This window comes from Phalacrocorax carbo, chromosome 23 (assembly GCF_963921805.1).
Source record: "Phalacrocorax carbo chromosome 23, bPhaCar2.1, whole genome shotgun sequence".
In the NCBI taxonomy this organism is placed as follows: domain Eukaryota; kingdom Metazoa; phylum Chordata; class Aves; order Suliformes; family Phalacrocoracidae; genus Phalacrocorax; species Phalacrocorax carbo.
Window position 1 is genome coordinate 2,282,734 of NC_087535.1, and position 68,317 is coordinate 2,351,050.

A 68,317-nucleotide genomic window follows, 5' to 3' on the forward strand; every position below is an offset into this window, starting at 1 on the left:
ACAGCTTTGACCTTTCAACTGCAAATCTCCCTGTGAGGAGCCGCAAGCTGTTCCGTATCTGAAAGGTCCTTTGATAGGAAACAAAACCCGTGCCATTGAACTTTTAAGCAATTTCACTGAAGAAAAAAGAAAAAAAGGCACCAGAAAAAAAAAAAGCTCAACTGAAGAGCACTGGGTGGTTTTAACCCTGCCGAGGAGCTGGGCCAGCACGTGCAGCTCGTGTAAGAGGTGTCTTGGGTTGACTGGTTGTCTGCAGCGTTGGTCGTCTGCTCTCTCCTTCCCTTTTGGCTGCTGCGCTCACCGGTGGAGACCCACCAACGGGGTGTAAAGGCTTGGGGGAAACTTGGCACCTCCTTTCCTCTTCTCTGAGAGTGAGAGATACAGGTTACGCTGAGACCTTTACCTCTGTCAGCCCCAGGAGGACTGGGAACAGACAGACGGGCCATCGCGGATGAGAAGTGATGGTGCAAGTTTGCATGACAGGCTTGTTGGTGAAGGACAATTTGGCCCCTGGGATTTCAGCAGATGCACAATAGAAGCAAATCTCCATCCTTGCTTTCTTTCCCATCCCGAAGTGGTGCAGTCCGGCTCGGTGACGTGCCCTGCTCTTTGCTTATACCTTCTGGGCCACCGCTATTATAGGAAGGTGATGGCTGGAGGTGTTGGAGCTCATTAATTGCTTTGAGCAAGTTAATTGGTATAAACACAACAGCAGGAGATGCGGCGGCTCTGCAAAGGGCAGCGTGCTCAGCTCCAAGGCGGGATCGGGCAGAGCTCCTGTGTCCTGGCGGGTGCTCACACCCCGGTAACTGGGTTAAGGCACTTGGGACCACGTTTTCCTCGCTGCAGCGTGGACGTGGGCTGTGTCTCTCTGTGTGTGAGCCCACGGGGTGGAGGAGAGCGGTGTGCCGTGGTGCTTTCCCCAAATACATCCCCACTTGGTTTCCATGACTTGAGCTTTTCTGCGCCGGTGTTCTTCCCTGCATTGGGTGTTTATCAAGAACAGCTCCATGGCATGAAACACGGGGCTGTCTCAGGTGATGGAGAGCCTGAGCATCCCACAGAATCGGGCCCTAAACACCAGCAGGCTCCCTATATTTCCTCTGATACTAACCCTATGTTTTCCCTGCTGTTCCTTAACCCCATTAATGGGATCTGAGCCAGTTCAAAGCCTTCGGAGCAGCAGGGGGGAAGCTCAGAGCAATAAGTGGAGGCGACCCCTGCCAAATTGGAGTAAAAGATGTCTTCCTTCCACTCCCCAAACAGCCCACAGCATTTTCACATTAAAACTCTGTGCCCAGAGTAGTTGGGGAGGATGAAACAGCCAGGATCAGCCCTTTCTGCACGGAGCCAACAGTAAAAGGGGCTGCTGCCCCCCGGAGCAGCGGGTAAGGGCTCAGCAGCAAACCCCATGGTCCAGTGCCCGGGAGAGGATGCTCCTGGAGGGATTGCCCAGAGAACTGAGATCCCAGGATGTGCAGCCTATGAGAAAGTCATCAAATCCAGGTAACTTAGGGGAAAGTGAGTATTTTAGGAAGTTGGGTCAGGGGAAAAATTATGATGGGGTCTGGGCACCATGTTCCTCATTTGAAACTGGTAGAATGGGCCATTCTGGGGGAAAAGTGTTAATCTGTGATTATCTTTTTTTGTTGCTGCTTCTTCTGAGCATCTTTGAGGGGGTTCCCCAGCCCAGCTCAGCTGTGCAGAGCCCCAAAAGCTGGAGCGAGGAGCTGGAGAGGGGACCCATGTGGCAGAGGGAGCCGAGGATGGAGCCCCTTGCGCTGAGCACTTGGCAGGGACGTGGGTCTCTGGGTGCTGGGGTCTCGGGGGACCCTGCGGTGTGTGTGGGGCTGCTGTATGAGGTGGTTTCATTGGGGCAGAAGGTTCTCAGAGCGCAGAGATGGTCACACAGGCTAAATTTTAGCAGCTTGAGTGACCATCGTATTTGTGTCCAAAGCTGCTAATTTGGGTCATAGATCGCAGCTTTTCCCCTCTCAGGGTGATGGCGTTACCCCATGAGCAGGACCTGACCTGCACCAGCAACTCCCCTTTGCTCCCCGCCTTCCTTCCCAGCAGCGTCTGTTTGCCCCTCCGTCCTTCCCTGCTCTTGGGGTTTTCTCCCAGCCCCGTTTTCGGGAGGACAATCCTGGGGTGAGAGGGAACAGGGCCCCCACCCTTCTCCCCGGGGACATGTGTGATGGGTGGGACGGTGCTGCCTCGTCCCCAGGATGGGGTCTAATGGGTCCCACCTGGCTCGCAGGCGCAGCGTGCCCTGCGGCAGCCCCCGCTGCTCTTCCCTTCAGCTTGTCGGGGGGGAGTAAATTCAATAACTTCACTGAGGGCATGAGCTCAGCAGAGCCGGCCGAGGCTTTCCTCGGCATTAACCCCGCTTCCTCTGCCACACGGAGGAGTCACGGTTGTTAGCCGAGGCCAGCGGCAGCGGAGGGGAGGCAGAATACCCCTCTCTGTGCCTCTGCTCCCCGGGGAGCTGAGCAAGGGCTGCCCCATCCTCACAACCCAACCCAAACCACGCCTGGGGACCTGCTCATCCGGGCAGAGGATAAAATTGCACGGGAAGGTTAATCGGCAGCAGGGAGTGATAAAGTTGCTGTGACACCTTTCTGCGCTGCCTGTTTTGCTGTAGCGCTGCTTGGTTTGCTCTCGATCCCTCCGGCACAGCAGGATCCTCTGTGCCTGTCGGACCAGCCCATCCGGCAGCACCCACCAGCCTGGGCAAGAGCAGGGCACCAAAGGCGGATGCTCGGGGAGGGATTTTGCAGCATCCCCTCGCTCCTGCCCTGCATAGCTTCCCCCACGGGTGCCGCAGTCCCTGGCACAGAGGCAATATTGCTGAGCTGAATGTGAGAAATACTTTTCCGTGGAGGAAGGCACAGAGCCTCCTCTGTGTCCCTCCGACTTGCAGTAATTTCATTAGCTTGTTACATTCAAGGGAAGCCAGACCCCGGCAGCGTGGGACATGCTGACCCTATCGAGGCTGCGACGTCTTCCAGGCTGAAATCCATCCTTTCACTGATTCCAGCAGGGCCATCTCCCAGCCCAGCCGATTCCCCTTGGCTGCGTGTGGAAGATTAATTCACCCCCACTTTTGCCCACTAATGCAGATGCTTCTGGGTGGGAGCGTGGCAGCCTTTTACCAGCCGCTCAAGATAGTGCTTTAGCCACCTTGGGCTTTCACTGTTCACTATTCCTTCACCGGGAAGGAGCGAGGAAGTTGCGTTCAGCCCCAGAAAGTGAGCAAGGGGCAGCAGAAATACCCTCCCTGGGGGTGGGGGGTGGGAAATGGGGCAGAAAGAGCATTTGCTATAGGAAGAAAAAATGCATCCGCTCTACAGGAGTCAGGTGCAGCAGCTCTGCACCACCGTAAGATCCACCATCCCACGACCTCTCTGCTTCTTGCTGGGACACCACCGCCTCGATGGGACCCCACGTGCTGCGCCAGCCCCCCTTCCCACGGGGAGGCTCGGTAGGACACGGAGCAGCCGGGTTTGGGATGATGCTGTTTCCTAAGACACCCGCCGCCAGCCCCGGCTCCTGCCGGCCCCGCAGGAATGCACGAGGGCACCTGGAGGCAGAGACCCTGTTTGTTGTTTTAATAAATTCAGAGCAGCCAGATCTGGTGTGGGTTAGCTCTCCTCCGAGGGGCTGGATGGGCTGGGAGAGAGGGAGAGCGGGGAAGACCCTGGCAGAGGGGCTCAGCCCCATTCTGAGCTGCTGTCAATCACTGTCATCAGCTGTCCCAAGTCAGGGTGATTGACAGCAGGTGGAGATGCTCTTGTTCAATAGCCCCTGTCTCCTGTTTTCTTCTTGGTTTAGGGTAAAGGTTGAAGGTTAACAGACCGTGGGGTTGAGCCCTTGGAGTTTCTTTTCTTGGAGGCTCCCTGCAAACATCTTTCCTTCTTTCTCCTGCGGCCTGTAGAAAAGGAGCAGGATGAGGAAGAGGAGGGTTCCCTGCCACATTGGCTGCAGAGCCCAGCGCAGGCTCATGTTCTCCCCACCACCCTGTTTCACGTGCCCATCCCAGGACCTGTGTGATGATGCAAGAAGGCAGGAGGTGAGTGCTGTGCCCTCCCCAAACCAGCAATCCCCAGGGTAAATCCCAAAAGCCCCCCTGGGGTGCACCCCGATGTGCTTAACCCAGCCCGAATGCCCCAAAGGGACCTGGGCTCTGTGCCTGGCCCAGCAGCAGCCTCCAAACCCCATCCTGGCTCCCAGGGCCTCCCATCAGCCCCAATTTCCTGCAGACCTCAGTGATAAGAGGCTGATCCTCAGCCATGGAAATCTGATGCCCCAGTGTCAGGGAATGCAGGTCTTGGGGGACTGTGGAAACGCAGCTGAGAATGAGCAGAGCTTGCTGTTTTCCCTCCCCGCTGCCAAAGAAATAAATCCCTTTGGAGGATGGATGTGGTCTTAGTGCCGCTCTCTGGCACCGCAGCTGGACTGCATCACCCCGATTTCTGCCAGCAGTGTTGGTTTCTCTGTGGTTACAAGCTGCCAGGCACACCTGCACCCACTGAAGCACCCAATAAATAACAGGGTGTTTCTCGTGATTTAATGTCACCCTTTTTTTCAGGCTTTGCTGTGGTTACTGAAGTCCCAGGGACCCGCGGATTCCACCTGCTCCCTGGTAAGATTTGAGTCAGGGATTGAAAAGCAAGGGTCTGTCTGGTTTTCCCATCCCTCTTTACCTCCCTCACTTGGGGTCTGGCCTGGCCTGGCCATGCCCAAAAGGAGGGAGAAACCCTAAAATCTCTCTCCTGAGCTGGTCTGGGAGCCCATATTGGCCAGGTGGTGAGTGCTATGGCTTTTGCCAGATGAAGGTGCTGGTGGGATGCTGGTTTTGCTGGGCCAGCCCCGTGTCTCATGCACAGCACGGACCAGAGGAGCTGGGCAAGTCTGGATTAGTTATTCCCATCCTTTATCAACCTGGTTTAGGGTATGTCCATTCCTTGACCTCACTCCCATCCCTGCATCCCAGTGCTGCGCAGTCCCCTGCCTGCACTGTGACATCCCTCTGCTCTGCTGGGTCTGGGGGCTTCGTCCTCCCAGCTAGCCTTGAATTTGGGGTGAATTTCTCCCTTTTCAGGTGTTCCTGTCCATTTTGACCAGGTGTTTCAGCCTGGAGCTGCATGTCCTAGACCTGACCACGCTGGAGAGAGAGACCTCCTCCAGGTTTTGCTATGTCTTTCCCAAGCAGGAATTGATTCAGCTCCAGCACTGCCCCATCCCAGCTGCTGGTCCTGGAGGGCGGAGGGAAGGTGCGACGCTGAGGCAGGAAAACCAGCCACCTCTGGAAGGCCCCTCTGCTGTAGACGGAGCGTCCTGCATGAAGGACTGTAAAACCAGAGCTGATGCATGCCCAGAAATTACACTGATTTAATGGAGCTGGTTTGTAGATTCGTTTGTAGCCGTGTGCCAACTGCTGCAGCGATTGAACTAAACTGATTTCCTTGAGGGATTTCTCGTTTGGGCCGCTCTGCTGCCAGTCCGGCCGGGCAGTTTAGTTCCTTGTTCCCACAGGATTGTGCCTGGGTTAAAGAGTCTGTTTTCACCCCAGAGAGATGCTAGCCCAGGATGGGGATGGCAGCTCCAAGGTTTGTCTTGCCTCCCCTGTTTATAGCTTGTACAACACAGGGCTGTGTGCAGGGACACTGTCCCCATGGCGAGGGGACAGCCAGGGTCTGGGCGAGGGCTGGGGGTTATATTGCAGCACCGAGGCTGAGCAGGGAATTTGGGCTCTGCATCACGCTCACGCCTGGGCTCTGACAGGCAGAAACGTGGGCAGTGCACGTGAGTCCAGAACTGAGACCGTTGCAGAAGAAATCCCTGCTAAGCAGCCAAGATCTTAATTTTTTCCACCCAAATAAAACCTCAGCCAGAAAACAGGCTGTATCCAGGGCAACGCCGGTGCCTCGCAGCTTGGGTTTGCTGAGATCCGATCTGGGATCCCTTTGGACCAGCACTGGGGTAGGATGGCTCTGGTTATCACTCGGGTCTGCCTGGAGGGGATGGGAGAGGCTCGGGGGGTTTAGGGGGGTCTCCCGAGGCTCCCCCAGAGCCTCACGGAGATGCTCCACTGCCATCTAGTGACAACGGCACCTCGGAGAGGGAAGGACGGTGGCACCGGCCCTGATGAGCCCAGCCGGAGGCAGCGGGTCCAGCCCACTCCCCCCAGGGAATGCAGCCTCCGGGGGTCTGGGTGTGGAGCTGAACCACCTCCCCGGGGAAAGGAGGTTTCTCCATCACCACTGATTTCCTCCCCGCAAGGACAGAGCGTTTCCCTGCTGTCCTCCCCTGTGCAACCTGCTGCAGGCACCTGCCTGGGTGAGCCTGGCATCACTGGAGGGGAAACGGCTTCTCCAGCCCTGGCTGTCCAAACATAACGTGCTCAGGCTCCAAACATCTCCAGATCAGGCTATTGCATTTTAAAAACTTGCCTTTTCCAACGGAGCTAATGGGAACAAGGTGCCTGTGCATCTCTGGCCATAGGTACCCAATCCCCTCCAGCGCCTTGGACACGCCACAGCCTCCTGGAGCATCTCTCCACCACCTCCCCCCTCCCTTCCCTCATCAACACTGAAATTATTTAGTGCCTTTAACATAATTAACACGTTGGAATCCTAAACTGCTCGCAGCTGCCCGGCCTTGCAATTTATCCTTCCACCCAGCCATTAATGCCTTCCTCCAGGCAATTATAAAGCAGAAAAATGCTGCAGACCTGAGCCCGATGCTGGAGGAAAAGGAAGAAATGGGGCAGGGGACCTGCGTGCGTTAATATAATTAACCACCGCGATCCCAAATTGCTTGGCGGCTGCCTGGCTCCGTAATTCATCCGTCCACAGAGCTGTTAATGTGACCATAGGGGCTGTTAGCGCACACGTGTGTGCAAATGTGTGCGCGAGGCTGCCATGTTGTCTCTGTCCCCTGCTTTTTGGGGGAGATTTCCCTCCCAGCATCATCTCCCCAGACACATCTCGCCCCTCCATTTGCCACCTGAAATCACAGCAGCTGCTGTACGATTATACGCCTCTGTTCCGTAATTACTTTTCCTTATGCTAATTGTGTAATTGGGAGAGGCGATTACCTGGTGAAGTGCGATAGGAAGAAGGGCTGGTGCGCTCTCCCAGCATGGCTGCTCGTGGGATCCCTCCCCAGCTGGTCCTGGGGTAAATCAGGAGGAGGGTCCCTGTCCCTCTTGTGGAGGGGACCCCTGTGTTTGCAGCGCGGTGCCTCAGCCACGTCCTGCTCACACGGCAGCTGAGGGCACACCTTTCCAATCACCCTTTTTTCTTCCTCTTTTACTGCCCAAACTCCTGACCCTCGGGGTTTTCCCCAGCAGTGGTGGCTCCCCCCGAGTATCAGCCTCTGCCCCCAACCTCACGCGTGCCAGCTGCCAGATTCCCTGTGTCGGGCTCTTTTGTCTTCCTCCACCTGTTTGCAGGCAGATGTCCCCAGTGCTTGGCCTGTCCTCAGCCTGACCCTGGGATCTCCTGGGATGCTGGAAAAAGGAGGGTGAAGTCCCAAGGGGATGGACGGGGCAGGGAGGGGAGCTGGCCTTGGAGCAGGATTTGCTCCAAGATTAAGGATCCGACTTCTTTCAGCCATGGCTTCTTGTTGGTGCTCTAAGCTGATTGTGTTAAGCTGCTTGGTGAGTGATCACTTTGGATTTATCTTCCCAATTTTGCCTGGGCCGTCCCTTTGGGCAGGTGTTTGGAAAGGAGCTGCCGGGGCTCAGGGTCTGACAGGGACCTGCTGGCTCCCTGCGGAACACGGGACACCGATTTGGCTCCCAAATCCCCGCCACTGCCCTCAGCCTCTCACCTCCACTGATGCTCCAGGTCCATCCCCAGCTTTCAGCCTTACCAGGATGATTTCACCCACTGGGGTTGGCGTGCAGCTCAGAGACCCGAGCACCAGCAGAGGCCTGACAAACTCATCACAGCCAGCACCCAGCGCTTGGATGCTGCAGCTCGCTGTAGCCTTGGATTTCAATGTCAAACTTTCCCAAGGAAATTAAACCCCAGGCACGGCATGTTTAATCTGTGGGCAGCACTAATCCTGTTTGTCAACACTCGGGTGAGGGATGCACGGCTCCGGTGCTTGACTGAGCCTCTCAGCTTCCCAACCAGACCACGCCAATCCCTCCCGCCCGGCGCATGCCTCCGATGTGGGGAGGCTGGGCTGGCTTTGCCCCTCTGAATCCTCACACCCAGCAGTTTTGCAGGATACAGGTGATCCCTGTCACAAGCCAACACAGAAAGCTCGGCATTCCCAGCGCTCCCAGTATGGAGACACTGGGATCCCATGGAATCCCACGGTGCCAGGAGCTGGGATCTGCAGACGGGTGGCTCATGGTGCAGCATCGTCCCCGTTCTTCCCGGGGCTATCCCTGCTGTATTGCAAACAATTAACAGGCCCCAGTTAATGGTATCTGTGGTGGTGGTGGTGGGGCCTGATCCAGACCAGCTCATCAGGGGATTTGGAGCCTTTTGGGAGCCCAGGGACCCCCCAAAAGGGCAGGTGATGCCCAGCCTATAAATCAGTGCTAGCTCTGAAGCCAATGGGAGGGCGGATGTTGCATCGTGTGAGTAGATTCATGCGGTTCAGCCAATGGGCAGCTGGCTTTTTGCATATGTGAGGAAGGGATAATTAACAGCTGGGTTTTCCCTCCCAAGCTGACCCCCTAAATGGGGGGTAAAAGGGCTGTGGGAGCAAAATGGCTTGTTATTCTTTGTGTTATGGTAGGGCTGAGATAAAGACCTCATGGGCTACAGCCCTTGTGATGGTGGGTACCCCCAAAGCCACCCAGAGCCAGTGTGGGAGGGGCTGGTGGCCTTGGCCACCAGCATGATGCTGGTCCCCTGATGGGCGTTCCTGGTCCAGCGAGAGAGATCCCACGCTGAGGAGGGCAGGGGGTGCCCACATTTACAGCCAGTGACTTTTGTGCCTGCTCCTGGCAGTTGGCATCAGGTTGGCTTAGGTGATTTGGGGTGCAGGGAAAGCAACACTGCAGGGATGGGGACCCCCAGGTGAGGGTTTTTTTTGGGGGGACATGCAGGAAAGCAGTGAAGGCAAGAGTGAGGGAGGTGTTGGGAGGTGCAGATGGTACAGAAGGAGCTGCTGGGGGAGAAGGGGGATAATTATAGTCTGGAGCAGAGCTCAGCAGCCCCAGGTGCATGTCCCCTTCTCAAGCTCGAGTGCTTGAATTAAGGAATCTTTAAAAAGCTGTGAGGGATTGGGGCATCTGCCTGGTTGCGTAAAGCAGCTGCGGCTGCTCTGAGCAGCTTTTCCTTCCCTTGCTCCAGCCTGGCTCTGCTGGAGGACCCTGGCCCCAGCGGGTGGTTTGGTGATGGAGCCCCGGCTGGTCCCATCCTTGGCACAGATGCTGCTTTCCCCAGTTCAGCCCAGCAAAACGTGGCTCCTTTCTTTCCCCGCCATCGCACCTGGGCTGCTCCGGGGCTGGGTCTCATCCTGACCCATCCCTGAGTGTCCCCTGTGGTCCAGGTTGGTGCTGGGGACCAACTCCCAACACTGGCAGCTCTTGCAGCAAAGCTGAGGCAGCGGAGCTGAAATGAACCCAAGCAATTAAAAGCACCCGCAGCAGATGGTTGATGCAGTCTGTCTCCCCGCCACCGCCGCCTCCTCGCTCTTCCCTTTCCTCATCCTCTCTCCCGACTCCTCTTATTCTTGTTTTTGCTGACTTACTCCCCCAGGACTTCCCAACCCTTCCCCAAGGCAGGACCCCCACCTTCCCCTGCACCCCCAGCCCCTATTTCCACCTGGCGTGGAGGCTCAGAGTGCAAACTCAAAGCCTAATCTGCTAAATTCGGGTGTTTAGATGAGGAATGGATTGGGTTTATGTGGCAAGGTTTTGGTAGTGGGGGGGTTACAGGGGTGGCTTCCATGAGAAGCTGCTAGAAGCTTCCCCCATGTCCAATAAAGCCAACGTCAGCCAGCTCCAAGACAGACCTGCTGTTGGCCAAGGGTGAGCTCATCTGCGATGGTGGTAGCGCCTCTGGGATAACAGAGTTAAGAAGGGGAAAAATTTGCTGCACAACAGCAGCAACTTCAGCCAAAGAGGGGAATGAGAATGTGTGAGAGGAACAAGCCCTGCAGACAGCAAGGTCAGAGGGGGAGGAGGTGCTCCAGGTGCTGGAGAAGAGATTCCCCTGTAGCCAGTGGAGGTGAAGACCATGGTGAGGAAGGCTGTGCCCCTGAAGCCCACAGAGGTCCATAGTGGAGCAGATAGCCACCTACAGCCCATGGAGGTCTGTGGTGGAGCAGATAACCACCTGCAGCCCACGGAGGTCCGTGGTGGACCTGATAGCCACCTGCAGCCCACGGAGAACCCCACGCCAGAGCAGGTGGATGCCCAAAGGAGGCTGTGACCCCGTGGGAAGCCCATGCTGGAGCAGGCTCCTGGCAGGAGCTGTGGCCCCGTGGAGAGGGAAGCCCCCGCTGGGGCAGGTTTGCTGGCAGGACTTGTGACCCTGTGGGGGACCCACGCTGGAGCAGTCTGTCCCTGAAGGGCTGCGCCCCGAGGAAGGGACCCACGCTGGAGCAGGTCATGAAGAACAGTAGCCCATGGGAAGGACCCACGTTGGAGTTCATAGAGGACTGTCTCCTGTGGGAGGGACCCCTTGCTGGAGCGGGGAAGAGTGTGAGGAGCCCTCCCCTGCACAGGAAGGAGCAAGAGAGATGACATGTGATGGACTGACCCCAACCCCCATTCCCCGTCCTCTGGCACCGCTGGCGGGGAGGAGGTGGAGAAAATCAGGAGTGAAGATGAGCCCAGGAAGAAGAGAGGGGTGGGGGGAAGGTGTTTTAAGATTTGGTTTTATTTCTCATTACCCTGCTCTGAGTTGATCGGTAATAAATTAAGCTGTTTTCCCCAAATCAAGTCTGTTTTGCCCATGACAGTAATTGGTGAGTGATCTCTCCCTGTCCTTATCTTGACCCATGAGCCCTTTGTTATATTTCCTCTCCCCTGTCCAGCTGAGAAGGGGAGTGATGGAGCAGCTTTGGTGGGCAGTGGGTGTCCAGCCAGGGTCAAACCACTGCAAGGCGATACCTTCATATGTGGAGGAATTAAGGCATGATGCAGGCTGGGACCTTCTGTTTCCATCTGATCTTCACAGAGTCACAGGTTGGAAGGGACCTCAGGGGCCATCTAGTCCAACCTTTCTAGGAAGAGCCCAGCCTAGACAAGACGGCCCTTCCCCAGCTGCAGAGAGATGGTGCTGCGTGTTTTGTGCCCTTGGGCCCAGCTTTGAGCACTTTCTTGAAGGGGCTGTAAATTCCAGGTAACAAAGAGAAGGGAAGGTTAAAATGTCCATAAAATCAGCCTGGTTAGATAGTTCCTATTTTGTCCAGGCTCCTTTTGTGTCCCCCCCCCCCACCTTCCCCTTGATTCATAGCCCCCTCCCCAGCTCCTGGGTTGTGCTCAGCCCCCTTGCCCCCCCCCAGCTCTGCCCAGGGGTTAAATATCCAGATGGTGCAGCCGAAACAGAGCTACGAACATTCGTCTCGGACGGGGCCACGGCTCAAAAGGCCACGAGCTTCGCAATCCCCTCTCCCAAACACGAACATCCCCCGTGTTCCCCCCCCACCGGGAACCCCCGCGCGGCTGCATTCCTCTGCGGTCCCTTTCTCAGCGGCGGTGGCTGTCATTCAGCCGAGGTCGAGCCCCGCAGCGGGGACGATGGGCTTTATCCCGGCCTCAAAAAGACGTATTGTTTTTTTGGGGTTGATTTCTACAGTTGTTTGTCTCTTCACCTCCTCCGGGGTCTCTTCGGCGTTGCCAGTTTTGTTGGGTGTCCAAACCTCCTCTCGGGTGGCAGCGGTTGAAGCCTGACCCGGACAATGGAGCGCGCTGCTGTCTTGGCAGCGGTTCCACATGCCGACAGCCGTGGGGATGCTGGGATGTGGGGGGACAGGATGGGGACCGACAGGCAGTTGGTGCCTGGATGGTTTCCCACGTGAAGGCTGAGCTGGGTGAGTGTTTCCACTGGAAGATGCCCCGGGAGGTCCCTGAATGGCTGGTTTTGAGGTGCTTTCATGGGGGGGGGATGCCCGGGGGGTCCTGGCTGGGATCCTGCTGTGCCATCGTGGAAGCTCTGAGCACTGTAACAGGGAGGAAGATCCTGTTCGCTGAGGCCTGAGTAAATCCTTCCCTGAGCCCATCAAACATTGCTTGATCTCAGCACTGTCTGGCTTCCCTTGGTTCATGGCACTGCTGGAGCCTCAGGGGAAGGGATGGGGCACGGCAGGGGAACCCCCACTTTGCAGCTGGCACAGAAAGCTCTGGGCACTGGGGGAAAGAAGGAGAAGCCAGAAACACGGGAGGCTTGAACAGGTACAAAGTCAAACCACAGCCAGCCCTGCTCCAGCTGGGGCTACCACCCATCATGCTGCATGGCTGACGCTTCTCCCCTTGGCAAATCCATCTCCTGCTGTCACCCCTGTCCCGGTAAGGAGACCTGGGGAGGAAAAATCCCCCTCTCCCAGCTGTCTGCAATGCTTTAGCGAACCCTGCCTCGGCTGAAAAAATCCCTCTCTCCCAACATCTTGCAAAGCTGTAGCAAACCCTACCTCGGTGCAGGATCTCAAGGCATGAGCCTGCATCTCTGGTGTGAGTGGGCTGGAGCAGTGTGGCCACCCTGGACCCGCACAGCTCAGCCCAGGAGATGCTGCCCAGGCAGAAACGCTCCTCAAAGCTCTCCCGAGCCCGATTCCTCCTCCTGGCCCCACTGCAGCTGGGCTGGGTCTGTGCCGTAGGATGGGAGAGGAGAAGAATCAGCCCCAGGGGCTGAGGGAGGGGGAGAAGCCTTCATTTGTGCCAGCTATAATGGGGCAGCCCGGCTCTTCCCAACGGGAGAGGGCTCCAGAGGGGCCGAGCGTCAGCAGCTTCTCCGCACCGAGGCAGGGGAGAGGCAGCCCCGCGGGCGGCTGTCTTGCTGGGTGGATGGGAGCTCAGCGGGGAGGGCGAGGGATGGCATCCAGGCTCTTCTCTCCAGCAGCGTTTCACATACCTTGGGGCTTGCTCTGTCCTTAAAGCTCAGCGAAACCCCCTTGTGCGGGGAGCTTGAAGGGTTGAGGGGCACAAGGGAGGGGAGGGCGGCTTGTCCCAACCTGTTTGTCTTCACTTGGATGATCGTTTCCAGCTGAACCACTGGGATGGGATTTTTTTTTTATCAGCTGCTTTAGTCCTCCGAGTGACCTCTGCCAGCCCTGAGACCTCCTGCGTCTTCCCCCTCCACTGGCACGGCTCCGATGGGGGCTGAACTGCAGCCGGAGACATCCCACCGGCAGATGGGATGCAGGAGAGCCTGTGGCAATGCCCAGCTGGGTGATGGCCAAGGGATTCAAAGAGAAAAATCTGGCTGTGCCCAGGGTCCGGGGTAAGGAAACACGCTCCCTTGGCCAGATGTTTTGGGGTTTTTTTGGGCCATGGGTGCTCACATGATGTTGAAGGGTGGGTTTGTGCCGTGTACAGGGCAGTGGGTGTCCCCACAGCATCTCCATAGGCAGCTTGACTTCAGGGACCTCCAAGGAAGGACACGGAGGCACTTGTGTGCCTGGCGTTGGCACCGAGATCCAGTGGGATGTGCTGAGATGGAGCTGCAGGTGAAAATTCCCAGGAGGAGGGAAAAAACAGGTTGGATTTTGCCTTCTGCTGCTCTCCACTGGTCATGGGTCAGGCCAAACAGCTCCATGGGAGGTGAAGCGAGGCTCAGGTAAAGGTTTCCGGGGACAGACAGCGGCTGTTTCTGGGACAAGACATGCAAGTGAAGAGCTCAGCGTGTGTTTGTGCTGCAGTGCTGCAAAACACTCCCCAGCTGCTGGAAGAAGAGCCGCGGCCGTGCGGCTCCGTCCCTGCCCGCGTCCTTCTCCCCAGATGGCTGCGTCCTGCGTCGGCTCCTGGAGGTGCTCAGGCCTGGGAGGTGAGGGGTTTGGAGGCTTGCTCCTGATCTGGGGCAGGATGCAGCAGCTCATTTGGGGCTGGGACTGATCCAGGAGAGTCACTGGGATGGAGGGGATGGGACAGGGTCTGCTCTCTGATGCAGACCCTGTCAGTCCCAATGGGGCTTGTCAGGGCGGTCAGTTGGAGCGCAGGAAGGACTTTTCGCTTGCACCCAGCTCCGAAAGGAAGGAAAGAGCAGAGTGAACCCACCACCCCGGGTGGCTCCATCTCCTGATGCCTTGCTTCCCACATCCACCCTGCAAGGCCGATGGACCGGTCCTGCCCCGAGCCCGATTGCCAGGTGAGCTGGGCATCTCGCAGCCTGTGGGTTTTTTCCCACCTTTTTCTTGTTCTGCCAAAGGGCATTATTAAATATCACCTCCCTCATCCTCAGCTCTGTTCAGCTGTTAAGGGGTGACCTGGCTGTGGGGAGGCGATACGGCAGGGGATGGGGGAAACTCAGGCCAAGGGAGCTCAGTGTGTGATGGGAGGAAACTGAAGGGGAGATTTGGGGACCATTTTGCCTGGAGAGGTTTAGAAAGCAGCATCCTGGGGAAGAAGGTGTGACGTCAAAGGCAGCGCTTAAAATATACCCAGGGCAAAATCACATGGTAGCTTGTGAAACAGGAGCCGACGGGCTCCACGCGCCAAGTCCCGTGGGAGCCCTGGGGATCCGGTGGGAAGCATCCCCCAGCTGAAGCCGGCAGCTTTGCTTTCTCCGTTCCCTGATTCCAGCGGCTCCCATGACCCGGGAGCTGCATTGCTGGGCTGGGGACAGCGGGGAGGGCTGGCCGGTGGCAGGCGGCCGTGGGGACCGCAGGTGGCCGGCTGGCTCCCATCTGCTGCCTGGCAGCCGGGGCTGCGGTTGCACGGCCCCGGGGCGGTTCCTGGGTGACTTCTGTTGAAAGCAGCTACTGGTGGGGACTGGCTGGATGGCGTTTGGCTGCTTCTCATTAGCTGGGTAGGGAACGATGCCGGGTGCCAAGTTGCTGGGGGTTATCTCCCCGGGGAGGGCAGGAGCTGCGGCAGGGGATGATGAGCAGCTTGGTGGGGTTGGCTCAAGAGCCTGGGACATGCTTTTTGTTCCCAAGGGATGCCGGTTGGGGTGAAAATCTCTCGTTTTGTCACTTTGAGCCCTGTTGAGTCTGCTGGGCAGGTTGCACAGTCAGGACGAGCATCGGCGGAACAAGCCATGTGCTGGTTTGGGCAGCACCAGACGAGGCCGTAGCAAACTCCCTCCCTGCTGGGCTGTGTCCTCCCTCTGGGACTCAGAAAGGGAACGCATGTCCCCTTTCTGAGAAGCTGGCCCAAAGGCAGGCTGAGATTTATTCCTCCTAGAATAAATGGTGCAGCCAGCAGTGCCTGTGCAAGGAGATCTGAGGCTGAGCAGCCCTTTGAAGGGTTTTTGTTTTCATTTCCAAGGACAAAATGTCCAAGGACCCTGTGGCTTCCCAGAGCAGGTCCGGACACTGAGACCGTCCCAGATCCCTGACTCAGGCCTCTGTGCTGGGCAGGGAGGGCTGGATCCAGACACGAGGGAAGGCTTTTGGGGTCTGTCCCACTGCAAACCCTCCAGGGAGATGTAGGTGGCTCAGCTGGGGAGCGCAGGCAGCGAGGGGCAGGACTGGGGATCCGTGGGGGAAAGCAGTATCAGCCAAGCCATGGGTGAAGCCTTCAAAGAACCCTCTCTGAGATCACTCAAAGCCCCTCCAAAAAGATCCATCCAGGTCACCAAAACCACCTGGAAATGGAGCCAGCTCTTCCACGGCAGCCCGAGCCAGCGTGGTGCCACCCAGCCCTGGCGCTCATGAATTTGCCCCGTTGCACAAAGCCGACTCGGCCGTGTCTGATCTGATGGCAGCTCGGCATGTGAAGAAAATTAAGACCAGAACTCGGGAGCAGCAGCTCTTTAAAGTGTGTTGTCCCGCTGCTAGGAGCCCTTGCCCAGGGGCGATGGGACATGGTTCTCATTCCTATGCCTGTGCTGGGGTTTATTATTTTTCCTTCTATTGTGCAGAGTCCCCTTTATTCCCTGCATGCTTGTCCCCTGGGGCTGAATGAAGCAGTGTGGTTTTCTTCTTGTGCTCAGACACGGCTTATTGCCTCCTCCCAACCACGATTTTGTTTTTCAGACATGATCTCCAGGCCAAAAATAGATGGTCCCTGCTCCTTGCAGCTTGGAGAAAAAGAGCCAACAGGTGAGTGCACGGAGGGGCACCGGGGCTGGTTTCACTGAGCTCACTAATAAATGGTAGATGTTTCTTTTAAACATAATTTTCTCCATGTTTCTTGATGTTTCCAGCTGGGGCTGTCTGGCATTTGTCCTTCTCCTGGGGACACGGTACCCTGTGGGGTTGTCATCCTGCTCTTGGGTGACCCAGGAGGTTTGGGAGCCCTTGGAAGCGCCACCACATCTGCACGGGCTTGATGGTCGCCGGCCCAGGGTGTCCCTGCTCCCCCTCGTGACGATGAAGATGCGGCATCACTGGGATGGGCAGGGCAAATCCAAGGGGAACGTCCTGGTTGGGATCCTGGCTGTGCCACCACCTCACCTACAGCCTTGGGCACATCCCTTCACCCCACGGGGTCGGGGAAGCAGCCTGGCAGAGCGAGTTGGGAGCCTTGGGTGGAAAATACTCTGTAAGAGCCAGAAATTCCTCTGCTCTGAGTCAGGCTGGGCTCTACTTTCCCAGGCTCTGCTCCTTTCCCTCCACGTTAGTAGCGCCCAGCCTCGAATGAGCCATGACAGGCCCTGGCTTTGCAGGCAAATACATATTTAGAAACCGGAGGGCATTATCCCCTTTGATTATTATCACTTGAATGTAGGTCGGCTTGACAGCTTAGGTGGAAAATCATCTGAGCGTACTGACAGCTCCATGCTCACTGTCCTGTTAATCCCTCCCTGTTCACACCCTGCTTTGGGGGGAAAAGCCAGGCTTAGGAGCAGGAAGCAATAAGGTACGTTATTAAGGCAGCCATCTCCTCCTAAAGGCACAAGGGTGGCCCCGGCAGCCAGGAGGGGTTTGGGGTGAGATGGGGATGGTGAATGCATCTCCCCATGCTGGCAGCACCCTTGTGATGCTCCAACCTGCCAAGGGCATTCACCCCTGCGCTCCCTGGAGACGTCTGTCCATCCCTGCCCTCCGTCCATCTGGGCTTGTCTGTCCGTCCCTCCCTTCCCATAGCTCTGCCCAGGTGCCCCTGCCTGGCTGCAGCGCGCTGGGAAACGCAGGTTCTGCCGCAGCCCTCTTGGGAAGGATGGCTCCCTCCTCACCCTCTCCATCCTCACCCACTCCCTCTAAACCTCCCGGCTGTATTTTTCCTCCCTGAATTGCAACTTTCATCCTTTAAAAAGCCTCAGCGATGCCTCCCCCGCTCCGGGCCCCCTCCCCTGGACCAGTCCTATGAATGAATGAATAGTTGGTGGCCCTGTGATGCCATTTCCATGGTGACAGATGGCAGCCGAAAATGCGGGGATCAGGGTCACATGAGAGCAGTGGTAAATTCAGGCGGTTATTTATAGGCTGCTGCTCCAGCGTTTATGGAAATGCATCTATCTTCAACCGTGATATCAGCCCTTTGCTGGCTCTCCGGGGCACTGCTCTTCGAGGAGAGACATTACTCATGCTCTGCTTTAATCCAGACTGTTCCCGCTGCTCAGGCTGATGTTGGAAAAGTACCGGGCTCTCTGGGTTTGGGGTATTCTTTTTGTTTTTTGAGCCTGAGTCTCTGGATCAGCCTCAGCCAAATGTAACCGTAGCCAGAGCTTCTCGCATCTGCCTGTGGCACCTTCTGCACCGATGGCTGGCACCGTCTGCAGCGTGACAGCCTGGGCCGTAACCTGAAGTTTCAGTCCTGAGCGTGCATGTTCATGGCAGAGACCAGATCCAACCTTTTCTAGTTTTTATTTTTAAGCTCCGATAACAGCTCAGGATCTTTCTGTGCCTCAGTTTACCAACCAGCAACACATTTTGGTGATGTGTGGCCAGCCAAAGGGAGATCTTTAAATCCTGGGGGAGGATCTGCGACACCTCGAGGTGCCCCAGGAACTGCCCCCTCCGCAGCTCGAGTAGGTTCATCCCTGCTCCCTGCTGAGATGTGCAGGACCAGGGGAGCCGAATGGCTGGTTCAACCCCTCTTAATAAGGTTGCTTGATTTCCCTTTGCTTAAGACCCCCTTAATAAGATCACCCGCTCTTCTTTTGTTTAATCTCTGGGTGTGCAGAGAGCTTTATGCCGCCAGGTTTAGCAGCCCACGGGCCCTGCAGCTCCCCTTCCCCAGCCCTCCTAAGCTCATACCCCATGGACACAGCGGTGGGATGCAACAAAAATCCCCATCTCTGGAAATTAGGAAGTTTTTCTCACCCCTGCAGACAGCAGGGCCTTCCTCCCGTCGCTGGGCTCTTCCCAGCGCATGTGACGAGCCTGATGCTGCTCTGCACGGGGTGGCCGTCACCTTGCAGCCGGGGGAGAGTCTGCCTCACACCAACCCTGCGTCGGGTTGAGTTTCACAGCCCATCACATCTCCTGGCCCCTCTCCCCCATGGCTTTGTCCCAGCCCCTGACTGCATCCGAGCCCCCGGGCAGTCACGCGGGAGCGGAGCAGGGAGTGTCCACGCAGAGGGCTCTTGGTCCCTGCGGCGGTGACGTGCTGTGGGGCACGTTTCTCTCTCCCTGCTCATTAATACTGCGATTGCCTGTCCCCTGCGTGTCCGCACAGGAGGGAGCAGAGGGCCCCATCAACGTCCTGGCTGTGATGGCTCCAAGCGTCCCCTTCGCTTCCCAGCCTGGGCATTGCACCCTTGCTGTTTGCTTCTCCTATCAACCAGAAAGCATGATCCACAGGAAGGACTGCGCCAAGATGCCACTTGTAAAACACAAAAAGCATCAAGTCTTCAGAGAGGTCACGAAAGCTGACCGCAAACCAGAGGAGCCCCTGGCAGGCTTTGACCCACACCCCATCTCTTCCAGGCTGGTTTGCGTCAGCCTCCAACTGCCCTCACCCCTGCCAAGGTCCACCAGCCTCCGTGATGCGCGGAGACATCGCAATAAGCTGAGCAGTCGCTGGGGATTTCGCACAGTAGTAAATCACGAGCGCGACGTGCCTCTTCCCCTTCAAGTGCCGTGTCGAGCGGCCTTACCCCCGCCTGCGATGGGTAAAGGCGCAGATTTAATGGAGCGTGGCCTCATTTCTCCCGGGGGGACAGGAGGGAGAGTTACGACCGTCGCTCTCGGGCGCTGGATCTCGGTGCAGGCGCTGGCTGAGCTCCCGAGTACCTGGGAGAATTGATCATTTTGTGCCTAATAGGCTGGAAAGGGAAACGGGTCCAAAGGCCAGAAATGTGCATAAACGCTGAGATCTGGGAGCTGGAAGGAGCGTGGTTTGGGGCTGGAGGCCTGAACCCTCCGGGGTTTGTCTCTTCCAAACGTGTTTTTCCTCCTGTTGGGGTTTCCTCACAGGCCCAGGAGCTGGATACTGGTACCAGTACCCCCAGCACCACTAACACACGGGTTGGAGAAATGTGTTCAGGCTACACTGCTGGGGTTTAGATGGGCTGAATTTGGGTTTTCAGGATACAGAGACCTTAATAAATTTCATCAGGTGCTGAACCAGCAACAAACTCCTTTGAAAACTCCTTTTCCCCACCAGTAAAGCAACCTAACAGCCCCCTGGCCTTCCTGATTAACCCAATTAGATGTTTTCTGAGGGCAGGACTCTCGGCAGCACTGAATAAAAGGGGAGGGCTGATCTTTACAGGTGTGACTGGGCTCTCTGGTAGCCACACCATAGTTACTGCATCCAGGCAGCCTAAGTGGCTGTGATAAATTAAGCCTGCCTAAGAACCTGGCTTTGGGGTTTGCTTGCCCTGAAGAGCTGTTTGTGCAAGGGCATTTGTGCCTTCGTCCTGATAAAATACCTGGTGCTGCTATATCCCACCGTGCCCTGTTGGGATGGGGAGTGGGGCCCTTTTGCCTGCAGAATTTCACCACTGGTATTAAAGGTGGGTAAATAAATGGAAACACCTCATCCTCCAAACCTGGCTTACACCACCTGCTCAGCCTCCTTGCAGTCCGTGCTGCTCTTGGGCTCAGCTTTGGCATGAGAGGGAACTGGTGTGGCTGGAGATGCGGTGTCCTGCGAGCCCAGTGTTGGGTCTGGGGTCCCCAAGTGTCACTGGGCTTTGGGCCAGCCCTGAGCATCGCTGCCTTCAAAGGCCAGGCTCCAGATTTGCCCCCGAGTTATGGGGGGCAGAATTTGGGTCCGGACTGCTCCTTCTGTTTCCCTTTGTCCCTCTGTGGTCTGAGATAAAGCGACTCCTCTGAGATAACCTCTAATACCTGAAGTTATCCTTGGAGGAGAGGGGTGACCACATCTCCCCTTGCCCAGGGCAGAGCCGCAGCAGGGGGGCACCTCCGGGGCCGCTCTTTTTGCCCAGGGCGGACATCGTAAGCGGGATTTGCTTTTCCCCACAGCACCGGCGGGTGGGGGGGGGGGGGGAGCAAAGCCGAACCCCCCACCCCTCCCCTCCCAGGACTCACTGATTTTTATTTATTTATTTTTTTAACGCAAGAACTCCCCCGGGAGAGGTTCGGGGGGGGTGGCCCGGCACCCCAGCTTTGACGTGCAGCCCTGGTGACTCAAGCCTGCGTCAGGGGCTGCGTGTCCCTTTTTTTTTTTTTTTTTTTTTAATCTTTTTCCCCTTTCTTATTGCTTTTCCTCTTTTTTCCCCCCCCTCCCGGAGCCGAGCGGAGTTACCTCCCCTCCGGAGAAGCGGAGCGGGGCCGGGCCGAGCCCAGCGCGCATCCGCCGAGCGGTGGCTGAGGGCGGGGGGGGAGGACGGGAGGGAAGCGGCCGCCCGGTGCGCAGCCCCCGCCGGTACCGGCGCAGCTTCTCCGCCGCGGAGGCAGCAGCGGCACCCGCGGCCCGGCCCCGCCGCCCCTCCCCGGTACCGGGGCCGGGGAAACCTGCTCAGTCTCTCCCGGGAACGGGTCGCTCTCGCCCTCCCCGGGAGCCGCCGCAGCGCCGAGGTAAGGCTGCTCCCTTCGGCCCCCACCGGCACCCCTCGGGGTGGGGGGGGTGGGGGGGGGTGTCCCGCTCCTGGGGGTCTCCCCGCCTCATCGGGTGCTTTGTTCGCCCCCTCCCCACCGCTGCTGTCGGTGCCTTGTGGGGGGAAGGTGCTCAGGGCTAAGCGGGGTGGGGGGCACACCTAGGTCTGGAGGTAGCAGGCGTGGCCCTAAGGGTGGTGGCATCTAGGGCTGGGGGGGACAGCAAGCGGCTGAAGCCACCGCGAAGAGGCTGGGGGTAGCTGCCGGGGGGGTGGCACTGGCTGCCCGGCTCGGGTTGGTGGGGGGCTCATCCCCTCCGAGCCGCTGCCTGTGGATGGGCAGAAATGCAGCTTCCAGATTGACCTTGACAATAACATTGGGAGAGGGGAAAGCATTGGGCTGCATTGAGTATTTCCTTGCTGGCCCCCGAAGTGTTGGGGGGTTATTTTTCCTTCCCCCACCCCCCTTTTTTTTTTTTTTTAAATGCTGCTCCCTGAACGTGGATGGCTGGTTTTGAGGCAGAAAAATGGGGCTTGGGGTCCTGGTGTCATGCAATTCTCAGTATCGGGTGTGGGGAGTTCTTATTCCCTTCTGTGCGTTTATTGCATCACTGGATGCGCCCAAAGGTGCGTGTTTCGGGCTGGTGTCTTGGCCAGGTGCAGATTTGTATCGCTGTGAGGACGCGGGGCTTAGACCAGCTAAGAATTCTGGTCCCAGCTCTTTGTAAAGGACCCAGAAGGTGAAATCCTTCTGCTTCTCGGATCGTGCCTTGCGTCTGAGGCACCTGAGGTTTGAATCCATCAGGAGCTGATGCAACTATTTCTGGTCTTGGTGGGGAAAAAAAACCTGAAATGCCACAGCAGCTGAGCTATTCTGGGCAGGGCGTAGAGTTTCTTGCGAATATCTCTCTGGAGGTGTTGGGACTAGGTCAAGGAACCTGGATGGTGGTTTGACTGCAGCTCAGCTGCTTGGGAGGGAAATAAAATGTGGGTCTGAGCTGTCCTCCGGGACTAATTGGAGACGGCTCCGCTGAAGTCAATAGGAAGTAAAAGGGTTTGGTTTATGTCTGGAGTGACTCCGCTGCTACTTCAGGCTTGCACAGAGCAGGGAATCTGGACTTACACCAGAGCTGAGCCAGAGTCACGAGGATCAAATTTACCCTAGATCAGGACCTGCGCACAGCCAGACTAAACCGTTGCCTTGGGAGGAGAGGCTCTGATTTTACCCCATCCCGGGTTGCGTTTGGATTTGTTTGTTTACAAACGTAGCAGCAGCAGCTTCATGAATTACAATTGGGAAACGCACAGCTTGTAGAGGGATTTGGATGCTGCCCCTTTTGCTGCCTTTTAGGATGAAGCTGGACTGGTTTTGGGTTCGGTCACTAACGTGGAGTGGGTGAGTTAAGAGGGATCACTGAGATCTAACTGGAAAAATATCATCTGCTGAATCAAACAGAGCCCTGAAGGAATCATATGATGGTTGGCTTTGATACGGTGTCACACTACTGCAGCTGATATATGTTTTCATGCTACTAAATGAGAGATGAAAGGAGACCATATTTGATGAATCAATGGGCTCATACAGTTCGTGACAAACCCGAGTGCCAAGGCTTCCCCTCCTCCAGGGCTGTTGTGTCTGTCTCATGACCCGTCAGCAAAACGGCCCTTTCCGAAGATTTCTTGGCACCTATTGAAGAAAAGAGTCTCTGTAATGTCACAACCTGCCACAGGGCGTAAAAAACCTGAGCTGGGGCGGTGGGAAATGCACCCACCTCTGGGGTGGAGCAGGTGGCGGTGGCTGGGGTAGCCCCACCTCTGCTTGCCTTTATAGGAGCTGGGGGTTATTTATAACATCTGGGCGCTTTTGCTGGCGAAAGCCACTTAGGTAGGTGTAAGACAGAAGCGGAGGCAGCTCTGATTCATCAGCGAACGTGAACCGCTCCTGTGTCATGATGCTAAGGCAGGCCTGAGCGTTTGCACGGCAAGGACACGGTGCAGAGCACCTCCGGCGGGGAAATGCCGGGTGCGTGCCGCTGAGCTGCTCTCAGCCCCCCGTCGGGGCTGGGAGCTTGGTTTCTAGTAAAGTTTCTTGCGGGTGCCCTTGTCCTCAGGCACCCCTGTGCTCTCCCATCTGCTCGCGGCGACCCTGTCCGAAGTCTGTACCTCTCCACACGTGGGTGTAAGGGAGGGAGCACACAGGGCTGCGGCTCGGCTGGTGGGACTGAGTCATCTCCGCCGGGCGGTGAAAGCCTGCCGCTGATTAACAGGGGTCGTTTAAAGAAGGGGAGAGAGGGAGCAGCCCTGTCGAGCCCAGATGGTAAAAACCTTCCCCATGGAGCCAGAAAGGACGAGCAGGGAGAAGCAAGGCCTGGCACTGAATAGCTTTAAGATGGAGGCATCTTGGACTGGCCTTGGCTCGTGGAAGGGAGGTTTGCATGACTGAGGCTGCAGAAAGGTCCTCAGAGCAGGGCTGGGGGGATCAGAGCTGCAATGCTTCTGTGTTGGGCAAAAATCTCTTCTCAGGGCTTTGAAGTGGAGTTTGGATGCTGCTGGGAGGGTCCTGCCCTTGATTTCTCGTGGCTTGTAGGCGTGGGATACCTCCCAGGGGACCCGCTCTGCCAGGGCGATCCCTCTCCCATCCCAGAGGCACTCCTGACCATGGGGAGCGGCAGGGAGGGGCCTGCAGTTGGTTTTCTTGTGATTTGGTCTCAAAGCTGGGATGTGCAACCAGGGCTCCTTCCGTTTGCTGCTTGGCTTTGCAGTGTATGGAGGGATGACGGGAGGGATGCTTGTTCTCCCCCTCTGCCTCTCCTTCCCAGGCGACCTTGGATCCGTCCCTTCCTCTCCCTGCTTAAGTCTCCCCCTCGGCCCTGGGTGCAAGGTTTCCCTGGCCCTGTGTGTGTTGGGGAGGACAGGGAGCTGCAAATCGATGCTCGGATCTTCCAGCCCAAACCTGACAGTGGCCTTCCACCTCCTGCAATCCCTCTGTGCCTCTGGCCCCTTTGCTCTTCCCTCCCTTCTCTGCTCTGTGGCGTAAACTGGACCTTCCCTGGCCTGGTGAGCTGAATGCTTCACCAGGAACATCTTTGTCCTCCCCTTCAGGAGCTGCTGGGATTTGCCTGGAAGCTGAGCGCAGCTGGGTCACAGCTGAAGGAGGAGAGGTGGTGGGGTAGGGAGGGACCAGCAGAGAGCCCCTATGGTTTAAATGTTAATTTTGAATTCACCCAATCTCAGCCTGTGTTTTTTCCTGCCTCAGTTTCCCCTTTATAGACCCAAACAGGGTATAAGTGTAGGATTTGGACACAGGAGAGGAGAAATCTCCCCCCATGCCCATCCTTTGGACCCAGAGCATGTTTGCTGCTGGAGGCTGCTGTAAATCCCCATCTCCTCCCCGCCTGCCTCTGTGCTCCTTGGCTGAAAGCTTTGCTGACACGTTTCTAGCCTGCTTTATTGCTCCCCAGCCGCCTTCCCGAGAAAGCAAGGATGGGCCAAGGCAGGACGCGTGGCTCAGAGCATCCCTCCTTCGCTGAGACATTCGTGATGCTTTGGGCAGGGCTGGGCTGGGGGATGTGGTGCCCTCAGCTCCCAGGGGTCTTCGCTCATCCCAAATAGCAGCTTTTCCCCAGTGGGTGTTTCCATCTCCAGCTGTAATCAATGGGAGCCTCCAGGCAGGGATTAAACCCCCTGGGTGTAGCAAAGCAGGAGCTTATCCATCTCTGCCCCTTCCCTGGATGGGGTGAATCCAGCTTGTACCACAGCAAACCATTGCCATGTGGCTCCGACCCACTGGAGTGGTGGCTCCTGAGCTGTCAGTGCAAAGTTATGGTGGTCGAGGCCACCTCTGTGTCACCTGGACAGGGGGACGTGGGTGGGGGATTGCCGGTTGGTGCAAGCAGGAGCCCTGAGCTCAGCCAGTGGGTCTGGTGTGGGAGCAGGGCTCAGGGAATGGTGGTTGCTTTGCATGGGGGCTGAGGTCCTGCAAGGGGTTAGACATGAAGGCACCTACTGGGGACCATGAAAGTGGGAATCTGGTTCAAGGAGGTACCTGGGGGCACCAAGAGGTGGGGGGATGCAGGAGGTGAGTTATCCCCAGGGGCAACCCAGTGATGCTTTCCCCAACACCCCCCTTCGTAATGCCCTGCGGGATGTTGCTGGCTGCTCTCAAGCGTCCTCTAGAGACAGGGGCACCATCCTCGGCACAAACTGATCCTTTCCCTGGTCCTGCCATGGGAAAAGCCATGGTCCCTCTCCAAGCACTCGCACGGGAGGCATCAGCACGCATTTTACCTGGGAAAGGTGGTTGGTGCAAAGGCACCCCTGGTCCGGCAGCATAAGTGAGGTTATTACAAGCCGTGGGCTCTGAAAGACCCTAATCTGTCTTCTAAAGAGAAAGAAAAAATGCACATTTAAGAAAATTAAGGTCATGAGGACTAAGTAAACAAGCTGAATCTCCATCTGTCAGTGACAAGGGTTTTCTATCTCTCTTCAGCGCAGAAAGCTCCTGGTTGTCAGCTGATCTGCCTTGTCCTTCTTGCAGTACGGTCGTTATTTTTGGCAGATGAATTTTTGATTAAATTCCCTTTTCAATCAAAGAAATTAATGGAAATACCTTTCAGAGATGGGTTTGGACTGTGCTTTCCAGTCTGAGGGGTGCAGGCCTTGGGGCTGATGCAGAATGCTGGGGAAATTAATAAGAAGGGCCCCGCTGAGCTCACTGTTCCCTGGATCGGGTCCCTGTGCCATGTGGGTCGGTGGCTTCGTGCTGGTTCTGGCTGTGCTCGTCTGACAGTGCTGGCAAGGGCTGTGGGTGGCAAAGGTTGGGTGTGCTCACGGCGTCACTGCTGGGAACGGTCCTGTCTCCTCTGGGCAACACCGTCATCACCAGGCTGGGGCTGAGCCACCTGGGAGACAGCAGGACCTGCCCAAGCAAGCCATGGGGACGCATTGACAGCTGTGCCGGGATCAAGATTTGGACCTCTGCTGTGGTTTTCCCCCGCTCTAGTTCAATTTGGATGTTCCTCCCATGGGGAGGAAGACTTGTACCTCTGCTCCTTCACCTTCATCTCATCCTCCAGTGCCATCTCATCCTAATGCCTAGAGAGCCCTTGTCCTAGCCTCAAAGAGCAGCCAAACACCCCTTTTGATCCCTAAATCCTCTGGGAATGTTGCTGTCTTGAGTGTCCTCGAAGGCTCAGAGCCTCGGGGGCTTTGGAGGTGCTTGAAGAACCCTGCTCCTCAAGGGCTGCTGTGTCCTGCTGCCTCTCAGCTCCTAAGGATAACGATGGAGGGGGCCTAAACTGAGGAGGGGGAGAGTTAGAGATCCAGAGAGAGATGTTGTGGGGTCTGCCCTGACCCCATCGCGCTGGCCTGGCTCAGCACCACCTTCCCTGGAGCCAGGCATCTCCCAGGCTTTGCTCCAAGGAGTTGAGCAGTTTGGGTGGCCTCGCCGTGGGGCACTGAGCTCTGGGGGCTCGGCCAGCAGATGCTTGGTCTTCTAGGCTCTATCCCTGATATAAAGAGAGACTTTAGCCCCTGAGGCTGAGTCCTCCTGAAGGTCTGAGTCACCCTCGCTCAGAAGGAGCTTAAGTGGCTGCTGAGCAGACAAGGAGCAGCAAACAACTTGCGGGTGATTCAACCAGGTCTGCACTAATCTATACAGAGCCTGATCCAAAATCGATGGAAATCCCAGTGATTTCTGGATGAGGCCCTTCCCTACCTGTCCGTCCCCATCCCGGATAAGGATGCTCCAGCCCCGGGCACCACGTGCCGGTAATTGCCACGCTTGAGCCATGAGCGGTTTACGTGAATGAACCCTCGCTAGGAAATTAAACATTGCTGGGCCAGGCTTGAAAGAATAATTCAAACGGCTTCTCCGGAGGAGCCGGATCCAGGAAAGATGTGGAGCCGACACGGTTGCCTGGCAACGGATGCAGCCGACAGCCGAAAATAGCTTTTCTAATAGGAACGGGGCCTGGTAAGCGGGGAACTTTCTTCAGGGGTGAAAAATCACCAAGGTGAGGGTGAGGTTTCCTGCTGCCGATGCTTTGCTTCCCTCCCAGGTCGGGACCGCGGCGGGATAGGCTTTGGTGCCTGGGCTGAACCTGCTGCTCTGGAAAGGTTTGGGATTGTGGGCTTTGCTTGGGGCTGAATTGGGTCAAAAAGATGGATGTTTGTCCAAAGGAAAGAAGAGCTGGGGTTGGATCTGGAATAACGTGAGGGAGTTTTCCTTCTGCTCGCCGAGGGGGGGACAGTGGGAGGTCCATCCTGCATCGCCCACCCTGTATCCTGGAAGAGACTGGCTGCCCACACAGAGGCTTGGCTGCCAACAAGGACTGTGCTGATGGGTCGTTTGTGCAATGTCACCTGTAAGCTGGTACCTGGGTCTTGGATGGGCTTTGAACTGAAGGAAAAAGCCCCCGGGGTGAGGGTGAAACAGTGCTGTGGCCAGGCTGGGGTGGGACAGGTCCTTGGGCATGGCACCATCGCTCTTCCAGGGGCTGGTGACCAGCCTGGTGTCCCCTGGGAAGCAGGGATGGAGTGGAGAGAAAAGAAGCAAGTGTGGCCCTTTGGGGGAGTCACTTTTCCAAGAGGTGTTTTTTCTTGTGGGTTTTCTGTGTCTTCTCCCCAGCTGGTGAAACTCAATGGTCCCAGCTGGGGTGGGTGCTGCCAGTCTGACCCCAGTTCTCCCAGTATGGTGAGGAGGGACACGGTCCTTTCCCATGCTGGGGAGCCCCAGCCCAGCAGAAAGGACTTCCCTGATGCCCCCAAGCTTTTTGAGGTGGGGGTGAGCAGTGTGGGGCTGAGCTGGGTTGCGGGCACCCCCTGAAAGGTCTCCGTGGAGGATCGCTCCCACAGCCGAAGGAGTCCCTGGTGCAAACATGTAGCCACCTGTTTGCAAACACACCCTGCCACACAACTCCACTCATCACCACGCTGGCAGTGAACCCACGCCCCCACCCACGCTACCTTCCATGGGTCCAAAAATGACCTTGCCTGTGCCCATCCCTGCCCTGCACCTGTGGGATCTGGTGCCATCGGTTCTGGGAATGAGGCAGTGGGGAAAACTGATGTGACTGTGTGGATGCTGTGGGACTGGTACAGCTCCCCCCGGCCAAGGCTGGCCCATGATGATGTCTGGGAAGGTGCTGGGATCAGGAAGATTGATGGCTTTGCCTCAGCTGCCGCTGTTTTGCAGCCGTTATCTGTTGTAAAGCTGCCTGGGAAAATTTAGCTGCAATCTCCCAGGCTTTTAAGTCAATCCTGATAATGTGCAGGGGTGGAGAGATAGCCCGGACATTTGTCACTGTCCCCCCAGTGCTTCTGAGCTGTCGTGGGGCTGAGGCTGGGCTCTGCCAAGGGGGCAGGAGGGCAGAGCCCTGGCCGGCGCTGGGTGCACCGTCAGTCCTCACCAGTGCTGCTGGCCTGGGAAACAGGGTTGTTGGAGGACAAAAGAGGTGTCATGGCGATGTGATTGGTTCCGTCACTTGTCACCGTCCCCTACAGCCCAGGGAAATTCCCTTCCGTGGGTTGCGGGAGGATCTTCTCCATGAGTGCTGAACTAGGGTGTTGCTCCTGGTCCGTCAGTCATGGAGAAGGGGTTCCTTAGCATCCCCCAGCCCAGAGGGAGGTCCCCAAGGCATGGGGTGATGGAGACCCTTCTCCCCCTTGTGCTGCCGCTCCCACCGGGACACCCATGGGCTAAGACAAAACCAACTCATCCCCTGTTGATGCCTTCCCCACCCAGGGCCTGCTGATGAAGAGGAGGTGAGGCCGGAGCTATAGCTCACACGGGTGCTGTTCCCTGTGGGACACTCATCTTCTCCCCTCACCCCATCCCGCCCCCCGGGGCCGCGTGGAGCCATCCCGATGCCGAAGAACAGCAAGGTGACGCAGCGGGAACACAGCAGCGAGCATGTCACCGAATCGGTGGCCGACTTGCTGGCCCACGAAGAGCCTGTGGACTACAAGTGCAGCGTCCTCAACGTGACGGGGGAGACCTGGGACAAGCAGAAGGATGGAGAGGACGAGCTGGATGCGGAGAACCGGCCAGCATGGAACAGCAAGCTGCAGTACATCCTGGCGCAGATCGGGTACTCCGTGGGGCTGGGCAACGTCTGGCGCTTCCCTTACCTCTGCCAGAAGAATGGAGGAGGTGAGAGATGGGGCAGGGATGGGCTCAGCCCTTGGGGAAGGGGCTGTGGCCCAATCCTGCCTCGCTGCACGTCGGCATGTGGATCCTGGGGAAGGACGGGGGTTATTTGGGCTCTGAAGGAGGAAAGGGGCCGCTAGGAGATGCTCACCACTATGCCTGCATCAGTGCCAAAATGCAGGAACCTCCAGGACAGCCCCTTCCTAAAGGGTGTCTGCCTGCCTGCTCCAAAGTCAAGGCAAATCCCAGGATTTCTCACTGTAGCCCCCAATTCCTGTTGGTGCAATTTGGGAACTAGTAGAGGGGGAAAAAAGAGAGTACACTTCCATTTCCCTGGGACCTGAAGCTGTGTCGGGTAGGCTCCAGCCCCTTCCCAAACCCTTCTTCCAGCCAGCCTGTCCTTCCATCCCACCACACACCCCTCCTTGGGCTTCCAGGAGCAGCCTAGAGGGCCAAGTCTCTTCCAGCAGTGCTGAGACCTGACACCCTTCATAACACCGACGGAAGGGCGGGTTGCTCATCAGTAATCCAAACCCAGCCCTTGAGGCCTCTCCCCAGCAGCACGACAGGGAGCAGCCCCTGCCGAGCAGCACCGAACGAAGCCGGGATCAGCCCAGCTTTCCCCTCTCCCCCTTGCACTCGCCTTGCTCCCGGCGCTGCGCCGTTCGCCATGCCCCCAGCCCCGGAGCTGGCAAGCCTGCAGCGCTCTCAATAATTAAAACATCTCTGGTGTCATCTTCACGATGAGTCATTCTCCCAAACGAAGACCTGTGCAGTCAGCACTTCCCACCCCAGGGCTGCTCGCACCCCCGTCGCCTTCCCGGCTGGGATGGCACACGCTGTGCCCGGCTCCTGCAGCCCGGCATCATCCCAGCCGCTGGCACACTTAGCTCCTGGTGCCCTAGTTTGGGTCCAGGCGAGACGCAGTTTCGGTGCAGCGCAGCTTTGCCCGGTGTGTTCACCGCGTTGCAAAGCCGATGGGGGGGTGTGGGGGGGGGACTCGGCGCAGCCTGGGGTTGCAGCAAGCACGCGCAGGCGTTGCAGGGCTTGGATCCTGCGCTAGCTGCATCGCACGTGCCGGCGTGCGTGTGCGCCGCACGCAGCGGGGAGGGTTGCGTGCGTGCCCCGAAGGAGGTCAGAGGTAAATTCAGGGCTGGGATAGATCGGTATGGCCCTGCTGGCTCTGTTACGCAGCTCTCCGCATCTGGCCTCTGACTTCCAAACAGGTTTTCCCAATGAAATGAGGTTGGGAGCCAGCTCAGACCCAGAGGTTGGCGATCCAGAGTCCTGCTTTTTCTGTAAGCACCTCACTCAGCTGTGCCTCAGTTTCCCCACTGGCAGAGTAGTCAATAACTAACTGTAATTAGCACAATGAATGAAGATTTCTCAGCTTATGCTGAGGTCTCTGCTGCCCTGTATGGTTCCGGGGCTTTAGCCTCGGCTGTCTCAGGTGCCGGCTGACAGGAGGAGCAGCTTCTGTTCCCAGGCTGGGATTCATCCTGGTATGTTCTCTAGCAAACCCGGGGCTGAATTCGCTGTCTGTATGTGGGGAGCATTAAGCATGTGTTTTTAGACAAAAGGCCAGATGGGATGTGAAGTGGGGACGGGGAATTGAACCTACAACAGCCCTGAGACCCGCTGCGCCAGAGGAGGTGGGTGCGCGGGGTTTGAACCTGGCGGCTCGGCCCCGACCTGTGGTGGGACACAGGGGTGCTGAGCCAGGCAGGGCCCAGGACAAGTGGCTGGTTTTAGTTGCTCCTTGCTGTCTTACAACATCTTCCTGCAGCAGGTCTCAAACAAGGCTTTACAAGCTGCCCCAACCGTTGCCCCTATTTTACAGATGGGGAAACTGAGGCAAGGAGCTGGGAACTGGCTTGAGCAGCAGATTGCTGAGCTTTCCTGTGCTTTTTCTTTTCACCAAGTGGCATCATCTCCCCTGTCCTGTGGGGAAGACACTGATTTTCTGCCTCTTCTTCCCACTGTGTTTAACCTTCTTGGCCCCCAGCTGGGGTTCCCACCGGGCTGTAAGGCTGGTGCCAGACAGATAGATGCGGGAGCTGGGGAGTGAGGGACAGACCACTTCTGGGTGTGCTGAGCAGCCCCTGGATGCGGTGGCGGCTGCTCCTTTCTCTCCTGCTCCCCAAACGGGTGTCTGCGGGGGAGAACGGCTGTGTGCTGGTAGCAGGATGGGCTGGAGCCAAATTTCCAGGACTTGGTGTGCCGGGAGCTGGCACCGGCTGGCAGCATCACCCGCCGCGCTTCTGTGCTGGTGCTGCCGAGCGTGGCGATGCACGGGCATGAGCTGCTGCCCATCTTACCAGAGATCACAGGAAGAAAGCCTCCAGAATTGGAGAAATTTGCCTCTGAATCTGTCCACCTGTCTCATGCTCTGTCCGTCCTTAGGTCAAGATGCAGATGCCAAGGATGGCATTGCAGAGATGGGACGCTCGTGGTCCTTCCTGAATTACACTGGGCTCCAGCTCTGCCCTGCTCTCTGCCTCTCCTTTTGTCCTCCTAATTGCCCTGGGCCGCTGCATCTTTATTTATCTCCCCACCTGAACTGCTCCACAGCACTGCTGCTCGGAGCAGCATCAGCTGCCACAGGGGCTAGGGGGTGGTGGCTGTCACTGGGGCGTAACCAGGGCATAAATCCAGCTGGGAATTTGCCCAAAGCAACCGGGCTCTGGCATGTGCCTTTGGATCGCCTGCTGCCCCCCAGGAGTGAGCCACATGCTCCTGAGCCCAGTCCTCGGCCCCTGGCAGGAGGTTGGAGTAATTCATCAGCCGGGTGCTGCAGCGTGAGTCATCGCATCCTTTATGGTCATTTGGTTATGCTTCAGGAACCGCTAATTTCTCTTCGACCTCCTCAATTAGGCAGAGATTAACCGAGTTTCTAATCTGAGCTGTTCCTACCCCTACCGGAGGACCTCGCTCTGTGCCAGGCGGCACACGGTGCAGTGGATGCCGCTGCCGGGGATGTGGGGGTATCTGTGGGGGGTGCGTGCCGTGCAGGGGGCTTGGCTGTGCTCGGACATGCGCGTGCAGGCAGGACCGGGGTGAACAGGAGGGCTTCTGTGTGTCTGAGATGGCCAGGAGTGTGTGCGTGTCCCCATGGGTTGGCTTATGGAGGTGCCTCCTTGTGCGTAGGGTGATGTTCCTGTATGGATGCAGTGTGTCTTTAGGTGTGTTGGGATCTAACCCACGCGTCCCCACGCTGGCAGGGGATGTTGCACCCTTCTCTTCCACGCGCATGTGTTTGTTCCTCTCCGTGACCATCTTCTCTGCTGCCCAAGCACTGATCTGCATTCCCTGATCCATTGCAAATGAACCGATGGACCAGGCAGAGCCTGTCCCAGCTCTGCCCTGCCTGTCCATCCCTGTCTGTCCATCTTCGGCTGCATGAGAGCAGGCAGAGATGGGACCATGATGAGCTTCCTCTCCTCTGCCAGGTGCCTACCTGGTCCCGTACCTGGTCCTGCTCATCATCATCGGGCTCCCCCTCTTCTTCCTGGAGCTGGCGGTGGGGCAGCGGATCCGCCGGGGCAGCATTGGCGTCTGGAATTACATCTGTCCTCGCCTGGGGGGCATCGGCTATGCCAGCTGCCTCGTGAGTGCACCCATGGGTCCCCTCAGACCCCCACCTTGGGGTGCGTGGGACAGCTTTGCAAGCTGCAAAGTTGGGGGGTGGCCTAGAAGCAAATCTTGAGGGGTCCTGTGCGGAGGTTCGAGAGGTCAAGGGGAGTTTTTCCAGCTCCACCTGTGGGTTTAGGGCTGGGTGGGAATGGGCCATCCCCTGATGCCAACAGCCCTGCTCCCCCCGGGTCGCAGCCCAGCGGGAGGTGTGTTGGGGACAGTGTCACTGCCCTGTGGTTTCATACCGTGTCCTCCTTCCTCCCCCCAGGTCTGTTTTTTTGTCGGCCTCTATTACAACGTCATCATTGGCTGGAGCATCTTTTACTTCTTTAAGTCCTTCCAGTACCCTCTTCCCTGGAGCGAGTGCCCCATCGTGAAAAACGGCTCGGTGGCCGGTAAGGGACGGCCGCTGGTGCGGGGCACAGCTCGGCTGGGAGGGAGCAGCTCCCAGGGAAGGGGGGCTGTGGGACACTGGGGACCCCCAACACCTGTAGCTATCACAGGATGGGGACACCAGAGGTTGAGGTGTCTCCCGGGGCACTGGGTCCTCTCCGGTCCTGCTGCCTTGATCATATGGAGGTGTTTCCCTTGGGTTGGAGGAGTCTCTCCCATGCTCTCCCTGGGGGTCTGTCCCCACTGATGGGATCTGATGCTAGTTTGGGGATCTGGAGCTTGGGTGTCCAGGCTGCCTTGGTGCCTGGGGCCAGGGTCTGACCCAGGACCATGGAGGGAGGCAGTGAGAGCCAGGCAGGGCTCACCTGGCTACTCTGTCAGTGCCCAGCTAAGATGCCGATGGAACTAATGGTGTTTATTAGTATCTGAGCATCTCCTTGGGGTATTCTGGGAGGTTTTATAGCAAATGCAAATGTCTCTCCCTGTCCTTAACATCTTATTTTCACTTTTCAATGGCTTTATGTCCTGTCTTTTCTTTTTCTTGCTAAAAATGAGCCCCATTAATTCCCACCCCTTAGCTCCCACGGGTGCCTGCCTTCCCTGGCTGGCTCCAGCAGGTCTTTGACATTAATTGGTGTTCATCCCCTAAAAGATGGTGGGTGCCTCTCCTCTAGCCCCCTCAAGCTCTCCTGCCTCTGCTTGGTTGTAGTTGTGGAGACTGAATGTGAGAGGAGCTCGGCCACCACCTACTTCTGGTACCGGGAGACCCTGGACATCTCCAACTCCATCTCGGAGAGCGGAGGGCTCAACTGGAAGATGACCCTGTGTCTGCTGGTGGCCTGGAGCCTTGTTGGCTTGGCCATGATCAAAGGCATCCAGTCCTCGGGGAAGGTGGGTATCGGTGGCCACCTGAGCCTGGCTGGGGTGTGTCCTCGAGGCAGAAACCTCCTGTCTGGACCATGCTCTCCTGCCCTGATCTGGGGTGGCTGGAGGATGCTGTGTCCCCTGGGGGATGCTCACACCCACTCCAGAGTTGGGGCCATCTCTGGGGAGATCCAGAATACGATCAAAAGTGGGTGTGGGGAAGAAGTTTAGTCCAGCTGACACCTGCAGCAATGGCCCAGGGCTGAGCCACATCAGGCTAGCCAAATTGCCTGCCCAGCCCCTGCATTTGGGGGCCGACAAGTCTCTGATCCCGTGGTGCATGCCGTCTTGATGGATGCTTGTAGGATGTAGGGGTGAGAGCTAAGCCCGCCTTCATGGGGGGAGCACCAGGACTGCACCAGGAGAAGCAGAGCAGGGAGGAACAGAAAGCTGTGGGAGAGGGATGCCATTAGCTTGCAGAGGCCGATGACATTTCAAGCAAGGCTGTGTAAGGAGGGGGGTCAGATGCAGAAGGGTATGGTGTCCTGGGACACTTGAACATCCCTGTCTCCAGGTGTTCTCTGCAAAACATCTGGTGCATTAGCAGGTAGCAGAGGGTGATGAGACCCCTGCCCCGCGGCTCCGAGCGTGGCGGGGTGGGAGTGAGCTGCAGGAGCAGGGCCACGGCAGCAGGATGAAGCCCTGTCCACATCTGCTGATCGGGGCGCTGGGAACATGCCCTGTGCTGGGAAGCAGCCGGGGCTGCCTGCAGCCCTTGGCAGGTGCTGGGGGGAAGGGGTGGGGTGGGGATGCAGAGCTATCCTTCCCTTGGGCTCCCCCGGGCACCAGCAGTTTGTGTTTCAGGAATTTTCTGAGCCAACACTGGCATCTTTGCATTCAGCAGATTTTTTTCTCTTCAGTGTGTCCAAGCACTTTGCAAATCCACCTCAGCTTCAGCACTTGTAGCGTCCTGCGCTGCCTGAGGAGCAGACCTCGTTTGGGGGAGGGTAACCCTCCCTCCTCACCCCTGTTGAGCTGTCCTTGGGTTGGATGGGGAGGCGGCTGAGCTCAGCGGACAGTAAACGACATTGTCCCCCGGTTGGATCCCTCTTGCCCTAGGTGATGTACTTCAGCTCGCTCTTCCCCTACGTGGTGCTCGTTTGCTTCTTGGTGCGGGGACTTCTGCTGCGTGGGGCGGTGGATGGGATCATGCACATGTTCACACCCAAGGTAAGAGTCTCCAAGCCCAGCTGACTCCAAGCAGGTTCTCATCCCGGCTGGCCGCTCCCTATTTTCCCGTATGCTCCCTACCCCAAAAACCAGCCCAAACTACTTCCGAGATCCTGATACATGATGAGGATGAGCCAGCAGCACCCTGAATAAGGGGTATGACCAGAACAGCCGAGAACCTCGCAGACTCGCCGCCCTAGAGCTGCTCTGAGCCTTAGCACCACTCCTGTCACCTTTGGGTGCCCGGATGCCAGCATGGGCGTGTGGGGGGTGCCTGAGGCGATATATTTAAAGACTTAATAGGAAGATGCTGGCTGGCAGCAAAACCTCTGCTGGTGGTATGCATCCATTAATTAGCCAGCTAATTAATTAATTAAGCAGAGATGTAGATGAATCAGCTCAGCCGGCGAGGTTGTTAGAAGATATTAATTATGATCTCTTGATGAATGGTGCTCGGAGGCCTCCCACCTGCAGCTCTGGCTCACGGGAGAGGCAGGATGTGGCTGGGGGGACAGGAGGTTAAACAAACCTGGCAGCCAAGACATTTGATTTCACCTCCGAGGCGCTCTGGAGGCAGGAGATGGCTGGAGGAGGATGGAGACCCATTGCTGGGTGGCACGTGGCTCCCTTGGGTGGGGAGATGCGGATGCCAGCTCTCCAGGGCAGCTGGGTGATCTGGGAAGCAGTGGGGCTTTGCACTGGGAGATCAGACACACAGCTTAGGCTCTGGGGCAGATGGAGCACCCATAGACATGGCCAGGTCAAATCTTTGCCTGCCCTTCTCCATGCCTCGGTTTTCCCCACTGTGGGAAAGAGAAGAAGGACCTATGAGTGCTGGGTAACGCAATTATTTGATCTACCAATTGTGGTTGATCAAAGCATGCCCATGGTTGTTCCAAAACCAGCCCGGGTTGTAGGTACCTCAGCCTTTTAATTTAGCTCTGGCTCCTTGGGGTGAGTTGTGAGGCCACCAAAACACCTAACTACTACTTCTGTCTCCCCTCCAAGCTGGACAAGATGCTAGACCCCCAGGTGTGGCGGGAGGCAGCTACGCAGGTTTTCTTTGCTTTGGGCTTGGGCTTCGGAGGAGTCATCGCCTTCTCCAGCTACAACAAGCAGGACAACAACTGCCACTTTGATGCCACGCTCGTCTCCTTCATCAACTTCTTCACGTCTGTCCTGGCCACCCTGGTTGTGTTTGCTGTGCTGGGCTTCAAGGCCAACATCATGAATGAGAAATGCGTGGTGGAGTAAGATTTGCTTTTTCTCTGGGCTGGGCAGGTCTTTGCTAATCCTGGTTGTGGTGGGTCTGGAGGCAATAGAGTAAGTGGTCTGGAGGTGGGTGATGCTGTGCTTTGGTGGGCCCAAGTGCCTGATGGTCAAGACCTGTATCTCCAGAGATGTCCCATTGTAGCTGAGGGAGTTGGGTATTCAGCAACTCCAGCCTAAGATCCAGCCCTAAGATGGGCTCTTAGTCTGCAAATTGGGAGTAAATCCAACATGTCTAGTCAGATCATCTGGGTTTCCCAGTTTCCACTGATCGTAGGGTGCATTTGTCTGCAAGGTTAGGGGAGCTGTTGTGCAACAGCAGCTGGAGGAAGGTGAATTTGTGTACCTAGTATTATCTGTAGACAGTAAGCTGCATCCATAAAAATCCAGGCCATGCAGTGTGGAGACCCAGAGCAGGAGATAGACCTGAGAAGGAAGTGTGAAGAGCCCAGTGCCTGGTGGGCCCCCATCTGCATCCTCTGTCATGTGGCCTAACGCAATGTTTACTTACTCCTTGGGAAAGTGCAAAGAGGTTCTCCGACTGAGATCTGGATAACGTGACCCAAGGAGGTTCATCCTGTCTGGGCCAAAGGGTTTGCATGGTCAGGCCCCAGCATCCACCCTGGGAGGAAGGGGACATCTCTGGGTGACCAGGCTCTGCTCTCCCTTAGGAACGCTGAGAAGATCTTGGGCTACCTGAACACCAACGTGCTGAGCCATGACCTCATCCCACCCCACGTGAACTTCTCCCACCTCACTGCCAAGGACTACAATGAGATGTACAGGGTGATCATGACAGTGAAGGAGGGGCATTTCAAAGAACTGGGCTTGGACGCCTGCCTGTTGGAGGACGAACTCAACAAGGTACCTGGTGGCACTCCTAGTAGGACCAGACGGTCACCTACCCCATTGCCTCTCCCTGATAGGAGCTGCTCTGCTTGTGTCACTCTTGGCACATGGATCTGGAAAACCTATTTTTAGAGACCCTCCAGGGAAAGGGATTCCCTGTCCCTGGGGTCTTCCCCAGCATACAGTGGTCCTTCCTGGGGTGGGGTCTGCCCATAGCAAATCTAGCAGGGTCATCACCACTTCCAGGCTGGAGTACCAGACTGGATTCTTCTTTCCTTGAAGAGCAGTGGTTTGGTGAGAGAGACCTGAGGCATGCAGGGACTTGCAGGCTGTGCCCGTGATATGTTTCTTCTCAACTTTTGGTCCTCTCTCCTCCTGAACAGTCGGTGCAAGGAACTGGCCTGGCCTTCATTGCCTTCACAGAAGCCATGACCCATTTCCCAGCCTCACCGTTTTGGTCTGTCATGTTCTTCCTGATGCTGATAAACCTGGGGCTGGGGAGCATGATCGGGACCATGTCAGGCATCACTACGCCCATCATCGACACCTTCAAGGTGCGGAAGGAAGTGTTCACAGGTGAGGTCTTTTCTCCTGCAACCTCCTGGGGAAGGGGTAGAGGGTCCCCTTTGCCCTGGGGAGTCACTCCAGAAGAGCGTGGACGTAGTGGATGTGTACTGAGCTCTGCTAATGCAGGGAACGGACCTTGTAGTGGAGGCCTTGGTTCCCCTTGGGGTGCTCTGCTCACCATGCCCGTTTGCTCCCCACAGTTGGTTCCTGCATCTTTGCCTTCGTGGTGGGACTGATCTTTGTGCAGCGTTCTGGGAATTACTTTGTCACCATGTTTGACGATTATTCAGCCACGTTGCCGCTCACGGTTGTGGTCATCCTGGAGAACATCGCTGTGGCCTGGATTTATGGCACCAAGAAGTAAGGCATTTGTGCAACAAAATGAATTACTGTGCTGTAACTCCTGGCCAAAACCACCCCCTCCTTCCGCTCTTTTCCATATGACTTTCCTGAGGAGGCCAGCTCTGATGGAGCAAATGCTCCAGGGGCAGCTACCTCACAGAGGCAGGAACTCAGTTCGCTGTGTTCCCCTTGCCCTGCCTTAGGTGTAACCCAGCTCCAGGGGCAGGTCCTGGGTTGTCTACTGTTGGTTGTGGTGCTCTGTCACTTGTGATTTTGTCTGAGGTTTCCAGGTCTTTCTGGAAGAGGACCTTGTTCCCCCCAGTGCCTGTTCTTGTTGTTCCTAAGTTGGCCAGAGCAAAGGAGGGTCCGGCTAATGCTCAAATGACCTTTTCCTTAGGAGGATCCCAACCAGTCCTACAGGCTTGAGGGACACTGAGATGCTTGCCTGGATCAGCTGGGTGGTTCTTCAGGCTCTACCTTGAGCATAGTTGACAACAGGGGCTCCTGGGAGGTATTTTCTCACTTGAAGGTGGGAACAGCATGGTTCCATCTCTTCTTCTTGGCAGGTTCATGCAGGAGCTGACGGAAATGCTGGGTTTCCGGCCCTATCAGTTCTACTACTACACCTGGAAGTACGTCTCTCCCATCTGCATGGCCGTGCTCATGACCGCCAGCATCATCCAGCTGGGAGTCAGCCCCCCAGGCTACAGTGCGTGGATCAGAGAGGAGGTGAGCACAGCTCCCTTCCCCAGAGCCATGTCCACCCCAGGTCCAGGCTGAGCCGGGAGCAGCTGAGAGCTGCAGACTACCCTGCTCCTCACAGGTCTGCTTGTTTCTCCTCCCCTCTCCTGCTGGGAGACATCCTGCCTGTGGCCGCTCATCCCCTGCAAGCAATCAGGTTTGTCCATGCTGCCCAGAAGTCTCCAGCCAGCTCTGAAGTTTGAGCTTGGGTTTTGGTTTGCTGTGTGCAGGACCATGTCCTTTTCCTTGATTTGAACCCACCTCCTGATAGCTTCATGTGATGCCCCTGAGGCTGAAGTCTGGCAGGAGGCAGCAGGAATTGCCTCGCGCGTAGGAGACATTGCACCTGGTGTGCATCACCTTTGCTGTAACAGCCCCTTGATACTAATATCTGTCTCTTTCAGGCTGCAGAAAAGTTCCTTTTCTACCCAACCTGGGCCATGGCTATCCTCATCTCTCTGATCATCCTGGCATCCCTCCCTCTGCCTCTGGTCTTTATCCTCCGGCAGTTCCACCTCGTGTCGGATGGCTCCAACGCCCTCTCTGTCACCTACAAGAAGGGCCGGATGATGAAGGACATCTCCAATTTGGAAGACAATGATGAGACCCGCTTCATCCTGAGCAAAGTGCCCAGCGAGACCCCGTCCCCCATGCCCACGCACCGTTCCTACCTGGGTCCTGGGAGCAACTCCCCCATGGAAATGAGCAGTGCCCCCAACGGACGATACGGGAGTGGGTACCTACTGGCCAGCACCCCTGAATCCGAACTGTGATGGTTGCCTGCCGACCACCCCCACCGGGAGAGGAGGTCACTGGGGAGTGGATCCTGGCTGTCCAGGCAACAGGAAAATTTAATTAATAACGAAGATGAAGAAGAAACCCCTCTTAAAATTGTAACCAAAAGCAGCCATTTCTAAGATGACATCTGGAAGATGGGATTGCGGGAGGGGCAGGACTCCTCCGACAACCCTCGGCTGAAAGGCAGCATCCCCCGGGCTTGCCTTTGGGGAAGGGAGGAGGAACAAGAGACGCTGCAATCTTTCCAAGAGTTGTTCTCCATGCAGCTCAAATCTGAAGCAAAGAATCTCTCTTTTCTAAGCAGCTGATGGTTGGAAAAAGGACCTGGTGTCAGGTGGAAAGTCAACCGTGCTTCCTCCTGTAACCCAGCGCTCTTCCCTCCCCATCTGTTGTCGTTTAGGTGGGAGGAGTCATGGCCTTATTCCAACGAGCACAATTAACCATCGATGTTCATAGCACAAAAAGGTGCTGTTGTTGTCACCATCGTTGTTGTTGTTGTATCTCCTGTAGGTTTTTATAGCTGTGGACACACCCAAACAACCCCCAAACTTTGACCAGGGTTGGCAGGGAGCAGCGCAGGGCTGGCTGAGGCGTTGCAACGTGTGAGACAGTGGATGGTGGATCCTTGGTATCTGTTTTGTTACCACCAGCACAGGGACAGCGTCTGTGGGTTGTTCTGAGACACAGACATGTCACGTCCGTGGGATGAAGTGGTCAGCATGCTCCGTGGTCAGGCGGTGGTTGTGCTGAGTGGCAGGAGGACCTCTGAAGTGAGGGCGATTTGGATGTGTAAGCGTGTGCGGGGTCTGGGTAGGGTTACCCTGATGGGGGCCAAGAGCGCTCTCCTGGAATTATTCCTGACATGTGGGATGCTCTGCTGAACCAAAATCCCTGCCGTTGTGATTGTTTTCTCTTGCCACTTGCTTTAAATGTCCCAGAGGGACAAGCAGAGAAGCTGTGGGGCGTCCAGTCCTGGTTTAGCTCTCAGGAAACCACCCCCTGGCTTACCTCCCTTGCACCCACCAGCTGAGGTGAGCTGGACAGTGATTATCTCTGGACATATGTCCTCATTTCTCATAGCTTTGAGCCAGGGGGTCTGCATTGCCTCCTATTGCATCTTCATGGGGGCTCACCAGCCTTCGGATGGGGGTAACCAGCTCTTGGGGACAGCAAGGGTCTGCTGAGCAGCAGCAGTGCCAGGTCCCACTGTCCCTGCTAGCCCTTGATCCAGGCTGGTGAGCCCTCGTTAGAGCCCAGGAGCCTCTATCACGCCCGCCCATGTTATCTGGGGACCAGATTAATGTGACCTTATGTTGTTTCTCCCCACGCTATCTAGGAAAGGTTGGGATCTCCCAGCTCAGAGTGTCTCCCGCTGGGACTGAGGGTCATTTGCTTGACTCCTATATGTAGCTGAGCATTTCTGGCAAGGGTACCAGTGTTGCGTGGCATCTTCCTCCTTTCCCCATGGGGACAAGGGCACAGCAGCCTGCTTGCAGCCTCTTTCCCTCTTAGCTCATTGTTACAGCCTCCTAAAGCCAAGGCAGCTCCTCATCCTTGGTCCTGCTGAGCTTAGGTCATGCATGATGGAATTTCAAGCCAGGCTGAAGGCCAAGTTTTTGGGTGTTTGCTCACGAGCCCTTCCCTCCTTCGCTCTCCTGTCAATGGGTTTTCTTCCACCTTGATTCTTCTTTCAGCTGGGAGGTGAAGGCAGAAAGTACCTGGTCCATTCAGTACATCCTTGACTTCTCAGCATCGCTGGGGCCGGGAGGTCCCCCACAGTGACATTTCTCTTGTGGGTTGTGATCCTTTGTTTATAGTCCCTCTCCATGGGCTTGGCTGGTGACCTGGAGACTCTTCCTGGACAATTAGCACAGGCCTGCCATTAGCCACTTTTCCAGGGGTCAATGGAGGCATGGACTGAAACAAAGCTCTCAGTCTTTGATGGCTCTGAGAAGCACCAGCCCCGTGTGGTCAGGATCGGTCATGCTCTTGTCTCTCCTCCAGCAGTCCCCCCTTCACCATCTCCCCTGCCTGTGCAGAGGGACATAGAAATATCCCCACCCCATCATCTCCAGATGGGAAAAGCACAAGAGCCATGGCATCTTCCCAACATTAGGCAAGACGTTCCCTCCCATCTCTTATTTCTCCCTCCATCCCCAGTTTCCTCCACCCAGCCAGCAAAGCAGAGGATGAGCCAAATCGTTGCCCAACACCACCTTCCTGATGCCCCTGAGCCCGGGGGCCGGATTCCCACCATAGCTCCCATGGAGTTAACGGAGCAGGACACCTCCTGTAGCCAAAGCGCTTAGTCCCATCTGCTCCCATGGCGTGATGCTCCTCGAACCCTGGGGGGAAGGATCCGGCCCTCCGTCTCTCCCATCGCCATTCCCAAACCAGCCAGGGAGGTGTTCGCTTTCCTCCTCTCTTCTTGCAGCGTCACTAAGAGACAAAGTCAATAAGAAGGTAACAAAAAAAAAAGCTATGTTATATATATAAAATATATACAGAGAGAGGAGATGGAATAATAACCTAGAGATTCTCTATTTCTATTGTATATTTATTCTGTAAATGTCACTGTAAATGCTGTTAAATGACAAAACATATTCCAAAGTGGCCCGTGACATATTTTCATTCCCAGTGCTGTACAGATCAATTCTCATTGTATATCGGGACATATTTTTACCTTTTTATTTCTCGTTCGTGGTGGGTGGCCGTCCCCCGCCCAGCCCCCGGGGGTCCAGCTGCCCTGGGGATCCAGCAGAGAGGAGGAGGAAGAGGAGGGACGACACCTTTATTTTTATCCGTGGAAATAACTGTATTTCTTTGTGGCATTTGCTCGGTGTTAGACACAGGGTGTTGGGGGGTGTGCGTGCGTTAAATTTTAAGTGATCCGTGTCGTCGCCGTGTGAGCGTGCGCGTGTTTGTCCGTAGATGCCGTGCGTGGGGGTGTGCGCGTGTATGTGTGCGCGGATGTGTTTTGTTTAGGATTCACTTCTCGCTGTACTCGGTCACTTTTGGAGCCTGTGTTGGGGGTTTCTCCCGCTCGCCGGGGCAGGCTCTCCCTCCACGCACCTTCTTGGGCTCCCGGGCTACGGATCGGGCCTACCCACAGTGGCTTTTAGCCCTGGAAATCACTCTTTTCCCTCTTTTTCTCCACAGAGGCACAGGGAATAGCTACTAGTTGTGAGCACAGGCACTTTTCGGTTTTCCTCCAGGCAGTGAGAGAAAGAGGGGGGAACCGCTGCCGATATTCCTCTCCCCCCACATCAGCTCCCAGCCTGGATCCTGTTGCTTGGAGCAGGGCAGTGTCCCTGGCTGGGGGACAAGTTGGTGCTGGGTAGATCAGGAGGGGTCAAAACTCTGTCCCCTCTCTGGGGACCGAGCTGGGGAGGGGTGACGTGGGTCTGGAGAGGGGTTGGCTGGTGCCGAGGGCAGGAAGGAGCTTTGCAGGGGGGTGCCCACCCCGTGACGGCAGTGCTGCGGGTCCAAGGGTGCCTGCGGTCACCATAGGGCTGGAGCTGGGGTGCTCTGACCCCGAGCATCGGGCTCTGCTGCTGGTGCCGTGGGTGGGGGCTGGAGATCCTTGGCCTTGGTGCAAAGCAGAGGGGATGGCTGGAGCTGGCCATACTCTGCTGATTTGCACCGTCCCCAGGTGTCCCGTGGCCCCTTCCCCTCAATAATTCCTCTGAAACAGCCCCTGCTTCACCTCCTGGCCCCCACCCAGACCCTGGCAGGTCACGTTAAACCCCAGCACCTCCCTGGAGCAACTCCCACTGCCGTCCTCCTGTCCCCCACCCTTCCCCGAGCCTGGGTCGCACTGGCAGGAGTGGGGAGCCGGGCCAGGTGGCCGGGGTGGGGGGCGCACGGCACGGCCCGGGCCGAGCCACGGCAGCACGCGGGATGCGGCCGCTTCGCCTGCGGCCAAGCACAGCGCTGGCGAAAGCCTCCTGTACAGGTAAAAGCACAGATCTTGTAGTAACTTGTCCCATGTATCCTCGTAGCCGGTGTATTTACCACGCGTGCTGTGCCGGCCGGACTCCTCGGCAGTCGAGAGAAACCCTGTTACAGCTGTAATGGAGTCTGATTAAAAGTCTCTTCTTACCAAATCTCTTCTCACCAAGTCTTTTCTCTGCCTCTCTTTCCTTTCTCAGGGTGGGGTTTGGGGTCTCTCTGAGGTTTGGAGTTGCAGGCAGCTAAAGCAATGGGCATTGGGGCTGCCAGCACCCATGGGCACCCATGACTCTCTCCTTTCCTGTCGTGTCACCCCTGTCATCCTTCTGTCTCCCTTCATCCCCTGACTCCCTCCCTCCGCCCACCGTCAGCCCTGGTAAGGGGCTTGCTCAGGGCACGGCTGCCTGCAGGTGCTTCAGGAGCATCGTGGATGTGATCTTCCAGCCTGGACCAGTTCAACCAGTACGCGCTGGCTTTACAGGGCACACGGACTGGTGAGGCGCAGCATCTGCTCCTCTGTGCAATGCCCTGAGAACATTGCTGGTGGCTTATCCTGACCACTGAGGGTACTGGGAGTCTGGACACCCTCCCTGGAGAAGGACCAGAGTTTTCTATCAGCCCCGGATGACTTCAGCTGCCAGATATTAGCTCAGTAACAGGCCTGGTGGGGAGCAGAGCTGCTGCTTCCCTTCCTTCCTGTCTTTTGTAGCTTGTTTGGCTTCTCCAGGGCTGATCCAGCCCCGGGGAGCATGAGGAAGGGGGAAGGAAAAGAGGATGGATGGGACCAGCTGAGATCTGCCAGCACTGGGGATGCCATTGGGGTACCACTGCGGCTGCGAACCGAACTCGTCCCCCTGCGGTGGCAGCCACGTAGGAGGAGGGCAGGTGTCCTGAGCACCTCTGCATCATCTGGAGATGTCAGGCTAGGACTGGGGCGAGCTTCTGCAACTGCGGCTGGAGGAGCGGCACTGCCCGCGGTGGAGGCAGGAGGTGGCTCAGGGTTATCTTTGCCCAGAGTCCGTCCGGGACCTGGCTCTGGGGATAAACATTCCCTGGGTGGTGATGAGAAGAAGAGGACAGGTAGGGCAGCTCCGACCCCAGCGCAGCCCCTGTCTGTGGGAGCACAGGAAATGCTCCCAGCTCCTCCTCATCCTCAGTGAGGTGGCACAGAGGGGGATGCAGGATTATGGGGCCATCGCCCATCAAGCCTGGCTCAGGGTGGTGCCCAGGGCTCTGCGGTACCCACTTGTGCTCACTGCTGGAATGAGCTGTCTGGCCTCAGCCTGCCCCTGTGCCCCCACTGCTGTGTGCACGGGGTGCCTCTGGGCTTGGGAAGAGACTCAGACCCCAAACCCAGTGAGATGACGTGTGTCCCCGCTGCTGTGATGCTTGTCCCTCCCCACCATGGAGGGACCTTGGTTTATCTCTTTTTCTTCTCCCAGCGGCTCTGCGGCTGCTTTGGGATTGCAGCTATTGTATGGGTCTGGGTGAGTGGCTGCTGTGGAAAAGCCCAGTGACAGGGGGGCGAGTGGGGCAGGATTCAGCTCCAGCCACCCCGCAGGGGGCTGAGATGGGTCTGGGGGGCCCAGAAACCCCCAGCTCCCAGTGCCAGGGGCTCCCTGCAAAACCAGTGAATGAAGCAAACTGAAAAGGGTGATTCTGACCCTCATGGAGCTAGAACAAAGACTCAGGGAAATGGGCCCACATGTAAAACTTAAGCCAGATACACGCTTTTAAAAGAAAATATTGAATTTCTCATGACAGTGAGGCAGGGAGCCTGCGGCTCCTGGTAGGAGGGGAAGGCTGGTGCTGGCAGATGGAGGGCTGGTTTTTGGGTGTCCCATCTCAAAACAGCTCTGGACCAGGGTACGGACGCACGGTGGAGCTGCTGACAGCAACATCTTGCCGTGATTCCCCGAGCACATCAGGAAGAAAAACGGAGACAGTTGTCCTGACTCTTAAAGACGGGGAAACCGAGGCACGGCACCAGCTCATAAACCGTTCCTGGTCATTCCCAAGGCAGGCAATCCCCACCACCATCCCCGCTCCAGCCCAGCCTCCTCCCGCTCCCAGATTGCTTTTATGGAGCAAAATTGCATCAGCGCCGCCGTGGATGGAGCCAGATTCGCCGCTGGACAGAGACACCCTCCGCTGCCTGGATTTTTTCCTTGCCTGGGCTCCAGCCTGTGTTGCAGGACCCACAAGATGGCACTGTGTGACAGCAGCACGGGGACTCTGCCACCCGTGTCCTCGGGAGAAATTTGGGGTGCAGGCCCTACCTGGGGGTCAGGGGATGAGCTAGCTTCCCTTCCAGGCAGAGGTCGCAGAGGGATGGGGCTGCAAGCTCTGTCCGTGCAACCTGTGCGGCCCAAATATCCGTGCTCAGCTGGCGACGAGCAATTTTAGCTGAAAAATTCACCCGGCTGAGGCAGACGGCAGAGATGAACCTTGCCCGCAGCTTGCGACAGCCTCTTTGGGAAGACCCACCTCCAAGAGAGTGTCCTGAAAGGTTGCCTGGGCCTTGTGTCCTGGGGCGCTGCTCTTGCGGCGTCGTGACCCTGCGGTGCCGTGGGTGGGTGAGATGGGCAATAGACCTCTCCCACCAAAAGCACGAAGGGAAGAGGGCAGAGACTTTGTTTGGAGCATCTAGGGGTTGCTGAGGTCAATGTATCTTTTTATTAACAGAATCCTGGGTTGGAAGGACCTGGAGAGGTTGGTTTTGTCCATCTCTACCCCAAAGCAGGATCATTTCTCCTTAAGTGAGCCGCAGTCCACCTTCCTCCTCAGTTCCTCCAGGGATGGAGACATTGCGTGGTCCCAGCATGTCCCCAACCCCTCCTTTAGGTCACACAGCCCTCCGAGCATCCCGTGGCCTGTCGTGCTGGTCTCTGAGCATTGAGCTGGGGACGTGTCCGATGTGCTGGGCCACGGGCAGGGCTCAGACCGCTGTGCTGGGTCGGGGGAGAGACAGTGCAGAGGCCAGTGGGAAGGACCCAAAGACCTCTTACCACATCCTCAGGACCCACCCAAGGGCTGTGGCTTTCCAGGTTGGAGCTGATCCTCCTCAAGATCTTCTAGGTCCTGCTCAGTGTTCCATCATTCACCTGGATGTTATCTGAGATGCCTTCAGCCTCACAGGAGGTCCCTGCAGAAGTGACTCTTGCTCCAAAAAGGCCCTTATTCATCAAGCTCTTTCTATTTTCTCTCTTTCTCTCTCTCTTTTTTTCTTTTTTTTCATGGACATTAAAAATCTGAAGGCATATTTAGAGAGCAGACAGCTTTGGGCGGGTGTTGCTGGCTAAAAGATCTCTTCCTTCCCCAGATACAACTCATTTGTCTGCCTGGCCACCTCCTCCCACCCCAGGAACGGTCGCGCCTGGGTGCATGAAGACCTATCTGGGATGAAAGTCGCCGGATAAAATATTAGCATCAGGTCGCAGCATTCCTTCCTCCTGGCCAAACTCACATTACCGATGATGAGGAGCTGAGCCGCGATGCCTGGCCGGTGATGCAAGGCTTGATTTTTTTTCCAGCACGGTTTTCCCTCGGGCTCCGCGCTCTCCCGCTGGTGCAGCCCCGGGTGGTTTGGGTGTGGAGCTACGCCAGCCTCCACCCGCTCAGGATCCGGCCCTGGAAGCTGTCGAGTTGCAGTTACAGTTGGAGCAGGGCTTTCTTGGTGGTAAGATTTTTTTCTCAGCGCGGCTCATGCCTCTTGGCTTTTTGGGTGGAGCGTTTGCCCCAGCCCCAATGCCCCCGGTAAGGGGGTGATCGTGTCACTGAGGGGACAGACCTGGGCAGGGGGTGAGGGGGGGGCGTAGGGCCCTGGGGGAGGGACGCTCCACAGAGCTCAGGGAGGTGCAGAGAGGGATGCTGCAGTGGGGCAGCACCCCCCACCCACTGTCCCCTTGTCCTGCACCATGGACCCCCGTATCTAAGTGCCGACCCCCTGGCTCAGCCCCCGCCCCCCCAACAGGCCTGTGCTGGGCTTGGGTGCCACCTATGACCCCAAGGCACCTGCCTGTATCCCCTGCCCCCCCAGCCCCAGCACTAGCAGTGCCAGCGCAGCAGTAAACAGCACTAGCAGGACTGGGTCCTTCAGGTCTTGGTGACAGGCTTGTCCCCCGGGGCACTGCAGCTCTTCACCTCCTCCCCAGCTCCAGGAGAGGGGGCTGAGCATCACCAGCACCCTGGGGGGGTGTAAGAGCGCCCCAGGGAAGGGGGTTTAGGGGAAGGGCCCTAGGGCTGGGGTGGTTGGTACCCTGAGTCCCAGCCTCAGCATCCACGGGTGCAGCTCTGGGGAAGGGGCATCTTTCACGCAGGAGCCAAAACAGGACAGAGGGATGCTCGGGGAGGGTCGTGGGAGGGAAGGAGGGCCAGGTCTTGCCAGCAGCCACCCAGCTCCCCACTGGCCACGGACCCGCACTCGGGGTCGGTCTCTCCTGACCTCTCGGTGAGCGAGGGATTGCGAGCCAGGGAGGGATGGGATCTGCTCGAGCCTCTGCCAAGAGCTGGCTCCAGATCCGCAGGCAGCTCTGGGCTGCACTTCCCCTCCGGCGCGAAGCGGAGCTGGGGTGTCCGGGGTTCACTCCTCGCTGACACCGAGCCCCCGAGAGCCTCACCTGCACGTCGGGCCCCGCGGGGAGGTGAGCCGGTGGCTGGGGTGCGGGGGGCCTGGGGGGGGGGGGGGGGGGGATGGGATGGGGGGTAGAAGGGATAGAGGGATGCGGGGATGGAGGAGGGTGGCTGGGAGGGGAGGGCAGCGGCGGGGGCGCCGGCGGGGGCTGTGGGGCTGGCCGCTGGGTCGGGGGGGTCCCCGGCCCCCCGGCGGGGCGGTGCCGGCTCCCGTAACCCCGCCGCTCGCTCCCAGCCCTATAAAAGCCCCGGGCGGTGGCGGCGGCGCTTCCCCCGCCGAGCCCCGGCGCAGCCCTCGCCGCCTCCCCCGCGCCGAGCCGAGCCGAGCCGAGCCGGGAGGCAACAGCCGGGGCGCAACAGGGCCCCCCCCGGCCCGGCCACGCGTGAGCGGGGCCCCCCCCGGCGCCGCAGCCCCCCCCGGGAGGGCAGGGCCCGGCTGGGGGCGGGGGGGGAGCGGGAGGGGAGGTGGAGGGGGCGCATCCATCCCTCTCCCACCCCCCGCTTCGGCGGGAACCGGGGAGGCCCCCCCCGAGCCCGGCCGCCGCCCCCCTCCCCGAGCCCGGCCCGGGGGGGGCGGAGGGACGCGGAGCCGCCGGAGCGGGGGGGGAGGGGGGGCGGCGGGGCCCCCCCGCGCCTGGCGCTGCAGGTACCGGGACACGCGCACACACGCACGCAGCCCGGTGGGGCTCGCACCCCCCCACCCCGACCTTGGCGGCGGCGGCGGCATCCTCCTCCTCCTCCTCCCCCTCCCCAGCCGGGCCCGCATCCCCCGCGGCGGGGCCGGGGGTACCGGACCCCCCTCCCCGAGCCCTGCCCCCGGCCCCCTCCTGCCCGCACTTGTTGCTGCCCGGCGGGGCTGGGCTGGCTCCTCGTTTAGGGCGGTTTTATTTAAGGGGGTGGTTTTGGAGGGGGTGGAGGTTGCAGCCTCCCCTGCCATCCCCCAGCAGCCAGCGGTGTCCGGCTCGGCTCCAGCCTGCTCCCCCTGAGGCCAGAGCCAAGCCTGAGCCCCCCCTTTTCCCCTTCCCAGTCCCATCTCTGCCCCCCTCTCCCGCCTCCGCCGACCCCCAGCTCCTCGCCCGGAGGAAGGGTGCGCGTAGCGTGCATCTCCCATCCACCGAAATCTATGATCAGCTCCGTGTGTGTCTCCTCCTACCGTGGACGCAAGTCTGGGAACAAACCACCCTCCAAAACATGCCTGAAGGAAGAGATGGGCAAAGGGGAAGAGTCGGACAAGATCACCATCAATGTAGGTGGTACCCGGCATGAGACCTACAAAAGCACCCTACGGACTTTGCCGGGCACCCGCCTGGCCTGGCTCGCCGACCCTGATGCCCAGAGCAACTTTGACTTTGATGGTAAAAGCAATGAGTTCTTCTTTGACCGTCACCCCGGGATCTTCTCCTACGTGCTCAACTACTACCGTACCGGCAAGCTGCACTGCCCTGCGGACATCTGCGGACCCCTCTTCGAGGAGGAGCTGACCTACTGGGGCATCGATGAGACGGACGTGGAGCCCTGCTGCTGGATGACCTACCGCCAGCATCGCGATGCCGAAGAGGCCCTGGACATCTTCGAGAGTCCCGAGCCTGGTGGAGGGGCCGGTGGAGAGGAGCCTGAAGAGGAAGGGGGTAGGGAGATGGCCCTTCAACGCCTGGGCATGGATGACAGGCCGCCGGGGGCGGCGGGGGCTGCCGGAGGGGGTGGCTGCTGTCGGAATTGGCAGCCCAGGATGTGGGCTCTCTTTGAGGATCCCTACTCGTCCAAGGCGGCAAGGGTAAGCTCCCAAAAAGCACAAGTGGGGAGGTGGGATGGGGCCGTGCTGGGCTTGTGTCTTCATCTCCCCTTGCTCGTGGGTGAGGTGGATTCTCCTAGTGGGTTACATGAGCCCCCCCATAGCCACCCCCCTCCTACCGTGGGGCTCGTCGGCCATCTCCTATCCCACGGGAAGTCTCTTCTGTCATCTCCCCATCCCCTCCCAATGCATTGCATCTGGGGGAGCTGGGCTGAGACTGGGGGCAAGTCCACTCGCTACCCCCTTCGCACCCTCGGGTGCTGCTCGGGCACCTCCTGGGCACACAGGGCTGAGGGATTGTCAGGGAGAGTCCTTGGCAGGGCTGAGTCCTGGCAGAGTTTCGGGATGCTGCAGGACAAGCAGGATTGCTTGGTTCCCCTCACTGGGCTGTGCGCATGCCCACACCAAAATCCACGTTTAATGGCCCAGGTGTCGTGTGGGGGGACAGGGCTGGTGCCTGCTGGCACCTAAATCAGGTCCTGAAGCAAATGGGCTCCTCACGGTTGTCCCCAAGGAGCTTGTGCTCCTCTTCTCCAGCAGCAGCAGCCCCAAAGGACACCCTGTGCATCTGTACAAGCAGCCCTCCCTGCGCCCTGCAAGCGCCCTCGTCCCCGCACCCCTGTCCCCCACCGTCGCCGCGTCGATGCTTCCCACGCACAGCATACGGTCCCCATCAGCACGTGCGAGCGCAGGCGCTCAGCCACGGTTAACACAGAGACACACAGAGGCACACACACCCCCCCCAACCCCCTTCATCCACACGCGTCCCTGGGGAGCCGGTACACCACGTACACACGCACCCGAGCACGTACGCGTGCTAACATCCCCCCACGAGCCCCCGCCGTGCACACGCAGACAATCCCTACCCACGGACACCGACGTGCCCGGGACATATCCCCCGTAACCAGGTGCATATTTGGGCTCCCAGCCCGGCTCAGGCGCTATTCTGCGCACGTGTCTGCTCTCCCAGCTACTCTTAGATCATCCCAAAAGCGCTGCCCACCGACCCCCAGACACCCACCCACGCCGTTGCATGCCCATCCGGTCCCATCCCCGTGCGTGTGTCCCCCGTCATGCCCAGCTTATAAATCTGCCGCGCACACACATAGAGATATTTGGGATCTAAATGAATGCTGAGTGCGTTCAGAGGTGTAAAAAAACCATCAGTCGTAAGAAATCCTGCAGGCATTTCACACCCACCAGCAGCGCGCGGGGCAGGGGGTCAGGTTGGCAAGGCGGTGTTTTTGCAGCTAACGTAAGAGCAACACACACATGCACAGAGGCCGCTTGGGCAGCAAGAGCTTTACTCATTTTGAAAGGGGTCCTTTGCCCACCTCTGAGGGCTTGTTGCCTCTGAGAGATGCTCCGAGTGGTGCAAAGCTCCAAATTAAATAAACCCAAGCAGAATAATTCAACTCAGATTTTTCACGTTATTATTTGGTTCTGCTGTTCCCCGTGTGCTGAGCTGCTCTCAGGAAGGTGTTCGCTAAACAGAAGCAGGAGAGGTGTGTCGGGGGAAGCAGAGATGGCTGTGAAGTGAGCCCTGGCTGGGGTTGGAGTGGGACCAGTCTGCACTGGGAGCGCCCTGCTTCCTTCTTACTGCTCTAGGGCTCAGCTTAGCACCACCATGGGGACGGTCACCTTCCAGTGGTAACGCTCTCGGGCTCTCCTGGGTCATATGTTCCACTCTAAAATATCAGTATAGTTTTGCAGTGGCTTGGGAGAACTGCTTTGGCAGAAGGGGAAACTGAGGCACGGGGCAGTGCAACCAACCTAAGTGAGCGCAACTGGGAACGCAGGGAACCGTTACTGGTTTGGAGTCACCATCCAGCGCTAGGATGGTCTGGGTCCCGTTAGCGTCTCTGCAGGTGCAACGATCATGGCGCTGCCCTGGTGTTTCGGGGTGGCTGAAGTGGGATTTCATTAATACTGCCCCATTTTGCAGTCTCCCCCTTCCTCTTCAGAGCAAAAGGGGTGCTGCCGGCCACGGCTTTTGGCCTGGGGATGTGCCGGAGCAGCCGGTCCAGTGCGTCTTGCCAAACCTTGGCAGCAGTGGGAAGGAGAGCGGTCCCAGGTTGTGTGCGTAAAACCTCTCCCTTGATTGTGCGACAGCAGTGACTAAGAGTCTCGGGGGCTAAATTTCCTCGGTCCTTGCTCCTCCTCACCCGCAGAGCAGCCCCTCGGGCCCTGACTCAGTTGGCTCCGGGCTATTTCCATCTTTCTCTCCTTGCAGCACTTGTGTCTCCCAGCACCTCCTGAGCTGGCAACTGCGTGAGCGTGTGGTTAGAAATTCCCCAACCCAAGTTTTTAGCATCTTTTTCTTGTAGCACCAATGCCCACAGGATCCTGGCTCCTGTGTCTAGTCCAGGCTCAGTAAAAATTTGGTCCCTAGTGTAGCTGCTGTCCCAGCTGGAGTGTAAAACTCTCTTCCTCCCTGGGGGAAACTGCCCTGTGATTTTACCTCTGCTTCCAAACTCTGCTCACTTGTAGCTCCTCATTATTTTTCCCTTTGCAGCCTGGCTTGTGGGGCCCTGACCTCACTCCCATTGGGACTTCCAGGCTAGTGATCCCCTGTAGGGTCATGGCTTTTCGGGAACACCCATCCCAAGCTGGTGAGTGCGCGCTGAGATTGCGTAGATCATCGTAAGGCTTGTTTGGTGGGGATTTTGGTGCTGTGTTGGTGGCTACTGGGTATATGCAAAGATTTGATTTTATTTTTTAAGGTAGTTTTGGAAAAACACTTGAGCTTGGAGCAGAGGCCAAAGCTGAGATAAGACATCTCAGGTCAGATCTTCAGCTGACACAAAACTGGAGCAGCACTATTGACTTTGGGGGGGATGATGGTTGGCACTGGCTGTGAACCTGACTCTCCTATTTTTAGAAGTTGCTTTTGCTCCTGGGGCTAAATCAGATCTCACCTACACGGCGCAGACAGCAGGGCTGTTTCATTGTCTGACTGTTTGCAGGGTCCCACTCTCTTCCTTGGTAATTTTTTTCTTCCTACTTTGCTCTAAGTTTTCACTCTTCAGGTTTTCCTGAGACTCCCTATACAGGGAAACTCAGGAATGTTACTCAGCCCTCAGCTGAAAAGCAGATTATTTTTGGCCATGCCACCGCTGTATAGACGCACTTGTCTGGTGAAACTGGCCTTAAGAGCCCACTTTTTTGTCGGGTTTGCTTCCTGGATTCCACACGGCTGATCGGTGAGGGCTGCCTTCGGAGCTGCCACCAGCAGAGCAGCATCACAGCGCGTGGTCCGGAGTGGTCTGACCTGAGGGGGGTATAAGAGCGTCTCAGCTCATCCCTAAGCAGGTGTCTGTCACTGGGCAGGGGGAAAGAATCATCTTCCAGAGGTTTCTCCATCAGTTAGAGCCTGGCTTAAACTTCACACCCAAGTTTTGGAGGGCTGATGCTCTCTGTGCTGGACCCACACGGGTTTGTCCTTGGGGACACCCCTCAAGGATGCTCTTGGCAGGCTCAGGGCTGCCAGCACGTTACCGTCGGTGTCCAGGGCCGGGTTTTTCTCAAGCGTGACTCAGACTGTCTCTGCTGCTGATTCACTCCAGCCGAGGACCCGGGCTGTCGTCTCGAGCAGGCTCGCGGCGCAGCCGCCCGCTGAATGCAGCCAGCGGGGTGGGTTCGGCAGCGGAAGGTCACATCCTGCCTGGTGCGGGCAGGGTGGGTTGGCAGCAAAGGGTGCCGTGGCAGGATCCGCTCCCAGGAGGCCAAACCCACCAGGCTTTTGTGCTGGAGGAAGGTAGAAGGAGAGCTTTTCTGCTCAGAGGCTTTTTTTTCGGGGGCTCTTGGAAACAGATGCTCTGGGTAGTGGACTCATCATGAGCTCATCTTGTCGGGGAGGAGGGCTGAGCAGGATGGATGGGGGGGACAACAAAGCATTTTCTTTCTGACACAGCCTGAGATTTCCACTGCGTGCTGCCAGCCCCTCCTTGCTCACACCCGAGGCAAAGCGGCAGTGTGCCGTGGGGAGGAGGTGGTGCGGAGGGGACAAAGGTCTCACTGGTTGGGCAGAGAGGGGAGAAATGGGAGCATCTGGGTGCCACCAGGTCCAGGCGTCAGTGGGACGCTGAGCTCTGCCTGCTCCTCTCCTCCTCATCCTGCCCCCTCAGTCCTGGGCCCATCCACGGGCACATCGTCCACCACTGACCCTTGGGGAGCAGGGAGGGGGCAAAAGGACATCTCTGATACATCCAGACCCCAAACCCCACAGTTGTGAATGGTGCAAACATGTCATCTGGGAGGCTTTGGGATGAATGTGGGGGGAAAGCTCTTTGTCTTAGTCCTCTCAAAAGTTCCCTTTTTGTGTGTTCCCAGCGCAGGCTTGCTCCAAACCCAGGCTGTTGCAGGTCTCCCTTCGTCCCCATCACTGTCATTTCTGGCACGTCTCCAGCCACAGATGGAGCCCACCACACCTTCCCATGTACATATCGCAGCACTTGGAGAAAGGTTCTGGACCGATGGCCCCAGACACTGAGATTTGCTGTCAACTCATGGGACAGGTCCAGGGAACCCTCCCCATTCTCCATCCTTGGTCTTGGGGAAGTGGGTCGTAGCAGAATAGCTCCCAGGGTGTTCTGAGCCTGGTGCACTCGTTTTTACTGAATGCGGACTTCTCCCATCCCTGCTACTGCAATTCACTAGCAGGGATTAGAAGAGATGTACCAAAGGCAGATGACACCAGGCGTGTGTCTCAGGCAGCCTCAAAGTTGTTGTCACAGTGATTCATAAAATTGCTGCTCTCCTCCAAAGAGGAAAAGTTGACCCAGATCAGCTAATGGCCCGTGTAATTTCTACTTTTGCAGGTAGTTGCTTTTGCCTCGCTTTTCTTTATCCTGGTCTCCATCACAACCTTCTGCCTGGAGACGCACGAGGCCTTCAACATTGACGTCAACGTGACGGAGACCCTCGTGGTTGGCAACACCACAACGATCCTGCTGACGCATAAAGTGGAGACGGAGCCCATCCTCACCTACATCGAAGGGGTCTGCGTCCTGTGGTTCACCCTCGAGTTCCTGGTTCGCATCATCTGCTGTCCAGATAAGCTTCTCTTTGTTAAAAACCTGCTCAACATCATTGACTTTGTGGCCATCTTGCCCTTCTACCTGGAGGTAGGTCTCAGTGGCCTGTCCTCCAAAGCTGCCCGGGACGTACTGGGCTTCCTACGGGTGGTCCGTTTCGTCCGGATCCTCCGGATCTTCAAGCTGACGCGGCACTTTGTGGGTCTCCGGGTGCTGGGCCACACACTCCGGGCCAGCACCAATGAATTCCTGCTCCTCATCATCTTCCTCGCCTTGGGGGTCTTGATTTTCGCCACTATGATCTACTACGCTGAGCGGATCGGAGCCAAGACGTCTGACCCCCGTGGGAGCGACCACACTCACTTTAAGAACATCCCCATTGGGTTCTGGTGGGCTGTGGTCACGATGACCACCCTGGGCTACGGTGACATGTACCCCAAGACCTGGTCGGGCATGGTGGTGGGGGCTCTCTGCGCGTTGGCCGGGGTGCTCACCATCGCCATGCCTGTGCCCGTCATTGTCAATAACTTTGGGATGTACTATTCGTTGGCCATGGCCAAGCAGAAGCTGCCAAAGAAGAAGAAAAAGCATATACCCCGTCCGGCCCCGCTGGACTCCCCTACCTACTGCAAATCTGAGGAAAACTCCCCCCGTAACAGCACCCAGAGCGACACTTGCCCGTTGGCGGTAGAGGAGGGGGCAGCTGAGCGGAAACGGTCAGGTGAGACTCCAAAGGTGGGGCAGAGGGAGGGGGAGACCTCTGGGAGCCCGCAAGGCAGCCATTTTGGCCCCCTGTGACCCAGAGACCCTGGGGACTGTCCTGCTGCAGGACGTGGCCCCCAGCTCTTGGGTTGGTGAGAACATGGTGCAGAAAGGGCTGGGGCTCTTGAGCGTCTGGGTATTGGGTGCTGTGTTGGTGGACCAGGATGCTGCAGATCGAGATTCCCCTCCAGGCAGGGAGGGAAAGGCCATACCCTGCTCTACTAACAGCATAGATGAAGTCACTGTGGTATGTTTCAAGGTGTCCCTACGTAGCCCACCTCTTTCTCACGCTGGCAGAGGTAAGACAATTTGCCTCATTCCCATTTTAGCCTGGTAATGCCCTTGGGGTAGATTTTCTTTTGCTTTCTCCCACCATAAATCAGGGCAAGCTTCACCAAAATGGATAAATCCATGGGTATTCCCTGGGGCTTGACCCCAGCTCCCCATCCATCTTCTAGTAGATGTAGCATCCCTGCACAGAATCACAGAATCCCAGACTGGTGGGGGTTGGCAGGGCCCTCTGGAGCTCACCCCGTCCCACCCCTGCTGGAGCAGGCACCCCCAGAGCAGGGGCACAGGGCCGCGGCCAGGCGGGGGGTGAATGTCTCCAGGGAAGGGACCCCACAGCCTCTCTGGGCAGCCTGTGCCCCTGCTCTGGCACCCGCACAGGGAAGGGGTTTGTCCTCATGTTCAGGGGGAACTTCCCATGTTCCAGCTTGTGCCCGTGGCCCCTTGGCCTGGCGTTGGGCACCACTGAAAAGAGCCCGGCCCCATCCCCCTGACACCCACCCTTCAGATATTTATAGGCATTGATGAGATCCCCCCTCAGCCTTCTCTTCTCCGGGCTGAACAAGCCCAGGTCTCTCAGCCTTTCCTCCCAAGGGAGATGCTCCAGCCCCTGATCCCCTTGGCAGCTCTGCGCTGGCCTTGCTCCAGCAGCTCCCTGTCCTTGGACTGGGGGGCCCAGAACTGGCCGCAGCCCCCCAGATGTGGCCTCACTGGGGCAGAGCAGAGGGGGAGGGTAACCCCTCCTCGGCAAGGCCAACGCTCCTCCAAATCCTGTGCTCGGGCAGGAGCAAAATCAGCCCCTGTACATTTATTATTTTGTCTCAAGTTTGGGGTTTGGGCAGCCTTTCCTTGAGGTCAGGAGGGGGCATGGCCTCAGATGTGGGCAATTGCTGGTGAGCAGCATTGCTTGGGCTAAGCTTGGGGGGCTGCGAGAGCCCTGCCGTGGTATCGTTGCTGGCCCCGGAGGCTGCTTTGCCCTTTTCGTCTTGGTTTGCTGCCAGCGGCGCCTCCGGAGCAGCCAGCTTTGCAGTGCGGGAACAGGAGGGACCACGGCGGAGTTGTGTCCTGCACTGACGTGGCATTCACTGAGGTCAGCCCTGAGGAGCTGCACATCTGGCCACATGCGTTTAAGAGTGATGGCCCTTCACCTGTGGGGATACAGCGAGCTCCAACTGCCCCAAATAGGTCTTTTCCTTTATAAATCCCCCTTTTCCATGTACCCACACATCCTACCTGCCCCAGGAGCCCTGGCAGTGGGGAGCAGTGGGAGTAGATGCCTTGCTCTGGAGGAGCAGGTCAAGCTCATCCCTTCACCCCAACATGGATCCAGGAGCTCAGGCCAGACCCTCACCTGGCATCGCATCCTCTCAGCTAAAGAACCACAGAGTCAGATGACATAAATTAGCCCTTCACCACTAACCCGAGCAGCCCAGATCTCAGCGGTGTGAATTTTGGAGAGTTCATTACCACCAATTAGGTGGGTGGATCTCAAAGACCAGGGATGCTTCTTCCTTGGGAAACCCTGCTTGGCTTCACACAGCGTATGTAACCCTCAGCAGGAGAAAGAGCTGCTGTTTGCTGCTTGGGATTAAAATCTGGTGTGGTCCTGCTCCCCTTGTCACTCTAAGGTAGCGTGTCTGTGCTGGGATCAGTACCTGAATTTGTGGGTGTTGCTCTGGGTCATCTGCAATCTGGTCTTCTGCTTCCTTGCATGGTCTAAGCAAACCCTTTGGGCCACCCCAAGCACCTCGTCCTGTCAGTTTATCGACTGCTGATGGGTCTCTGCCGCTTTCTTGCAGACTCTAAGCAGAACGGGGAAGCCAACGTGGTGCTGTCAGACGAGGAGCAGCCGCTGTCACCGACCGATGAGGAGAAGCGGCCCATGCGGCGCTCCAGCACCCGGGATAAGAACAAGAAATCCTCCACGTGTTTCCTGCTGGCCACGGGTGACTTCTCCTGCGCAGCGGATGGAGGCATCCAGAAAGGTATGGCTGATGCTGGAGGTGGGAGCTGGCCCGTGGGCTGGGGAGGGCGAGGTGGAGGTTTATTGCCTCTGTCCAAGACGGTGGTTCATCTCCATCTGCCTGCCTGTTCTCTGCTCCCCAAATCCACTTGTCTTCCTGCCTCTCCATCTGCTTCATCTCCGTCCACCGCGTCCCTCCGTGCTAGCTCTCCTCTTTTTGTTTTCTCCTTCCCCAAGTCCTCCTCCCCTGATTGTCACTGTCTGGGGTCTGTGCCCCCATGCTGGCTGCGCTGCCCCCCTTGGGGACAGGTCTGTCCCTTTGCTCCCCAATGCTCTGACTTCTCCCCTCCCTCCGGCTCTTCTCCCTGGCCCTCAGTCACCCCCCTCAGGGTGGCGTGAGGGGGACATGTCTCCTGGGAAGGCGGTGAGGTTGTGACTGAAGGCTTTTTCTTTCCTCTCCCCCTCTGATGTGTTTTTGTGGGTTCGAGCATGGGGAGCCCCGATGTGTCAAGTGCACCAAAAGCACCGGGCTGCCAGAAAGGCTGTCCCCTCTGGGTTTGGAAAGCGAGCTTTGCAAAGTGGTGAGGTTTTCTACGGGAAACTGTGGTGGAGATGAGCCAGGGAAACAGAAAACTCTTCTTCCCATGACAAAACAACAGTCCTCTTCAGCCTCATCCCTTCGCACCATCCTCCAGCCTTCTCCGCTCCACTAGCGAGCGTGCCCCGTCCCGTCCCGAGCACCCCAGCCCCTGGGAGGGTAAACCCAGTGCCTACCTTGAGCCACAAAAACCAGCTGCACCCTCGATTGCTGGGATAATTCTTAGGACACGGCTCAGTTTTTTAGTTCTGCAGTTTTTCTTGTGCATCCGGGGTGGTGTGGGATGATGAAGCTGCAGAGCTGACCTACCTCTGCCTCCTGGTGCCTTCTAATCCCCGTTACTCACCTGGAATGGTGCATCCGAGCTGGGACCAGGCAGGAGAAGAGATGACGTGCTACGTCTCTGAGCTGCACAGCAAGACCTGTTGGCTCGTGGCGTTGGTGCTTTGGAGGCCCTCAAGGGTTTGTTGTTGTCGCTCTGTTTGGGTTGGTAAAGACTGGGCTTGGGACATAGGGAGGACCTCAGTTTTGGGTCTGTGACCTCCAGCCCCGGTGCTCAGGTTCATCTCACACCCTCCTGGCGCCTTTTACTCTGAGGAGTTGCCTGTTCTCAGGTGCGAGGCAGCCTGGCTCATCCCAGGCTGGCCTGGGCCAGGCTCTCCAACAGCCCCTGGAGCGAGGGGAGGTGTTTGGGGTGATCACATTTATTACATCAGTAGAAGCAGATTGGTTGCTTCCCCCTGGGAAATCAAGGATTCCCTTTGGGTTCCTTTAGCATCGTCCCTTAGAAAGAGGAAAAAGATTAAAAGCTTTGCTCATCTTTAGGCAGAAGGGAACTATACAAATATCTGCTTGAAAAGCCTCAGTTTTTTCCTGGAATTGCCTTCTCCTGTGAACTTGGCTTCTTTTCTTAATGCCTGCTAATAAGAAGAAGCGAGGGGGCTCTAGTCCTGCCCCGGCCTGGGGGGCCTGCTGAACTGGAAGGGATGAAGGAGAAGGATGAAAGCCAGTGCTGATCTTCATCCTTACAAGATGCTCAAGTCAAGCATCTCTTCAGCTGAAGCGTTTGCGCTTGGTCCCGCTGAAGCCAGGAGAACTGGAGCAGATCTAACGGCTGAGGATCCCGCGATTCTCTCGCTGGGCTCCCAAATCATGTTACTTGGTTGCAAGGAAGTAGGAAGTTTTTCTCCTTGCATGGTGGTGGCAAGAGCTATTAGAAAGGGCACTTTGGTGATCTTCATTGGTTTGTTCTGGTGTCCTTCCTGCAAATGAGTGGTTTTTGCAATTAAAAATAGGTGGGTACGGGGGTCGCTTACCCCCACCTTGCTGAAATGGTCTTGCACCCGGGGAAAAGGTGGATCTGGTGTCCAGAAGGGCTTGAGTGATGCACGAGTCCTTTTGGGAAGAGGGAACGTTGATACCTGCGTCCTGCCTGGGCTGTTGGGTAGGGTGCTCTCCTGGGAGGTCAGGGCTGACGTCTTCCCTGGTGAAACGCTCCAGTGTGGCCCAGGTTCGTGGTGACCAGAGATGATCAGAGGGGCAAAGCAGCCTCCTGCGCTCCAGCCAAAAGCTGTTGGGAGCCGCAGAGGTGCCTCTTCCCTCGGTCCTGATTTATCTCCCGCTGAGGCTGTTTGTTCTGGTACTGGGATGTTGGCAGCTCTGCAAATTGAGATGAGCTTGATTCTGAGCCCGACTTGCTGATGGCCATCTGTCAGATCCTGGGACAGGTACTGATGTCTGTACAAGCTGTGGAAATCAGGACATGGAGCAGGTTCAGGAATATGCCACAGATCTCTGCATCCATCATGGTTTGAGCCCGCGGTTGGTCCCACAGGCTTAGCTCAAAGGGAAGAGCTACCCCTGCCCACCACCCTTGGACCTGGGCCCTGGAGAAGACCAAGCTGGATTGCAGTGTAACGCCTGCCACGTGGCACGTGTTTCTTGTGCCTATTGCTGCCTCCAGTGGTGTCACCTTGCTCCCCTGCTGCCGGGGAGGGCTCCAGACCCCTTATCTTCCTCCAGCGCTCAGGACCTGCTCAGCACATCCCCAGAATATGTCCTGCTGGGGCACAGACACGCTGGCATGGGCCTGTCTTGGCACGTGAGCCCCCATTCTCTGCTCAGACGGAGGGAATCAGAGGCAGGATGAGCACAGCATCCCCCACACCAGTGAGATTGGTTATGACAGTCTAGGAAAAAGTAGTGGTTGAAACCAGAGTGGAATTTCAAGCCACAGGGAATGGGGTTAAATGGAGGGAAGGGGATTTACTTTTTGACGGCATGTTGGCATAGTAAAGCAGCAATTTTTGGCTCGGTTGCCCAAAGCCAGGGCACCACGGGGCCACGATCGGCACGCGGCTTGAGCGGTGCGGGACCGCGCACGGGGGCGCTTACGTGGGCGTCCGCCGGTGGTGCTTGGCCGGGCGGGGAGCGGGGACCGGCCCGCGTTTGCACGGGGACAGGCGGGCGAGCGCGTGCAACGTGCGGGCGAGCGCCAGGCCGCCGTTATAAACAAGCGCAGGTGTTCCTGGGCAATGCTGCCTGCTTGCATTACCCCGTCCCCGTCTGCTGCTGGCTCAAAGCATGTGCGAGCACGCACGTGCGCTTGTGAGCTGCGAGCGCTTGCACGTGGGGACTGCGGCTTTGCCAGGCCTCGGGGAAGAGCCCCCGGGGGTTACCTGCTGCCCCACCGCTCTGTTTATAAGATGCCTCCACACGGCTCCTTGGCAACAAACCCGTTTATAAAGCAGTCCCGGTGACCTCAGTTAGCACCTATGCGAGTTGCTGGGATACCGGCTCCGCTAACGAAAGCACCGGTGGCGATTAGCAGAGCACAACCCTCCGGAGCTTTACAGCTTGACTCCGCGGTGGCACCTGGCCCTGAGCTTGCCGGATGGATAATGGCCTTGAGGGAAGGAGTCCTGAGCCGCTCCTCAGGCGCTCCTGCGAGCGTGGCTTTATGCGTGTTGGGAATTAATTGATGGAGAAAAGGAAGTGTGTGGCATGGGGCAGGTTTGCCCTTGGAGTCCCGTTGCAGAGGGGCCCTGGAGCGATCAAGCATTTTTATGAAGTGCTGCCCCAAACTGTGATGCTTGAGACTTAAGGAAAACTGGCAGCGTGATTTTGGCCCAGTTTCTGTGCCCTCCTGCCACCCTTTTCTACTCAATGATCTGAGCGAGAGGGCAAAGAGCATCCCTAGAAGGTGCCCAACCACATCAGCGGGTCCCTGCATCACCAAGGCAGCTTCCAGCAAGCCCCGACCCCATAATACCTCTCGACAAATTGATGTTGTTTGGGTGCTGGATCCATCAGTAACCCCCAGCTTTCAGGGACTGGTTGCATCTCGGCACGATTGCTTCCCACGCACGTGGCTCAGGGTGGGATGTGGGCAGGGAAATGCCTGAGCTCTTCAAAGAGCCTCAGCATTCCTGGGAAAAGAGCAAGGTTTGCTGGAGGCTGAGCCCAATGCAGGTTTTTTTTTGTGGGGGGACCAGGGGGGTCTTTGCATCAGCTGCTGTAGGTGGGAAACATCCCCAGCCTGGGCTGGGGCTCCCCCCGGCTCAGGGCTGCGCTTGCTTCCCTCCTCGCTCGCTGCGTGGATTCCTGCCAACAAGTAAATAAGGAAATTGCTCTTCTCTTTGGGGCCTGATTCTGCTCTTGCTTCCACTGCGGGAACTGGAAAAGCTTTGCTGAAGTCAGCAACAGGTTCAGGCAGGTGGTCTTTTGTCTCCCAGCCCTTTCTCTGCTTCGGCGCTGAAGCAGCCGTGTCTCCTCGGGGGCTGAGTTATGGGAAGAGGTTGAAGACTCCCATGCCTCCCTGCTGGCTGCTGTGGTTGGGAAATGAGTAGGAGAAAGGTATAAAAAGGGGATAAAAATCAGATTTAAAGAGGTAGTGCTCTGGAGCCTTTTCCAGAGGACGCTCGTGTCTCGGCATCCTCCTTGGGTGTGCGTGGAGGTGATGCTGCAATCGCTCCGGAGTGAGCGGTCAGCCCTGATCCAAGCCCAAAACAGCCTGGCCGGGCCAGCCATCGGTGCCTTTGCATTAAAGCAGAACCCAAAGATGCGCCATTAACTCCCCAGGGGAGCGTGGGGATGGTTTCCGAGCTTGGCACTGCCGAAGGGGCCATCCATCACCTTGTTTTTCTGCTGTCAGGGAGCCGCCTCCCTCCGCTCCCCCCCGCGTACGCACACGCGCTCGCTCGCACGCACTTGCTTTCTCCGGAGCTCGCTGGTGCTTGCAGGGAAGGCAAAAGCAAGGCTGGATTTGCTCACCCGGGCGCTCTCGGGGAAGACACAGCAAGCATGGCATAGGGCTCATCACGGCCGGGAGCATCCTTAATTTACCATATTTTGGCAGCAGAGCTGTCCCTGCAAGATGCAGTGATGGAGAGAGCAGATCTTTGGGACTCATCTTTGAACAAGGCTGCTGTTTGGACCAAAAAAATCCAATTTTCAGTGCAAATACTTAGTTTCTTTCCAGAGAGAAAAGTGGCTTTTGACCTGCGAGAGCATTTGTTCTGGCTGTTGCTTTTCAATAAAAGCTGGAGCAATTTCTGGCTCTTTGGAGGAGTGTGAAGGGTTCCCATGCTTAAAGCAATAGAAATATTTGCCTTTTAGTGCAATTTCTTATGGAAAATAATGAGCACGTCTACCTGCTCCTTTCCGTACAGAAAGGTGTCAGCAGCAGCTTGCTGCTACAGCCAGCTTAAAAACTAGAGCCAGGGGAATAACTCCTTCCAAATCCCATATTTGTTTGAGTTCTGCTGCTTTTCCCCATTTGCTTCAGCCCACAAAATCCCCAGACTCATTCCTCATTCAGAGCAATTTGGTAAACAAAACCCAACACCCCCCACACCCCCCCCCCGGACTGATTTGGTCTCCCAACATCAATGAATCTTGAGTTTTGGATTCAACTGGTGCTGCTCAACTGCACGGGGAGCCAAGGGGAAGGGAGGGGAGGCCTGGAGGATCTGCAGAAGCTTGGTTGCCCTCAAAAAGCCCTTCCTAAATTTTTTAGGGGGTTGAGTTGGGGTGTGGGGCTGGGCGATGCCCACCCTGGTGCTCTGTGCTTTCTGAGCCTTAGGAAAGAGGCTGCTCGGCTCTAACCTGTCCATTTTCTTCACCAAGGCTATGGAAAATCCCGAAGCCTAAGCAGCATAGATGGTGTGGCAGGATCCACGGTGGGCTTGGCTCCCCTCGCGTCCCGCCGCAGCTCTCCCTGTCCTCTGCGGCATCCCTGCTCTCCCGTCCCCTCCATCCTCTAAAACGCCGCCTGGATCCCGCTTTGTCGTGTCGTGTCGCTCTGTCCCCCCTTCCCCGTGACGCCGTGTCTCTGCGGCGGTGCCTGTGCCCGGAGGAGACTCAGCTGAGACATCTCCATCACCGAGAAGCGGGTTCTGATCTTCTCCAGCCCAGCGCTGCCACTGTGCTCCCCCTGCCCGGTTTGCAGGACGTGTAATGTCTTCATTGAACTTGTCTCGTGTCCACGTGTTTGGGACAGTCCCTGGAGTAGGTATTGGTTTCTTTTTTCCCCCTCTTGAAACCTTATTCATCCTAAATAAATTGGGCCAACCCATGCGGTTCCCTCTGGTGTCGGGCCCTCCTTCCCGTGGGCTGTTTGCACTTGGGCTAAAGGGTGGTGGAAATGCAAGGCGGACATGTTGACTCATAAAATTATATATCATTGTGCTGGAAGTGGCTGAGTTCATATAATTTTAGGTCTTTTTTTTTTTTTTTTTTTAAAAGCAGCCTCAAGTTTCTGGAGGCAACAGATGAATAAACCTCTGTTCCCTGCCCAGCAGCGGTTCCCTCTTGTTTTGTGCCTTTCTCTGCCTAAATGATATTCTCTCCTTCCCTGCTTGTGTCTGCTTCTCCATCCAACCTCAGGGATGGTCTGGGGCTGAAGGTGGCTTTGGCAGCCTTGAAAACCAGCCTCGAGGTCCCGTGGAGGTGGGAGGCTGTAGGGGAGCACGCGGAGGCTGGGGCAAAGGATTGGCAAAGTAGGTGTATTCGTCCCATGGAGAGCTGGGAGGTGCCGGGGAGAGGAATATGGGTCTGTGGGAGTGGTTGGGAAAGCTGCTGCTGCTGTTGAATAGTGGGGAAATGAGAGTTTTGAGACAAAATGTTGCCTAAATGGAGGGGGGGATGACTCCTCTTTCGAGATTAACGCAAGGATGGGAGCTGGGTTTGAACCAGGTCGTGCCCCAGCCTTGGGAGGATGAGGTTGGAGCATCAAACACCCTGCCGCACTGGCACTGCTGGTTTTTCCCAGACTGGCGGGGGTCGGGAGGCACCTCTGGAGCACATCCCACCCACCCCTGCTGGAGCAGGCACCCCCAGAGCAGGGGCACAGGGCCGCGTCCAGGCGGGGTGTGAATGTCTCCAGGGAAGGGACCCCACAGCCTCTCTGGGCAGCCTGTGCCCCTGCTCTGGCACCCGCACAGGGAAGGGGTTTGTCCTCATGTTCAGGGGGAGCTTCCCGTGTTCCAGCTTGTGCCCGTGGCCCCTTGGCCTGGCGTTGGGCACCACTGAAAAGAGCCCGGCCCCATCCCCCTGACACCCACCCTTCAGATATTTATAGGCACTGATGAGACCCCCCCTCAGCCTTCTCTTCTCCAGGCTGAACAAGCCCAGGTCTCTCAGCCTTTCCTCCCAAGGGAGATGCTCCAGCCCCTGATCCCCTTGGCAGCTCTGCGCTGGCCTTGCTCCAGCAGCTCCCTGTCCTTGAACTGGGGGCCCAGAACTGGCCGCAGCCCCCCAGATGTGGCCTCACTGGGGCAGAGCAGAGGGGGAGGAGAACCTCCCTCGCCCTGCTGGCCACACGCCTTTCCATGCCCCCCAGGGCACCGCTGGCCCCCTTGGCCCCAAGGGCCCGGTGCTGGCTCAGGGTCACCTCGCTGCCCCCCAGCACCCCCAGGGCCTCTCAGCAGAGCCGCTCCCCAGCAGGGCCCCCCCAGCCTGTGCTGGTGCGGGGGGTTGTTCCCCCTTGTATGTTTTGCTCACATATATTAGTTTTTGGGGTTATTTTGAATGATCTTGGGTGTCTTCCTGAACTAGAACAAAACCTTCAGTCCCCTGACCTCTGGCTCATTCTAGCTCTGTGGCCTCAGCTCTGCCTCCCCAGAGGCATCTGGGTCTTGGGTGGTTGAAAGGGGCTGGTTTGGTGGGTGCATCCTTGGTCTCGACTCATCCCGGTGCTCTCTCGGCCTCTGTTCTTATTCTGACCAAGCCCAGCTCAGTGGGGCTGGAACCTGGGGGCTTTCAGCTGGAGGATGGTGGAGCAAAGCTTAACTTTGAGTCTTTTGGTTTTGTTTTTTTTTTAAAAAAAGCCCCAAGAGCTTTTTGGGGGTCAGGCCCTTCCCCTTCATCGCAGCCAAACCAGAGCTGATGCTCAGGGGATGATTAGAGTGATAACCCCCTTGGTGCAAGGCTGGATTTTGGCCGATCCCACAGCTGGGACCCCCTTGCTCCTTCCCAGGCTCCCTGTGCCTCAGTTTCCCGCAGTGCAGAGAAGCGTTAACGCAGAGATCCTCCTGCAGCTGCCACAGTGGAGGAGATGCTACGCAAAGAGGAAGCGTTAGATGCCTCATCTGGCTTATTTTTTCCCTCCCCACCGAGCTGAGGGAGCGGGCAGGAGGAGCCAGTCACCACATCACCAAAACAACCCTCCCTCCAAGTCCCACACAGGGCTGACAGGAAACTCTTGCCTTTTATTTCCCTTCTTTCCTTCCTGCCTTCTCCTGCCCCAGCCGTGCGAGCAGAGCAGCGAGAGTCAAAGGGAAGAGGGGGAAAAAACCTTGGTGCCATGACCTGGTCCTGGGACTTGACAGCAGGAGCTGAGCGCCACATGGACCTGGTGCTGGAGCTGGAATTTCTCCAGAGCTGGGGAGAAATTAGCATAAGCTGCATCCCTTTGCAGCCCAGGACGTCCTGTGGTGGTTTCCTACCCCTGCGCCATGAACCCTGTGCCGCGGTGGTGATCCACCCCTTGCTGGCAGCACCTGAGTTTACCATGCGTTGTTGGTGTAGCTGCATTCCTTGACTTTCTGTAATTAAAGTGTATTCTCGCACCAAACAGGTGGGGTACCTCGGCAGGTTTGTGAATCACCCCAAAACCCCGTGAGCTGGGTGAAGGGGTGACTATGGTGGCACCGTACTGGTGCTTCTCTGGCGCATCCTCCCCTTTGGAGCCGGCTCCTCGGGAAGCAGGAGGAGCTGGAATATCCCCAGCCCGTGCGAGAGGGAAGGTCACCCTCCACGATTTCAGTGGTCTCTGAATCATAAATGATTTAACCAAGGTCACGCGCAGACTTTGGGGATGAGCCAGGCATGAAAAACCAGCTCTGCTGCCCTGTCTCTTGTGGAATAAGCAGATCAAGAGACTCAGACTTTGGGCTTTGAGTCTTTTCAAGGCAAAGGATTAACCCCGGAGCAGACACAGCCACGGACCCCAAAAGATGCCGTCCTCCCCTTTCCCCCCACCAGGCTCCCAAAGCAGCTCATCCAAACACCACAGCTGGTTTCCTGGTGTGGAAAACCTTTGGTGGACCCCCCAAAAAAATCTCATTCCCATCAGAGCAACGAGGGTTGGGTGTGAGAGCTGACATGGAGCCGGTACGATGCAATTTTTAGCAGTGGCGTTATGCAACTCGGGAGAAGGGATGACTAATGTGCAAAAAGCTCCTCTAAAACAACCGAGCCCCGAATGGGAGACGGAGGGATTTCAGTGGGAGGCACCGAACTGTTGAAAAACCCATCGCATCTTCTCCCTCTTCCTCCCCGCCTTCTTCTGAACAAGTGATTTGGGGGATGCAGGAGGAGGAAAACAGCATGTTGTTATTTTTAGGTGGGGTCTGGGTTGGTTTTGGGGGTGAGTTAGCAGGGGTTAATCCCCTGGGTAAGATTACAAGAGGAGCTGTAGTGCATCAGAAGAGCAGACTGCTAAATACCTTTGTAGCCCAGGGTTTTATCTCAAACAGTGGCCAAAATTGGCTGCCTAGAGAATAGGATAAGAATAGAGCAAGAATATACGATACTTCCCCCGAATATCCTCCCAGCCACTTATCTATGTTTAGGGATCTGGCGAGGAGCGCACGTTCCAGCTAAGGCGAAAAGCAGCGGGAGAAAGCAAGGTTGTTTGATTTATTCTTGACAAACGGAATAAATCAATAGGAGGCCGGCTGCCTCTGCCCGAGTCCTAAAATGGCATTTAAAAAAAAAAAAAAGAAAACTGAACTGGTGTGCAGCGACTGTCGGGGCAGGGAGCTCGCTGCCGCTATCCCAGCCGGGGAAGGAGAGTTTCCCATGGGATGGGTGAGGGTGTCGGGTCTGAGCCGCTGTCTCGTTCCCAGCAGGATGCTGTGGTTGAGCAGGGACGTGCAGATGAAGCACTGTGTGTGCCGTACGTACGTGCCCCTCGCCTGTGTCTAGCCTGA

The 68,317-nt window shown here is 57.3% G+C and overlaps 2 protein-coding genes and 1 long non-coding RNA gene across 4 annotated transcripts in view; all 3 read left to right on the forward strand.

Moving 5' to 3' along the window:
- Positions 1-3,932: 3,932 nt before the first annotated feature.
- LOC135316945 (uncharacterized) lies at positions 3,933-7,427 on the forward strand. The gene is made up of 3 exons (XR_010376131.1): positions 3,933-4,072; positions 4,592-4,645; positions 5,216-7,427. It is a non-coding gene; the product is annotated as an uncharacterized LOC135316945 (long non-coding RNA).
- A 13,351-nt stretch (positions 7,428-20,778) lies between these two features.
- SLC6A17 (solute carrier family 6 member 17) lies at positions 20,779-43,967 on the forward strand. The gene is made up of 12 exons (XM_064472253.1): positions 20,779-21,009; positions 28,771-29,178; positions 32,625-32,782; positions 33,077-33,203; positions 33,911-34,092; positions 35,185-35,295; positions 36,304-36,545; positions 37,236-37,428; positions 37,797-37,989; positions 38,181-38,340; positions 38,889-39,051; positions 39,468-43,967. Exons 2-12 carry the CDS (start codon positions 28,893-28,895, stop codon positions 39,834-39,836), a joined length of 2,184 nt encoding a protein of 727 aa, XP_064328323.1. The 5' UTR covers positions 20,779-21,009; positions 28,771-28,892; the 3' UTR covers positions 39,837-43,967.
- A 4,401-nt stretch (positions 43,968-48,368) lies between these two features.
- Positions 48,369-68,317, forward strand: part of KCNC4 (potassium voltage-gated channel subfamily C member 4) — a 25,510-nt gene continuing 5,561 nt past the window's right edge. Inside the window, exons 1-5 of one of the 2 annotated variants that reach the window (XM_064472259.1) lie at positions 48,369-48,455; positions 49,472-50,218; positions 55,057-55,993; positions 58,122-58,307; positions 64,011-65,063. In XM_064472259.1, the coding sequence (XP_064328329.1) occupies positions 49,568-50,218; positions 55,057-55,993; positions 58,122-58,307; positions 64,011-64,147 (1,911 nt within the window). In that variant the 5' untranslated portion in view covers positions 48,369-48,455; positions 49,472-49,567 and the 3' untranslated portion in view covers positions 64,148-65,063. Of the gene's footprint in view, positions 48,456-49,471; positions 50,219-55,056; positions 55,994-58,121; positions 58,308-64,010; positions 65,064-68,317 lie in introns of those variants that run through there. The other variant, XM_064472258.1, reaches the window with a different exon arrangement.

Excerpts from the sequence above, each read along its gene's own strand:
- SLC6A17 (XM_064472253.1), top strand. The coding sequence starts at position 28,893 with ATGCCGAAGAACAGCAAGGTGACGCAGCGGGAACACAGCAGCGAGCAT. Across the intron at positions 32,783-33,076 it reads TCGGCTATGCCAGCTGCCTC|GTCTGTTTTTTTGTCGGCCT; the intron begins GTGAGTGCACCC and ends TCCTCCCCCCAG. Across the intron at positions 37,990-38,180 it reads GCGGAAGGAAGTGTTCACAG|TTGGTTCCTGCATCTTTGCC; the intron begins GTGAGGTCTTTT and ends TGCTCCCCACAG.